The sequence below is a fragment of the Ischnura elegans genome, chromosome X, assembly GCF_921293095.1.
Source record: "Ischnura elegans chromosome X, ioIscEleg1.1, whole genome shotgun sequence".
Taxonomy (NCBI): domain Eukaryota; kingdom Metazoa; phylum Arthropoda; class Insecta; order Odonata; family Coenagrionidae; genus Ischnura; species Ischnura elegans.
Genome location: NC_060259.1, coordinates 44,427,887 through 44,499,975, shown reverse-complemented (window position 1 = coordinate 44,499,975; position 72,089 = coordinate 44,427,887). Strand labels below are relative to the sequence as shown.

Genomic DNA, 72,089 nt, shown 5'->3' with positions numbered 1-72,089 from the left:
CTTTGAGAGCATGAAATAATATACTGATATATACACCAAGAATTATTTATCATTAATTTCATGTTTAGGCACTGAAAATGTGCATTTAAATAAATACGATGACATGACAATACTGATATAGGAAGATAGGATGCAAGCCTAAAAATTAGTTTGAGGTTTTCACCACAATTTGCTAAATATCCCAAGGTTTAAAAACAACAAATTCTATTATAGAATACTTCCGAACAGGAAAAGATAACTGAGGGCTTGCAAAACGGCAAAAACTTAAGAGCTGCCATTCATTCAAAAAGGTGCTGTCATTAGATGATTGTCGACGATGACTAATGTATCTGAGTTAGTGTTTCGTGCGAAACAGGGAACCACACCCCATTCTACGAGCTCGCAAGAAAGTCGCGTGCAAGTGTGTTTGTGACCACGAGTACCACGGTTTGAATTTTTCGCCTCTCTCGAGTACGTAATTTGAGAATAAAAATCGTAGTTAAGCTTAGTATTTGAGAAGAATAATGATTAAACACCCCACAGCTGTCATAGTATGCCTACGCGAAATAATTTCATACCACGAGTACCAATCTGAAACTTTCTGAGAAGAAATATCGCCTTTACTCATCAGATGTTCTCATCATGTTCAATAACTTTTGAAGATACCAAATAATTTAAAAAGTATATTGCCTCTTTCCTGCTAGAAGTGCTTAGGACAAAACTGATGAGACATGTTGAAGTTGTATCCATTTCTTTGGAGTAATATTGAAAGAACATGGCCCAAATCCCATGAGTGAGAGCAATACATGGAGAGGTACGAAGATGATATTATATTATAGTATTAAAAAAGTTAACAATATTATCCACTCAAAAAGTCTCACGACTGATCTAGTTGAATGTTTGCAAAAATACAGAAGGGCAAGAGCATGCTTCGATATGGTGATTCGTAACCAGAGCAAGGCTCAAATCCCATGAGTGAGAGCAATACATAGAGAGTTAAGGTGGGAAAAGTATGCTAAAAGTAAGGCAAGACTTACTGACACAATTACTTTTTAATAACCGAGGCATGGAAGGCATAAGGGTGGCTGAGACGTAGCTTAAAGATAGAGCAAACTTATGGTAAAGATGGTTAGAGAAGTTGAGGATTAGGTGTTGGGATACCAATCGAAAGGTTTCAGGCTCTCTTGGAGGAACAATGAAGTAAAATGTGAGCCGAAATCCGGAGTGAGGATGAAGAACAAGAAAACTCAAACCATGAACAAATTCAGAGCATAGAAATCGAGGATAAATCTAAGAAAAACAAACTATGTAGAGATAAGTTCGATTTACTCGGAAAATTTTGGGAAAATATTCGATTACTTAGGTAGAAAATTGAAAAAAACAGTCAACGTAACATTACTATCATAGCCATCCAGCCTAAAGAGCTGAATAAATATACAGACACCCACATTTAATATTCTGGCTCTTACAGCAGCAAACACTCTTTGAAGCTTTGGGATACATATCGTGACCTCACTAAATTCTTTCTCAACCAATAATGACGCCAATATGACCGAAAAATTGTAAGTTCGGGACCCTAACTTTAAATCATATAATATCGCCACTGGATAGCCAACCACAGAGTATAACATACTTTTTTTAATCGTCTCTCAACCCTTTCCCGACAAAGAGATAGCAAAATTAATGTGAAAATCACACACTCTTCCGTAGGAAATCTTTCTACTTACGACCTGGTGGTAGATAGAGAGGTTGCTATTAAGATTTTGTGTGATTTCATTTGAAAATCGTACGTAAAAAAACATTGTAAGGCAGTAACCTAGCAGAAATCAATATTCCCACAACATCCAGACAGCATTATCGGTGTTAACATATGACATCCGTGTAATATTCATGTAAATCCAATGAACGTTGTATGGATATCTGTCAAATATCCGAAGGACTCACTAAAAAACGTTGCAGAGATGTCCAACAGAGTCCATCGAGGTCCACATTATAAAATCGTATAAATATCTTCACAAAATCTATTACGTAGATATAACCCGGTTTTGGTAACCCAAAGATATGCAGTCAAAACAGTTTTCCTATTCTATTCTGTACAGAACATATGTTACCGATGGATAATTTTTGGAATAATTTTTTAAGGAAAGAATTACTACTTCTTGAATTGATGGAAAAGATGATAAAAAGAACTAGTACATTTACTTTATCCACAATATTTTTTTATTAACCCTCATTATATTAAGACTTAGTCTCCTCCTTCCTTTCTTTAGTTTAGTACGTATGGACTATCTATTCGATGTCAATTAAGAATTTCACAGATATTAAAACTTGGATATCTATGCAACGTTATTTTTACAACTCGTCGTGGATATTGCAAATAGGATATCTATGTTACGTTGTCAAAATATCCATCGTGTAATAACAACATATTTTGGATATATCAAAATTATTTAGGTATCCGATGCATATCGTCTGCTGCTCGGGTTCTCTATCTCTGCGTCTTTGATGATAGCGTCCCACTAAATAAGTCAGTTCCTTCTGACCTTTTGATACAATGCGTCAACGATCGCCCAAAACGTGAGGAGCTTCGCTATATTAAAGCTGCGAATAGGATATCTATGCAAAATTGTCAAGATATCAAGCGTGTAAAAAAAACGCGTTTTAGATAAATCTACCTTATTTAGATATCCGGTGGATATCGTGTGCTGCTTGGGTAAACAATAAGCAAAAGTAAGAAATGAAATTTACAAGAGATCACTTAGGAATCTAAAGTATACGTTAAATAGGATTCCTGAATTGAGAATAATACAAAAATAAGTTCTTCATAAGTGATACCGTTGACTTTTGATTTTCGATGACTACATCTTAATTTTCAGGATTGATTTAGTGAACACCACTAGAATAGAAACCACTCGCCCAACGATTTACCATTGCTGGGGCATATATGCATCGCCTTCTGCATTTCAGCACATTTTTCCCCTCCTTCCATACGTTTCGGAGAAAGAAAATGCTTTTTTTAGCAAGAAAAAAAGTATTATTATTTTTTTTCTTCTTAAAATTTATGATTTATTTTTCATTTGCACCGTAGTAATTTATAATTCTTGAATTTTCTTTTTTATCCCGTTCTTGTACAGCATGCATTAAATTTTAGAATACCCACATTGCTTTTTAACTATTAGATTTTTTTTAAATGCTCATTAATCTGCACCAGCCGCTGCTTTAACGAAATATATGATTGTAACGCCAATTCAGAATAACTTAAGTGGTACCTATATTCCACTATACAGTTTTATTTTATATATGCTCCTTGTAATCTTTGAAAAAGTTCGAATAAATATAATTACTATGATAGTTTTTATTTTTAGTTTTCATTACTGACACACAAGTTTCGACTGGCTTCATGATGGGAAATTCAAGAGAAGCAACGCCCAATGGCCGAGGTATCTATTTCGCAGAGGTGGATTTGAGAGTCACTGCTTTACAATTCTATCTTAATTCTGTTACACCATGCTTTTCACACTGAGTTTTATATTGGATCATATTTTTCTTTGCATCTATATTTCTGAAAAAATCTTGTTTTCCCAGCGTATTATGCCCATAAACTTTTCTCGGGTGTTCCACGTTTTGATGTCCTCCATCTCTCCCGAAGTTTCGACGGCCGAGTCGGCACAAGGCTAAATTAGCATTTCCTCTCAATGTGTGAACCATTTTTGTAATCGACGGCCTTGCAAACGCACGGATGACTCATTAAGATTGATATCCATCCACCCAAAAAGATAATTTCGTCCGCTAATGTGAACGGTGAAACGTCTGTTCACGGACACCTCTGACCTAAGGACAGTATTTGGTTCCCTTGCAGAAGGATATGCATTTTAATAAGGATAGAATCTCTAGTACAAATAGCCTCCTACTTACGTACATGGACACCGTTTAAGCAAAATTTTAGTCATTTACGAACACAGTCGCCATGGGTGGCCGATCTCTCAGAAATTGAGAGTATTTTAAATAAAAGAATTTCATTCAGCTGGCTAAAATCTCTACACCATAATCTCTACACCAAATATCTATACTGTCGGTGTAAAATCAAGCTTAAAAATGAGGTTTCTATTAGGTCACCTCCAACTTACGGACACCTCTCACTTACGGTCACATTTTCAAGGACCGCAAATGTCCTTAAATGAGAAGTTTCATCGTATATCCTAGGTATCCTTGAAGTTTTTCTTCTCGCATTACTAAAATTCAGCCAATTTGATTCTAAAATTTTAATGTTAGAGCTATGTCGATACTCTACACGTATGCATACTATGACTATCTCATTTATCACAAGGAAAACACGTCAGATGACAGCGTCAGTATATCTAACCATCTTTCAAGGAAATTAGATTTTTCGTCTTTTCGGGTTGAGTGAGCGATGGTATTGAAGCTCTTGGTAACGCAATCCCTAAAAAAACTGTTATCTTGAAAATAACATCAAGAGTATGGACGTAGTAATTTTCGGGCCAATTACCTCCGGAGTATGTTTCCATCTTATGCTCCAAATAGTGCAGTTTTTATGCGGCCTTCTTCATTAACCTCTTCAGCTCTCGCCTGATGCTTTAATGGCATGAATGTCAACTGGTGCCACCTATATAATAGAGACCAGTTAGTGGACAAAAACGAACTCTCTTTGGCGGCCTCTGTGGGAGTGTGAGTGAGAAATTGAGAGGGAATATCGCGAATGTTCTCTGCTGCATTTCACGAATATTTGCGAAGGTCTCCCACTGCGACACGAATATTACAAAAGAGGATCCTAGAGGGAGCCTACAAATGTTTTGTCACCCACCGCGCATTTAAATAGGTGTACAAAAGTCGCCACTCGCGTCGCCGACGGAAAAAGTGACCCGAGTTTAACGGGGAAATGAGGTATAATTTAGGATTGTTTACCGAAATTTATTTAAATGATAATGTGATCTATCAAATGCGAACTTTCCAATGCTATTCCTCGCAATGATAAACACCATACTCCAAAATAATGAAAAAAAAGGATCGCACAGCACCCATCACTGCCACGTGGGAATTTTTTGAAAACCGATTAAAATACGACCGAAGTGGCAACAAAAATCAGCCATCTGTGGGATGGAATTGGGCCTCCTCTATGCAGTCCCCTTGATTCTCGTCTGTATTTCACGAATATTTCCGAGGGTCTTCGAAGAGATTGTATGACGGAGAACTGAGGTAGCCAGGCGCGTGACCGCGAAGCAGTCCGTAGGCAGAATAGCATTCACTGTAGGGAAAACCCTTCGCAGGCCCTTATACTCGCTTCTTTCCAAAGGGATACTTTGAGACGGTAAAGGCAGATAGCCGAACGCCATCTAGAAATACGAACGCCGGGCGAACTGTGGGCCTCCTCCAGTCACCTCCGGATACGAACTCAGAAGGCCAATACGCCTTAACGGGGAGAGTTCGGGTTTTGCGTTCGCTTGCAGCCCTAAACCACTCAACTATCAAGTAAAAATGATGGAATTATGCTATCTAAAATGAATAATTTTCAGGAGCCTCTCACTCATAATATCGTTCTTAACTCATCATTATCGTCTTTGTGAACATTTGGGGCCGGTTTTATGACGTCTAGTTAAGTTTTATCATAGCATAAAAATCAGAGCTAACTATGACTCCCACTTGAATTCACTTGTTTAACCAACCGTTAACCTGAACTACTTTTCACTACTTTAACATTCAAATGTATTTATGATGAGGTTACGACATTATCAGGTTCCGGTTAGCGCAAACTGGGCATTGCCATAAAACCTGCCCTTGGAGCCATAAATCATATCAGACATAATATAATAGCAGAAAAAAGCGTTCAAAAGTAATTTTACGAAGGCTAATCGAAATATTTTAGCCAAACCTCCTATGGGGAACATTAGTATGGAATAATACAATTAAAAACTGTGGGGCTGGAATACAGTTGGCCGGCGCGTATTTAATTCGACTATAATAACATAAAATGGATGCCTTAATCGTGCAATAAGCACGTCAATAGGCCGCTAATTGAGCCCTGCAACTGAAGCGTGAAGACACCTTTCTACCCACATAGCGCTCCACACATACTCAAGGTGGTACAGCCGAAGTGGTGGTACAACTTACGTCCATAGAGGTTATTTGAACCCTTGATGCCAGTTCAATCTCCTACATTGGCTGAAGAGAACTCACCGTCAACATGAAAAATGAAAATGCAGGAGCAATTTCCACAATTTTTAAATTCATTGGTACTACCGGTTTCGCTTTACAGGATCATCAGGTACCTGCAAACCTGTAAAGCGCAACCGGTGGTGCCAATAAAGTTAAAAATTGTGGAAATTGCTCCTGCTTTTTCATTTTTCATGATGTCACGTTTCCACTCCATCTCGCCTGAAACCTCAGATTATACTCACCGTCAAGGTAAGATTGAAAGGTCAGAGGCGGAATTCGCAGCCGAGACAAACTTTAAATTACACCATGACTGAGTTAAGCATAACCTGCGTCCATATTATCCGGATCAATCAAGAGAGAAAACTCGACGGCTTTATATGACACTGCAAGCAGTATATCAGTGGCGATCTAGTAACTAGATCTCAGAGGAATACTATAGGTACACAATTCACGTAAATAATATCTACTGGGTTAAAATTTACTTGCTCGGCGAGCCAGGGTATCCAAGTTTGTGAGGAAGTACCAAAATTGACAAAAACTTGACGAACTTAAGACGAGAAGCATCCTAATTGCCCATAAGAAATATAAATTGTTTGACACTTATGCTAAAAATATCAGCATTAAGCGATCTGTCGAAGTACAACGTTACCGTTTTTAGATGACCTACTTCAGTTATATGTTACTTAGGATGGTAATATATATTTCAGCTGGCCAGTTTTTCATCTTATGGCCCAAACTTATCACCGTTCATCTCCATTACAGTTCATTTTTATAACTTTTACAATGGTTCATGGCCAACAAGTCGGCCCTCGAGCTATTTTCAGATTCTTAAGCCCACAGAAAACCTTATACAGAAATCAAGATGAACCCTTCAAAAAATAGCTTCAAGCATTGAAATAAATAATTAAATTTTTCTCGTAGTATTAAAGATACATTTCTGCGTACATTATTTCAGCGGAAATAGCCTCACTCTCCATGAATGATTGTATTCACACAATTTCTTACAACTTGACGATAAGTACCCACGATATTAATATATGACAGCACCAATATGACTGTAGTGATTTCGATGGATAAAATAAGCACCGCATAGTATATATGGAATAAACATCATAACCTGTGCATGCTAATGGACTACAGTTGCTGGTTTCTAACAGTGAAACAGAAAATCAATGCCAAGGCTATACTGGGAGACTATGCGAATATCCAAGGTAATATAACTTCAACAGCCTCACCATAAAAGTAACCCCTAACAGCAACATCAATGATAAAATATCATACTCATGAAATCATAACCATCACGTAGGTCAAATTGTTCTAATGATTCATGAGAGAGTAAGTTTTACCAATTTTAAATTATTTTTGAGCAGATCCACTTTCGATGGAAGGACATTATGGAATGTGTCTGAATAGTTGCAGAAATAGAAAACAATGAAATTAATTATTACAATAGTTGCAGCAGGGTGTTTGATAGTATCTTAAAAATAAGTTCATGCAGTTATTTAAACGTCATATTTGACGAAAATTGTTTATTTTGAATTAGAATTAAATCGCATACTATAGGGTGGACTGGGTACGGTTATGCCGGGTTAAGGTAGTGACAGTCGTCGTATTAGCAAAACTATAAGGAATAGCGGAGTATGCTAGGGGTTAGAGGAGCATCTTGCACGTCTGAACCTGTATCACAGTATTGCGTCAGTCGCCAAGCGCCGTAAACGCTAGGAGAGGCCCATACTGGTTTTCAACACTCAAAAGTAAGTATTTTTGTCCCATTTTTGTGATGATTGTTTTTACATGGATATAAATAGAATGTTGAGCATTTTACTGGATATAACGTAGACATTATTGGATCAATAGCAGCTATTACTGTGTTAGTAAGCTGTTTTGTATCGACATGGTGTTTTGTTTTTGCGAGAGAGTGCTATGGGTACGGTTGTGACATTTTTCCTCGGTGACACAAAAAGAGATGTTTTTTTTTGTTTTATATTTCCAGAGTATGCGTGAAAAAGACTAAAATAGAACAGTGTCGCATATCGCATTATGAATACGGTCACAAAGCAGTGAAACATGGAACTTCTTCGTGTAGAGCTGCGGAAATGTACGGAATTGATCGCATTTCTTTGCTAAGATATGTTCGTAAACGCGATAGCCCTGGCGCGGGCGAAAATGAAATCGTAGTCAACATGGGGTATGTCGCTAGCAACAAAGTACTTTCGGGAGAATAACAGCAGCAGCAAAATACTTAACAAGTGGCGCGGACATTTATTTTGAACTCTCCTTATAGACTTCATATTTTGATGGAATTCCTTCAAAGCATAACTAGAAATGTTTACTCAATTTCTCAACTAATTGTTCATGAAGATTGATGTATTCACTTTGTAGTATATGTGTGTGAATGACATAATAATTTTGGATGCTGTACTGTCTAGTTAGTTGTAAATGATGCAAGTATTCCCAGAGTTTTTCTCTTTTCATTAAGATGCATTGTTTACAGGAAGAAGATTATACTGTATTATATTAAATATTTATTTGAATTTAAGTGATTTAAGACCATTTAAGAGTATTTTAAAAACCTGTCACTACCGACCCGAAGCACTGTCACAACCGTCCGCGGGGTGTGGTTGGTTGTGGCACTTATAGTTTTTTTTGTAACTTGCTCCTATGGGTGAACCATAGTGTTCAGGGATACAGATTTAATATTTGTACGTATAATAACGTACAAATTACATTACGAAATTCTGTTTGTTCAGCTAAGTAGCCTAATTACAGAGCTAAGGGCTATGAAATGAAAATTGTCACAACTGTACCCAGTCTCCCCTACTATAAAATCATCATAAATTATAAGCGTTATAGTGCATTGATACATCCCATTATTAGAATACATAATGATAATTCATACTAATCATAATATTGTAGGTATATTACACTGCAATAAACCCCGGGAATTCATAAACTGCAAGATCTTATAGTGTAGAAAGAAGGACAGTTATAAGTGCTAGAATCCATTTGAAATCCAGGATGCGAATCCTTGCCCTGGGGGAGAAAAATCATCAGGCACTCTCGCAGCTCTGAATAACTGAACCATATAAAGGTAGAGATTTCATAACGCTTCTGCCATTGATGCATCGTTGAATCTACTCTGAAATTATTATTTCGCCCACTGAATACAGCCACAATATTTTTTCTTTGCATATTCTCAGCCTGGCTATTGTTCTCAGGTCATTTCATAAGTCCATGTAAGAACAGCTTTTAACGTTAATGAGGGTCAGAAGAACAAAATAAGGAGAAAAAAGATTCAGTTGAAAAAAATTCAGAACGAAGGTTTGGGATACTTGTATAAAAATAGTATTCATGGAAGCCGGAAAAATACTAGCAGAGATAGACTGAGCAAAGTATTATTACCATAGGTACCACCAGTTAAGGTTACGCCAGATGACTGATGGTAGCACGTACTAATCTCTTAAAGCCGCTGGGTCCTCTCTCCCACACAAACTTTAATTTCTTGGCACGGCATTCGTGCAGCTCTCCAGCTCCTCATGAGGCTGCCGAAATAACAACGGCGATATTTTTTTCTTTATATTTACTTGCGAATTTCAAATCTATACCGGGAATCTCTGGCATCTCCGTTAGCATTTATAGCAGTAACAGAGAAAGAGTACCTTTTGAAATCTCAATTTAGAATTTTTTTCATTCATATAAAACAAGGCCATAGCTTCCATGGCTTCCTATTTCAGTCGAGGATCATGCATATGAGAATTCCATGAATTCTTTCACTACATGTTTCCACTTTTAGCATTCACAAATCCCGATTGTTAATCGAAATTGAACAAAGAAGTACGTAACATATATTTTTTCCTTCACCTTCCACTATATTTAGATAAAGTTGCAGGATTTTAGCGGTGGAAAAAATTTCTTCTTATTTTTCGGATTCACAAAATAAACCCTGCTTCTCTTTATTAACACTGTACGCTGGCATACACTCAAGGTGAAGGCGATGCCTCTCCAAACTACGAAAATTGATGGTAACTTACGAGAATTTCTATCTGTAATTACTAGATCCAATTGCATTAACATCACTAACTCATTTTGTTGAAGCATGAAAAGTTAAAACGGTTTTCTGGGGGATATGGACACATATATGTTTATTATATGGAGTTGTTTGATGTTGATTTTCATATGAGATTAAAATTTTATGCGTGATTTTCTGCGAAGAGTTTAAAATATTCGTTAAGCAAGTAAAAAAGGCATCAATGGAAACAAAGATAAGGAGTAATAGGGTATATGTTTTAATCGTCTCAGAATAAAATAAATTCCATCAGAAAATACTAGCTATCAAGGTGCTTGCATATCCGGCTTTCATGCCGTACACAATAGGACCTGAGTCTCACCCTCATGCATTTCAAACTATTACTCCAATTTTTGGGATCTAATCTTTCGGTTAATTATTTCATAATTACCACCAGCAGGCATATGTCTATTTCTCAATCTCACTATCTGTTAACCAATGGAGGTTTATCAGAACTTGAAGAATTATTGTGGAAAAATGGTTTTGAGTATATTTCCTCCCACTTTTTAAGGTAAACACCTCTGGATTGTTCGGTATGGTATTTGTATATACTCCTTCACATGGAATATTATATACTAAGGATTAGTGAAAACACTAAAGCGAATCGCTGCTTGTTGACATCAGGATATATCAATTAACTAAATACAAAGCTATTTAATTGACTACCTAAAAAGCTCAAGTATACTGTATACTCAAGCGGTCACTGATCACCATTAATGTATTCAAAGAAGTTCTCTCTTTCCACTTATTCATTCATTACTCTTGAATTGAATTAGTATCTTGCGGAGTAATACTAATTATAACTGCAACATTTTCAAATCATCACATCCTCAAAGTGGTGGTTTTTACTGCCAATTTAACTTTAACGGCAACAAGAGATACATAATCACATGACTTTGATACAACCTCTTCTCAGTATTACCATTATTACAACGGCTGCAGGAGTATCTAACCTGAGCAATATAATGCTTTTGGCAGAGCGAAGCAACACAGGTATTTCGAAAAGTGCAAGCGAGATGAAAGATAGATGAAGAAAAACGTTTGGCAAAAGTTTCAAGAGGATGAAAGGATATCATACACATTTTCTTCCAATTTAGCCCGCTCACTTATTTATTAAAATAGCAATAGCGAGAAAGGAGTGGATGGTATTCACGAAATAAAAAAAAGGATTCCTGGGATACGAGAAGCAGATATGTTGAGTGCGAATGGAGTGTAGGAGTGGAGTACATGCGAGTGGACTGTAACGCAGATACGAAAATTAATAATCGGGACTGGAAAGGCGAAATGAAATTGTATTTTCGAAAAAAAAAAAAAATCGCCCGATAAAGAATGAAGAGCGACTGCTTATCGATCGAGAGCAATACGATAACTTAACCTAGCAATACGATTTTGTAGCCAGAGGGAAAAAATACCACATCTCAGGTCAGGCGTAGGCAATATTCCACGAAGAAAAATATAATTGAAATTAAATATCGAGAAATGGGATTATGACTTTTTTCCGCATACCCCCTACACTGTATTTCAAAGCATACCATTTGCTTATTACACAGCGGCCTGCGTCACCCATGGCCCCATTTCTACGCCTGTGACATCCCAAGCCGCTCTGTGAATCCAGACGACATTAATGACTGACTTCACGCCGCAGTGTTTCTCTTTATGGCCCTTGGCCAGTTACATTCCGATTAAATTTTTGAGCGGACGGAAATAGTAGTTAAAAATATAACTGTTTCAATGGTTTTGTCGTGATTCAATTGTAAGCTCTCTTCAATCAAAGATCGGTGGCTAAATTTCGCCACTACGTATTAATAAAAGTAAGCTTGGTGTAACTACGGTAGCTCCACCAACCCGCTAAAATAAATTTTTTTGGCAACTGGAGATGAAACTAATAGGAAAATGAAATTCGTCAGATTTCATATGGAATAAAATGGTAAAATCGACTATGCAATTATTTTTAAGAAACTTGTGTATTGAAAAAATTACAATGCCTATAGTTTTAAGCCATAATTTGAGCGTAAAAATGTTAAGAAATTGACGATTTTGCGACGAATAAAATAAATTAAAAACACTTATCCCTAAATTTAGCACTCCCAAGTAACTTATTTAGTATATAGTTTGTCGCAAATACATCCATTTCCAGCGTCTAAAAATTTGCAAAAAGTAAGGAGCGAATCCAGTTTCTGTAAAAGTATTATTTATTGATCGAAAAATTTTATGTGTCCACATACACTTATGGTGCTACGCAATCCATTGAAAATGAAAAATTTCTCGTGTATCCGCATTTGTGAAACGCACTAAATGATTTGCTCACAGAACATAGTTTTAACACGCTGGTAATTTAGTGCGGCCCCAATTTCTTGACTAACTACAGTGATCATTCGGATACGAAATTGTAAAATATGTAAATAATTCGATAAATAGAAAGGAAAGATATTTTATAACGCAAAACAAAATTCTCCTCTTTCTCCTCGTGCAGCCATTCTCTAGTCATCTATGCATCTAAAAGATGATGTCTGTTTTTTCTGTCCGCTATGCATTTCTATTACGGCAGCAGTGATTGCAACTAAAGCTAGTATACAGATGCATATCATGCTCTCGAACCCCGTAGTGCTACTTTCGGTTGCATCCGGCGCGTCCTTTGCGTCGTTATCTCATTACCGTTTGTTACGTCACGTCATTCAACTTCTGTGGTTCGACATCCTTCCGCGTAGGCACACCTCTTGACATGCTCAAAGGGGAAACATACCTGGAAATAAAGGAATAAAACTTTGTAAGGTTCACTATTATATTTATATCGGCACGACCCGGGTTTCGTAACGTAGTAACATCTTCAGGTGACTGATCTTACATGGATATTAGTAAAAAATATAACAGTTTCAATGGTTTTGTCGTGATTTAATCGTAAGTGCTCTTCAATTAAAGCTCGGTGGCTAAATTTCGTAAATACATATTTATAAAAGTATAAATACATATGACAGTAAGGACATCTATCGGAAGGGAATGGACTGGTTCAGAGGACGGGGGTGGGAGTTAAGCAGGGAATGGAGGGGGGGGAAGGGGCAGCCTTGATTTGGGACGAGGGTTTTCCTGTGAGGATAGGTATCTGACCTGCGAGGGGAGGGCGGGGTTAAAGTGGGTGAGGAGACGAGAGCTAAAGAAGGTAGCGGGAAACCATTAGCCCATGGCCGCACCATCCGCAGCCGGACTCAATGACCTACCATAGACTACTGTGATTTGGATAACTCAATGTATCCCGCCAATTCTCTATTTCTTCCCCAACACCGCCACCTTCTTTAGCTCTCGTCTCCTCACCCACTTTAACCCCGCCCTCCCCTCGCTGGTCAGATACCTATGCTCAAAGGAAAAACCATCGTCCTAAATCAAGGCTACCCCTTCCCCCCTCCATTCCTTGCTTAACCCCAACCCCCACCCTCTCAACCATTCCATTCCCTTCCTATAGATGCCCTTACTGTCATATGTATGTATAAAAATAAGATGCATATAAGATCAGTCACCTGAAGATGTAACTACGTTACTAAACCCGCGTCGTGCCAATATTAATATAATAGTGAACCTTAAAAAGTTTTATTCCTGTTTTTTCAATATGGAGAGGTTTCACAAATTAAAGCCTGAAGTTTTCAGTTATACTTTGGAAGACATTACTTTAAGAATTCCAAACTTAATTATTAATCCTCTAGGTGCAAAACTTTTTGCTAAGGCATGCGTTCACACGGCATTTTTACTCTACGCACGTACACACATAACGTTCAATGTTGCTGATCGGGGTATACATTGATCTCATGCGCGGTACACGGAAGTTGATATCTATATACCATCTCCATACCTGCTTTGTTCCTTTGCATAAAAATATTGCTTTGTGACCACGAATTCCAAGTTTCCCACTTCTATGGGTAATATCCTCCCCGACCAACGCCGGGTGGCCCGCTAGTTTTAGAATAAAAAGAATGCGAAATTTTTCGCCCACTTCTCACGAGTTGGTGACGTCATTGTAGTTTTGGCACACTTACTCGTTCAAAAGGAACCGCTCATTTAAGGAATGAATGGCTCACAAGAGTGTAAATAGCAACGAGCCACGAGTAAGCGATGCAAGAGGCCCAAGAGCTGTTGAGTCGCGGTGACCGCCTCGCAGGAGTCAGTGATGTCATCAACTTAATCGCAAAAGGCGTCAAGTTTTCGCCAGAGTTAGCTCAATAAGTAGAGCGACGGACCCAAAAGTGAAAAATATGGGTCTCATTACTTTTCAAACTCAATATATTTGATAATAAAAAAACTAGAGGAACGAGTCCAATGCTAATAAGCCAAAGCAAACGAACACCTGCTCTTATAGCAAATTTATCTTTGAAGACTAAGTCAATAAGAGAGAAGCTAAGAGTTACAATGAAGACTAAACTGACCATAGTAGCGGACTCACCCAAGAAGTCGAACCTGTCTACTTTAAAGTTATTTTTCACCGCCACATTACATAATAATAGTTTTTATAAAAGTAAGCTTGAGGTATATATGGTAAATACAATCAACTGACTCGGCAAAATGAACTCTTTGGGAAAATATTTATGCAATAGAACTTTTTCAAAATAAGCAATGGTCGCAATCTTTTAGAAGGACACCAGTTATACCATCATTCTCAAATTGTTCTGCTTGATTTAGAAAAACAGGGATTTGTGGCCCGCCAGACTTTTTCCTTAAGCGATGAGTGAATCTGCCGTTGTTAAGCTAGGTATCACAGGTCTATACAACGCGAGATGAGTGAAGAGACATATTGAGTGTTTTAAAGGGTTAAAACCGACGATTATCTAAAGTAGTACCTACCCACGGCAAAATTTACGCTTATAGTCTATCCAAACAGGTAAGGCGGTTAAGATATTATGGCACCGCTCGAGAGCCCAACACTAGCCGTGTACCTGCCGTCCGCATAGCCGGGGTCCGGCCGACCGCGTGAGCTATAATGAGTCACGAATCGCCCTCCACTCCGAAAAAATATTACATAATAGCAAAAATAATTTGTGATTTTTTATTATAGTTTTGATTTCTACGTGTGACTTCATGAAACAAGAGCCTAAACACGACGAAGTTATGCCATTTAGTTATGTAAAACTTAGTGATTGAAAAAATTGTATTTTGATTTTAATTTCATGTGTGACTTTAAGTGTTACAAAACTAATTGGCGTAATTCCGTCGTATTTGTACTTTATTTTCATGAAATCACACGTAGAATCAAAACTATAAAAGAAAATCACAAATTACGCTTACTATTATGCGATAAATTTTCAGAGTGGAGTGCGATTCGTGACTCGTTATAGCGCACGCGGTGAATCAGACCGCGGCTACTGTTTGGCGAACGGTATATATGCGCAGCTGTGGTTGGGCTCTTGAGCGGGCCTTAATCTCTTAACCACTTCCCTGTTTGGACAGACTAAAAGTCTCCCCTTGTACATACTTCAGTTTCAATCAGAACCGAACGAGTGAATAACAAACCACGTCACGATTAAGAATGAAAGCTATTCATATAAATTCGTTCATGAGGCACAATTTACCATAGGCTGGCCGCAAGAGAAGTTGCAGCTATATTTACAGCGTGTTAATACCATTTGCTGTGAGAAACTCATTTAGTACGAATCATTAATGCGGGAAAACGGGAGTGTTCTTCAATTTTTCATTTGCTATGGATCGTGTGGCATCATGTCTACCCAAGCAGCAGACGATATCAATCGGATATCTCAATAAGGTTGATATATCCAAAACGAATTTTTATCACATGATGGATATTTTGACAACATTACATGCATGTCTTATTTTTAACATCCACAAAAAGTTTTGAAAATAACATTGTATAGATATCTAAGTTGTAATATCCGTCATTTTAATTATAAAAAGTGAAAATTTGTTATTCCAAACATTATGCATAGAGTGCATACGTTCCGTATAATATTGAAGAGCACAAATGTCTTGTTTGTATGTCTGGGGATTACCAAAAACCATAACAAGGACACCGATTATCTACTCATTAGATGTTGTGAAGATATCTACGAGATGTTATAATATGGACATCCATGTCCACTGTTGGACATCGCTACTACGTTTTATCGCGGGTCCATTGGATATTTGACAGATATCCATACAATGATAATTGTATTAATATGGATATTGCACGGATATCATATGTTTATTCCGACAATACTGCCTGGATGTTGTTGGGATATTTATTGCTTCTTGGGGTAAAGAAGAAGATTATGCATGTGATAAAAGATTAACCGATCGGACAGCGTCGTCAAACCAATCTTAAGATTGATGACTGTTAATGATGATAAGGTGGGTAGAAGTAAACTAGGATGGGTTTGAAAGGGAAGATGGGGAAAGTGGCTAAGTGCGAAATACAGGAATGAATACTCTGTCGAAGGCCTAAACAGTCAAAGGGAATGCAGTGAACTTCTAGAAATATTCCGTATACCACGCACGGGATCAGTTTATACTCCGCTCCGCAGCATTGATCATTATGTGCGTCCATACTTGAGTTTACCAAAAAGTCGTGTGAACGCATACCCCTGAAAAAAGGTTTTCAACAATAGGATTAAGGGTTATGAGTAAAATCCTTTGACTTATGTTTTCCCCTTTTAGCGTGTCAAGAGGTGTGCCTACCCCGCAGGATGCTAAACCAAACAAGTTTTATGACGTGCTGTAATAAATGCTAATGAGAAAGTGAGGAAAAGGACGCGTCGGGAACAACCAGAAATAGCACTACGGAACTTTAGAGCATGAGATGCCGCAACGTACTAACTTTGGAAGCAATCTGTGCAGCGGTATGGAAATACATAGCGGACAGACAAACAGACATCCTCTTTCATACATATAGGTGGAGGAAGGAAGACTCCGTTGGGCTGGTCATTTAAAGCGCGAGCAGGAAAGCACGGCAATCAAAAAGAATTTGTTGGCACTCGAGGAGGGAGAAGAAGTACAGGAGGACAACGAAAGATGTAGCTTAATGATATAGAGGCCAACTGGAGAGGACTGGGAGTCAGGAGATGGAGGCGAGCTGCGGAGGATAGGGATGAATGGAGGCAGATTATCCTGGAGGTCAGGGCACTACGTGGGCTGTAGCACGAGGATGACGATGATGATCCGAATCGATGGAAGGCTCATAAAATCTATTCTAAGGTAAACTCTTATGCTGACGAAGAATGCTGTGATAGATACAGGAATTTTGGGATAAATGGCAATAAAACGAAGAGTAAACTAAATAGGGGTCTGAAATAAATACTTGATAACACTTAGTAATAAACTATTACGGCCTAGATTCCAATGTTACTACATCACCTTCAAGGTGACGTAGTGACTAAGTTACAGTGTAACATTATTATTAAAACTAAGTAACAATGTTTCTACATCACCATGAAGAAGATATAGTGACATTGAAACTTGGATCGCAATAAATTTTATACTCGTGGAAAATTGCAAGTATTTATTTCAATATGGGACTGTTCCGCTCCATCACTCTTGAATTTTTGGCTTTTATAAATAAAGTTCCTCCTATGATGCGACAAAACTAAAACCCTAATTTTCAGAGTCAATTGAGGGCATTACTGAGTCACTGGCAATGTACTCGAATGGTGTGAACTAATGCGTAAATTTCACTGGGGAAAAAACCATTCACCTTGACCTGGGCTGAACAAGCATCTCTCGAATCACACGCCAATTTCGTCGAATAGCGAATACCTCTCGTGCTCGATATTCCGTTTTATCCTCGGGACATTGGCATTATGCAAACGCACATATCGCCTAGAAGCGCAGACTGTATATGCTGCTCTGAAGCTGCCTCAATTCGCAGGGGAAGCACATGCCGGATCACCGAGTTTAAGCATTTGACGTGCGTTCTTGGAATCCTAAGCCTTGGTATTTCGCACGCGCGCACCGCGTAAAGCCCTCTTTCACTTATGTTCAGCGAATATGTTCATGAAAATGGGTAATATATTTCATGTATGTAGTTCCATCCTATGCTCAGAACAACATGTCCCTGATATGAAAATAGTTGTTTTAAATTGATTAAAACACTAGCGAAGAAAATATACAGTTTTTTCGGAAGACCAATTAACAAAATAGGCTATTTTAACGGAAAATAACAAAAAAGAGTAAAGAATTCCTACTAAAAGTTGCATGTCAAAAAGAAATTTCCTTCTATTGGCAACATAAGGGTATCGCGATTCATAAAATAGAAGATTATCAAAATAGTGTTAATTCACACTTTTAATTTCATGCCTAAACCCTTTGATAATCTAAAAGGAGTAACCGAGGTAAAAAAAAGAGATACAAGCATGGTTACTTAAGGAAATTAAAACATTTAACCTAGATATATTCAATACATTTGACATGAATGCCTGTGTTTTCAAAATTGTGGAATGTCTACATGTATTAGCTAAGTTTGATGTTCTAAAGTCTTAATATTGTAAATTATTGAAACTTTTAAAAGTGTTTTTATGCACATCATTTTGTTATTTGCGGAATTGCATGGATGAGTTTGGAACCCTCTAGCACGCCACTTGGCTTAGAGGGACCACGTTTGTACACATGTAATAAATAGAGATAATATTTTTTAATCGAGAATGAAATAAGTATGCATGCTTAATTGGCTAGAAAATAAGGGTTTTTGAATACTGAAAAACAACATATCGATGGTTGAGTTCTAACAATACGTATCTCAAAATTGGGCCGATTTGAGACAGTTATCTTAAACAAAGTGTTAAAAAAATAAAATTCATGCAAAACACAAACCTCGGTTTGCTATGTATGCTTCTTTTTTAGTTTTATGAATTTTGGGTTTTTAATTTCAGTGTACTATTGTAAGTACATATCGTTTCTTTTGCTCTCCTGAAAAGTTGCTATTTTTGAGATACGTATTGTTAGAACGTAGCCATAGATATACTTCCTAAGGATTGGAGAAAAGTTGGACAGAAATAGAGTATGCGAGAAAGTAATTTCTAAGAGGCGCCAAGAGGCCAAAGTTTACCGAAGTACCGCGTATGAATTTCTCCACATATTCCTCTCATATAAGGTTTCACAATGCCCCTTCTCTGTCGGAGGCTACGCCCACGGAACGAGATGCCCTATTCACCATACAGACACCCGTCGTTACGAGCTCCGTACCCACCTTTCGCAGCCGCACTGAAAACTTTGCGTGCAATAAGCACATCTCCCCCAGATGCTGTTTTACGGCCTTTGCTATTACCACCGCTGTCAGTTCGACAACCTCCACGCGGAGCACTTACTCCGGCTGAATCTCACTTCCCGCCTAGGTTTAAAGGCACAGGGACTTCAATTAAAAAGAAAACTCCAAAAATCCCCCAAAAACTATATCTGTCAGACTTTTCAGGGACTTTCTTTTCCATCCTCTCTAGACTTTCATATTATCGGAAATTTCTCACAGTGAAGCCAGTACTGTTATCCCTACAAGGACCCGCTTGCCTGCCATCGATTTAGCAAAAAAGTATTCCGGCAAAGACTATCAAATCTCTGAGTCTAAAGGAAAAGCCTTCGTTTCCATATCAATTCCGTATTTTTTTTCATACCTGCAGATAATGCTTGGGCATTCCGCCAGCCTTAGTGGAATAAGGCCAACAAACGAGGCGCATCTGGGAAGAGAATCCGGAAAAATCTACAGAGGCTGAGAGGATAAAATAATTTTTTTAGCAAGATCGGCGGCATACACCCCGAGAATTGACAGCTATAAACAACACTTCGTAAATTTGAGACTTTCCCACAATACTCATTTAAAACTCCATTCCCCTTTTTCCACGGCGATAAAAAAAGTCGAGCGAGCGATTCCAAAATAATACCCATAAACATGCATTGCTCTGAATTTATCGAGCATCGCACTATTTGGCTATGTACACTGCTCATAAAAATAAACGAAATTTAAACATTTATAAAATTAAAAATTACATGCGATTATTTCGCTTTTGAATGTCTAACACAAAATACATATCCACCGCACTCTTTTCACTTTATTTTATCATCAATATGAGTAAAAATATCATTTTCATAAAGTAATACATAATGATATATATTTTCAAGATAGATATCCAATACTTAGTAGTACAGAGATAGAATGGGAAATGCATTGCCTGGAATAAGACATAAATTCTTGATTAATACCATTCTCCAAACATTTCCAAAACTTCGATTGCACTTAACTCTACGATGATCTAGATTGGGTACATGATATTTGGAGCCAGATATCCGATATAATGGAAAAAATTCTTCTCACACCTTCACAGTACATGCAAATATTCTCTTTGCTAGGGATGATGAAGACGCCCATTCCGGACGAATAAAGATATCGCCTATGAGACCTCACACTTTTCATTAAATGCTAAGTTCCGGAATGGATGTTTTCGCGGCGGCCGACAATCCATTAGCCCAAAACTACTCTTCTATGAAATAAGAGGTGCCAGGTAAGAGTTTACGGCTTATGTTGGACAGGTGAAAGTAATGGAGAAAAACACACTAGGCGGATACAGTGGACGGTAAGATTACGGCCCAAATAATTTCAATAATCGTATTTTCAAGTAACCTACCTCATCTTCTTTTTCCCTCTTCCCTTCACATTCATTTTCCCAATGGTATAATAACCCGACATGCATAACTAGGGGCTCTTGCTTGTACCTACTCGTGAACAAAAAATACCTTATGATGTTTTACTTGATTCGAGAATTTCCCATGGGATTTATAATGCCTTAAAAGTGATAAATAAGCAGTGATAAAGAAATAGTCTTTAAATCAAAATAATATACACAACAGAAATATTTATCCCACGATCTTGCACAATTTGTAGTTTATTTTTTTCTCGCAAAGAAAATTCCCCACTAAAAATGAAAAATAAAACCTTATGAGGACACTCCATACTTGCCTGAGCGGAATTTAAGCAGGAAAATTTTCGATTCAAACGCTATCTCTCCAATATGCATACAATGCCCTTTTTAACACGGTAAAAGTTTTCCCTAAACGAGAGATTTTGTGCACGAGATTGCACAAAAATAGTGGTAACGCCCAAGTAAAAACACCCTTTAGAGATGTAAGCCGCTACTCATTACTTTTGTGCCACGTCCACGGATGTCACGTCGCGGAGAACACGTTCACCAAGAATCGCAGAGGGAAACAATGCGGAGCAATTGGTTTTATTTGTCCGCGTGTTTTGGTGCTGGCACACGGCAATGGCCGGGTGCGGGCGAGTGCCGGCGGCGGCGGGCTTGGCGCGGCACCCAATCGTGGCTTGGCACCGCCCGGCCGCCGCCGTCGATCGAACCCAACGACCTCCCACTCCCCCGACGCGGTCTGCACTGCGCATGCGCAGGGCTGACATCAAACGGAATATTCCACACTGCTCCTCTTTTGACCGAGCAAAAAAACCACTGCCCATTGTAATTTCGGGAGAACCGAAACCTCAATGAATGTGCCCGAAGACAATGTGCACGATGATTCTATGAATTACTCGATTGGAAGTCATTTGACGACAATGCGTGTATCAATCCAAGCCTACCCTTGAACATGACCAAGCTCTCAATCGCCTTTATATCTGAAACCTAACTTACAGCAGAGGACCCAGCAAAAAAACCACTGTCCATTGTAATGCCGTGAGAACCGAAAGCTCAATTAATGTGCCCGAAGACAATGAGCACGATGATTCCATGAATTACTCCATCGGAATTCAGCCGTCGGAAATGCGTGTATCAGTCCAACCCTATCCTTGAACGTGACCGTGCTCTTTTTCGTCCATATATATGACACCTAACTTCAAAGCATTTTCCTGATAAACAAAAGTCATCCCAGAAGAATTGATCGAGAGCAAAAATTATTGATTAATCATCGAAATTCAATCGCTTTAATTTAAACAGCACGGTTATAATTTACGTTAAGGCAGCATACAATCACGTTGGAGCAGAAAAATCTTCAATCGCATTCCATATTAATGACCGGCGCGGAAATTCTGCAGCAGATAACACTAATACATGCATTTTTTTGACCCCTATTACGGGCATTTAAAAATTCCAATATCCCTTTCCAATCTTCGTTTCGCTGTAGATACAACTATACTGCTCCTAAGTAAATCCGGCCACATATTTCAGGATTAATTGGTAATGAGCAAAAAAAAACAGTCTTGATCCGCAGTAAAGAGAAACGAGCCGCTTAAATTATGCATTCGCTCTTGCAGACATGCAATTAAAATAGGATGAAAATGAACGCCTCTAAGTTGGGATTGGAAAATCAATATATTAAAGCTATCCATACGGAGTTGAATGCTAGGTAATACGAAAATACGGAACAATGGCGTTAAAATTTCACTTTTTGTAGTGGAGGGAATTTTTTCAAAAAAGAAGACTCGCGCTTCTCTATAAAATTACTCCATGCAAAGTTGTTCCGCGGATTTACAAAAACAATTTTTTTGAGCATCTAAAACGTCAAAATGAACTTTAAATGTCATGGACTGTGCTCTAAAACCTCCTAGTTTCAATTTTAATGAGAACATATAAATCCAGCTTAAGCTTCAAAGTATGGCCAATCTATTATGAACCTTCAGTTACTATGGACAATCTATTATAATAAATCAGTCGACTAGGATTATAATTTCCAATTTCATCGATATTGTTTAGCATTATAGGCTTGAAAGTAACCTAAACCCATAGCTGATGCTACTTGAAGCATTCCTGTGAGCGTCAATGGTATTCGTGGAGGTCGCTGAGTCCTTGAAGGGTCTATTTTTTTAATGGAAATTATAACATTCTAATTTTGAATTAATTATTTATTACACGCCACGGAAAAATAAAAATATGAATACTTTCCAACTTCTGTGGACATCTAAGAGAACCGAATAGCCGCTCGTAAAAGTTTTATATTTGGCCAAACTTTGAAATAATTATTTATTTCGCCGAAGGCACCAACATGTTCATAAAAAATGTCATAATAGAAATATAAGTGGAACTCGTCATATAAGGTGATTGTTATTGATTTGTATACATTTCAACAATTAAGTAATTAGGAATAATCGCTAGATATACCGTAACCATTTATGCTAATGTAAAATATATATTAATATTAATCTAAGGAGAAAAATATCCGTCAAAGATAGTTCCAGTTTCCACAGCGAATTGATTACAGTCCTCGAAAAACCGCACCTTTTTTTGAATTCGTTCCCTTATCCACATATCCGCGAAAAATTTTTCATTCATGTTTTCTCCAAGAATAACGGAAAATTTGATGAAGATAAAGCTGTGCGTGTCTTATACAGTGAAAACGTAAGTACCGTGAGGGCAAATAAAATCGATATTTCCATTATCAGCTCAAACAAATCGTATTCTTATCTTTTCATTTCATATTCTTGATATTTCCACGAACAGTTTTTCGAGATTGTAACACTCCATTAATGTTTCCACTCCAGAAAAAACTCGAGGGGGGCGCAAAACACATCTTGAGTTACCTTTACTTTAATACTAATAAAAGATAATCAAGTCACATGCAGAGTTTCGGAAAATTTTAATTGAATTTATTACACATATATACAAAGCAATGTCATCTTATTGTATAAAAAAGTTATAATTGTGGTTCTACAATGTTTGGCAATACGGGCGGGCCCGCAAGGGTGGGGGGCGCGTTACTTGGGCCTCCCATCTGTATCCGCCACTGTTCCACTCACAGGGAACCATTTCAAAGCAAACTATTCAATTACTATAGAGCAAAAATATAATGATGGAAATAGAACATTTCCAAATTTTAGAATAGTGGAAAATTGTAACCATAAAGCAGTTGCAATCGTTACCTGCATGAAAAAAGATACGGAGATAGGCTTTTCTTGCACAGCTGTTGTTAATATTAAAATAAAAAAAGTAACTAATCGGAAAAAAAACAGTTTATTAAAAAGAAATTACAGACGTCTCCATAATTCCATCCATTAAAGTACAGTAAGGAGTTTATTTTGGTAATTTATTGGAAAAATGGAAGATGGAATATTTAATAGAAATTATTTCGTCTTTGATCATACATAAATGTGGGAGCACACGGAAGTATATTGGTGATTTTATGCAAATAAAATGAGAATATTTATGCGAATTTTCAATTTCATAGCTCAAAAACTTCGTGTGCTAGGTTTTGGCAACCTTTTTATTTCGGCCCTATAGGCGTTATTTTTTTCAAGCAATTCTCAGTTAATTATGTCAGTAGTTGACTCAAAATTGGTTTTGAAAAAAGGGTGAATTCAAATTGAGACGCCTTTACGAAATCAATGTAGAAGTACAATTGGCTCATTACATGAGAGATGGCCCTATTAAAGAGATAAACAAATCGGGCTTGCTAGCATATAGATTAATTTCAATTACCATAGAAAATTGCTGCGAGCTTTAAAAAATGTAATTAAAATGTTTGCATCACTTGTGTAATATCTTTTGAGACTCAGTTTTCATTGTAGCACAACAATCAGTTCATTAAATAAACAAAAAGGTCTGGAATCGATAAATATTTTGTTATTAATTCTTTCCAAAGCAGTTTTTACACAGATCACACGTACTGGTAACGTTAAAACCGTCATTTAATCCAAATAAAGCTAAAATAACGAAATATAAATTCTCAGATGTAATGTTCACGCGTGTATCCGATTTATTTTCTCGTAGGTTACAATTTTCAGTGAGAAAATGGATCACGTGCCAGCAGAAAGCGGGGGATTTCTTTCACCACCGATGCTCAGCTTAGGCAGATAGTATAGGTGACAGATAATAATGATCATGGTGACGATATGAAATACTTCGCTATGACCATAGCTCGATGTGCATCGGTATTTCGATAACAGACAAGAAATGATGGTACCCAAACGGGTTAGTTATAAATAGTACTAATAAAATGAAGTAGATGATAATACAAGGTTCACGATTCGTGCACAACTAACGGAAAAATATGATTGCTCGTCTAGAAAAAAGTCGTTAGGCCGTCGTGTATATTCTCCGCATCCATGTTGTCTCTATTGATTACACTGTAGACGATTTAAAAATATGAGGCGTAAACGGTCATCGGCTTCAAGTTGGATATTTATAGCCGAGCTGCTCGCGTTCCCTGCCTCCGACGTAACGACAGCTATTGAAAGATGGCGCGGAAATCGAACCCACGCGACAACGAACGCATTCCCTCCGTACAGTGAGGATTAAGGTCATTGATTGGATGGGGGTCATTACTTACCGCGGCGGTGCCTTGAAGGTATGCAATAACTGGTGGCGCTAATGCGTCTCCGTTCTAATATGCACTTGCAAGTGGGTTTTAGATATCCAGCAATAATTTTCAAACAATGTTGGCTAAGTCCGCAATATTTTCATTACAACATGATTAAAGGGAAATAAAGGGAAGGTAAGCGGGGTATGTGCAATGTTTAATGCCACATAAATTGTGCAGTTCATGCTAGATAATAAATCCTCCTCCAGAACTTCAATTTACTTTCTCACTTAAATATGCCGATCACTCGAAGTATATTTTTTTAATCATGATGAATGTGTAACAATTGAAACACGTGTAGTACGCTGTAGCAATAAACATTATGGGCAATAAGATATCATCGTTGATCATTAGATATATTGTCCTACGACATCTCTCCGCAAACAGTTGACTTCATTTCAGCATTCTTTCGGGCTGCATCCGCGTCCGTTGTCGAAGAACCACAACAGTTTCGTCAGCTCTCCTGCCAGCGTCCTCAGGTGAAGGAACTGTCCTTTATTGGAATCCTCCTGCCAGCGTCTTCAGGTGAAGGAACTGCCCTTTATTGGAATCCTTCCTTCACCTGAGGACGCTGGCAGGAGAGCTGGCGAAACTGTTGTGGTTCTTCGACAACGGGCGCGGATGCAGCCCGAAAGAATGCTGAACTCAAGTAATCACCGCGGAAACCTGCGTACGAACAGTTGACTTCATTACATTGGTGTGTCACCTTAATATTAAGCCACGTGAAATCCTTTGATTTTTTTCTACGAGCGTAATATTATGCCATCCGTCTTTTTAAAAATCGTATTTTGCTATTCTTTAACAAAGTTTCTCTAACCCTTAAATGAAAAAATAAAAAAAAGCAAAAATCATTCTTTAAATTTATACCAAACACCTATTCCTCGCATCAATGTTTCGTTGTTAAGAATAACACAAAATTATTGACAATGACAAGCACTGGGGTTGCGATCTACTAATATCAGCACGGAAAGTGTTAAAGATTACCATCTTTTCCATTTTTGTACGAATAACGGGGATGGTGCCCGTGTTCTTTAATCTGATACAACCTCTTTGGCCAATAAAATTGCATTTGGCAGAGGAGAACTTACAGCAAAAAGAGGAGTGGTTGTTTGTCTGGCCAACAGAGCTTTGGATTCCAATACCGAAGTCTCAGGTTCCATTACTGCCGGAGGAAGAGATTTATCAGTAAAAGTTAACTTCTTAAGCGGCCCATAGACGTTCAATATTATTGTGCAATGTGGGTTGTACAATATTTTGATAGCGGCCCCTTGACGGTCAATATTATTGTACAATATATTGGTTTATGCTAAGGGTTGTACCGTACTGAGGCGATATTGAAGGTTGTGCAATGTGTTGCGCAACCGTGAGCACAGACGTACAACCACATTGAGCAAACACGCCCTGCCAGAATTCTATGAAGCCAACATGTTGAGTGAAAGTGAATTCTGTTGCGTGATAATAGCTGTGTCTCACTTTTCTTGTTATTCAGCATCCGGGTATTTTTCACGGTAATTTCCTATCAGGACATCGTACTGATCCCCCTTTTTCGCACGATTAATATAATCTTTGCAATTCACACCCTACAGAGATGGAAAACCATGATACACCTAAATAAATCCAACAAAAAATCTTTTTCGGCTGTCTAGTTACCCATGATAACAACGCGTGGCTGAGGCGACTAGTTCAAACGGCCGCTAGAGACCAACTGACAGAATATTGTGCAATTTTTCCATCAGACGGCAAAATATTATCCCGTCTGCACAATATATTTTCAAGCTTTTCAAAATCACACAATATATTGTACAAACTTACAATATTGCCCACATAATATCGCACAAACCAAAATATTGACGATAATATTTATCGTCTAGGGGTCACTTTGCTGCGCGTTTTGTGAGAGACACTTCAAATATATCACCCCGCCCGTCATTGGGGACGTTGAGCCGAAGTCCCCATAGCGCCTTTCGTTGAAAGCGGGCAATAGGAGTGAACTAAAACTGCTTTATTGTTCCGCTGGGCAGATAAAAGCAAGTAACACATTTCAATTGTAAACATATCCTCCCACTCATTACGCTGGTAGAAATATATGTATTCCCTCGTCTCGGGGAAAATCCACACATAATGAACATGATGAATGACCTATTAATAGGATGGTAAATAACGTTAAAAATTTCCATTCCAATGACTGCCTTTTTCAATGAAAGCTCACGTTGGATTTAAATATTGTAGTACCAGCCATGGCAACGAGAAAAACGAAGAAGACACACGACGGATCATAGCCACCTTTGCAAGACTTCCACCACTTGGTAGAGAAATCCTTACATGAGATCACTTACTACATAATGCCTTCCAAAATAACAGAAGAGGAGAAATACTAACATTTCTACCGCATAGGACATTTGCTTTTTAAGGCATAAACAGGATAAAAACTGATTCATCTCACTGTCGGCTATCGCTACCACATGATCCCGGGAGATGGCGGAAGAATTCCAGCCACTTGAGAGGACGTATCTCTGCCACAGAAAGGGATTAATACATACCCACCCCTCCAGGCGGCGACCTGCCGTAACCGATCGGCACGTGTTGACGGCCAAGTTATTTCACACTGGCTGGAGCCAAAAGTTTAACCGGCAACACCGGGACCTTCGAAGTGTTATCTGCGAGAGTATTGAGTGGGAGCTCTTCTTCTACCTCTGTCCCTCCACAGAACCATAGTGAAACACCTGGAAAAAGCTTTTTCATTTCCGTCTCTTCTAAATCATAGCCATACCTTCCCTCGCGTCTTCCAGCTTCCCTTCCAATAGACCTCTCCCGTATCCATAAATCCTCCATATTTTGCTATTCCTTTGATGAGGCAGAAAATCCGCTTAGGTGTATTTCCTTACGTTTAAGCCTTAAGATTTTTTATCAAACAATTCTATGACTCGCTTGTCTAAGAACATTCCTTCCGCGGTATAACTGTCTACATTTCTCCACTCTTTCATATTCTTGTGATTATTATTGTGGCCATTATTGTGTATGTGAGTCGACGCAAGGTTTCTCTATCGGTTGAGGTAAGATGGTGGATGTATTCCGTACCGGAGTCACAAAACAATTCTTATTTTCATATTAACCCTTTCTAACCCAGAGCTGCTTCTGGGAGAAATTAAATTTCAAGGCTTCTCACTTTCAAAATGTTAACATTTTCTACTCATTTATAATTATTGAGGCAGCTACATATTTTGCCATTACACTTTACATAACAAGAGAACACGTAGTTTAAATCTTTCCTAAATAGAGCTAAAAATGTGTATAAACTTTACTCTAATTAGAAGCAACATTGGGTTATAATGGGTTAAATAACTATTCATCATCCTTTATTGATGGGGCTAAGTTTACCTTGAAAATAATTTAATCACCAATGAGCGATGAATTCAGTTCTGAGAGCAGCGAATAATTGATACAAATTCAGCGAATCATTGATGTGATACGAGAAATATGATATAAAAAGAGCGGGAGGAACATTGCGGGCAGGAATACATGCGGAAGCCTTAAGTAATTACAAAGCCAGTTGTTCTCTTCAATTTTCACCGTAACATCACAACAACCCCAATATCAGTAAATGTACATACTAAGAATAATAATTATTACAATTCTTTAAAAAATATTTATGAATACGAAAGAACTTCCTGAAAGGGACCACATGCTAATCGGATGTAATGTGAAAAAAATTTCCATTAATGAGCAAGGTGAGATAGACAACTAAAAATACAAAAAAAAGCCTCTTTTATTGACCTGAAATGAAATAAACATAAGTTCCCCTTATTTGCCCCTAAAAGACATTACATTAAAAAATACTAAGTCTAACTAAAATACTAAAGAATTAGTTCACAAAAAATATTTTTCATTAAGTAAATTCGTTTACCATTATTTTGCCTACCGCAAACGGATATTCGAGCTATTTGAATGAAAGGGAAAATCGCACGTGGTGCCGAGGAATCACTTTTTTATGGAGAGATGACTTAAGGCATAGGAAATTTTTAAATCCTCACCATTATGGTTAAGAAACTGATATTTATTAGTGAAGATGCTCTACTAGCAGTAGGGAAGGAGAAAGCGGCAGCACTACATTTTTCCAGATCAGGTTTTAAAAGATTCAGTTATTTTTATTTTGGTCACCGTAATTCCATGACTTTCCAACATTTCCCGTACGTAATGAAGCGATATTCTCACATTTATGATGCTGATATTTGTTGCCAGGTATTAATTGAATATCTATTCAACAGGAATATCCAAGGCGATAGCGTCAAGCTTTAAATTAGATATGCATCTGAAAAACATAAAAGATACAAACGGCCAAGCGGGAATGATATGTAGGACGCATAATCGTGGGAATATGCAAGCAAACGTAGGTGGTCAGTTGATCATGGCGATTAATTCACGTGATACTCCATAATTATTCGTTGAGCGGTTAAAATCTGATGGTTATATGAAAGGAGAAACGATGACATTATGGAAGTAATTTGGCATGCAAAACTGCTCAATACGGTAAGACAAACGAAAATCTGGTACCTATATTTATGTATCTCTATGTATATAACTGTAACTTTATGTATAAAATATAGGGAACATTTTTACCCCATTAGTTCAATCAAATGCTCCAAAACAGGAGATGAATATGAAATAGAAAATTAGTGTAAATTAATTTTAAAGAAAACAGACGCATGTCAAATATCCTATCAACTCGAAGTTAATAATAACTCGCCATACTTCATTCGATTCGAAAGACGCTATGAATACAAAACTGAAAAGGTGAAATTGATTTAAAAAAGACCACAAAACAAGTCAATTTACGTGCGCACGAAAATATACGCGTACATCTCACAGCAAAATTACAGCTTTCACAACCATAAAAATCTCCTATCAGAATAAAAACAAATGAATACGTAAAACACGCGAAAGGAGCATTGCACCCAGTCTCGGGGGTACAGGAACCCCTGGGGTGGGGCCCCTCAAACCTTACCCATAGCCCTGGGTAGTGAACAGATATAATCTTAATATATCATGAAATAAAAGACCATGAAAATAGCATCAAGTTTTGTAAATTGTCGATGCGCGGTTGATCGATTATCATAAACCCTTTTTGGCCCATAGCTGCTTCTGGGAGAAATTAAATTTCAAGAATTCTCTTTTGGAAGTTTGAAATTTTTCTACTCAATCCTAATTATTGTGGCAGCTGCATATTTCGCCATTAAACTTTAAAGCAGAAGAGAACATTTAGTTTAAATCATTCCTGAATAGAGCTGAAAATGTATAAATTTTTGATGTTACTTAGAAGCAGCATTGGGTTATAATAGGTTAAGTTCTTTCACGATAGAGTCATGTTATACTTTTCCGGCGACCCTACTTTAAACTATCTCTCTATATAGTTATGCCCTCTCAAGCTTTTGAAGCTTTCTCTCTCAAATCTCGTCTGACGTGGCTTATGTATTTGTCTTGTGGTTGCTCTTGAGGAGCTTACCTTGATGCTTTTCTCTCCGCTTAAATAACAAGAATAATAATGTAACCTAAAACACGGAATTCCCAAATACAGGGCAGGATTTCTTACAATGTAAATTATGTATGTATTAAGATTAAGAAGATCCCAGCCCCACAGAGCGTTGCTCATCCAACTGGCGATGACACGTCTTCCTTATATTTCTAAATATAAATTCCTCCACCTTTACTGTTTCAGAAACTTAATATTTTCCTATCTCCATTTCAATTTCCAATACATGATCGGAGCAGAAAAATTAATTACTCGTCTGCAAATTTTAATGGCATATCATTAGTCTCTCTATTATGGGGAAACAATTGCTATATATTTGGCTTATTAAGGAAAATTTTGAATCAAGGAAATTTACCTGATGAGATGCGTATGATGCTGCTCTCATCAACGCGTTCCTAAGTGCCCGAGGACTTTGCCATCTGATAAACGAGTAAATAATGGATACGTACAGCAAACTTTATGACACAAAGTAATCCGTTACTGCGAGAATGCATGTCAAACACAGTAAGATAGTGATTTTGAGCTCCATAGCGACTTCAAAAGCGCAATCAATTTAATCAGCTCCCGAAACGTGTTCCCAGAAAGAGTAATCATATGTGAAATTGCCGTGGGAGCATTCACAAAGAAAGTGGAGACTCCCTAAGTAGGAACACAAAGGAAAGATTAATGAAGGCTCTAATATTGCAGCGAGTGGCTGGTCGGAAACTTAGTGGTTGCAGAGAAAAGAAGTGGACTTAGGGCTTTTGAAATGTGAGCATGGCGATGAGGGAAGATGAGGGAAGCAGCAATGGCGAGGGAAAATATCAGATACCAGCGGGCCACGCGGCGTTGCTCGGGAAGGATTGTAGGCACCCAGAGAAGTGGGAAACTTGGAATTCATGGTCACATGGCAGTATTTTTGGGTAAAGGAACAAAGCAGGTATGATCATGTTCCCCCCACTAATGTCTGTGGGCTCAAAATTGAAGTATGACTTTGAGCGGAAGACGCTTAACAATAAACAATGGAAAAAAACTATTTCCGTATACCGTACACAGGATTAGCCTAAATCCCACTCCACAAAATTGATCGTTATGTGTGTCCGCACTAATGTAGATCGAAAGCGTCATGTGAACGCATGCCCCAGCAAAAAAAAACGTTAGTACCGAGAGGATTAATAGGTAAGTGTAGTATCTTTTGAGTCATGTTTTTCCTTCGACCGTGTCAAAAGGTGTTCCTAACCGGCAGGGTGTCCATCAGCAGAGATTGTATGACGTGACGTAGCAAACGGTAACGAGAAAACGGTGCAATGGACGCGTCGCACGCAACCGAAAGTAGCACTTTGTATTGTGAGCATGAGATGCACCTATGTACTAACTTTGGCTGTAATCCGTCTAGCCGTATGGAAATGCATAGCAGACAAATCAAACGGACATCCTCTTTTATTTATATGGATGGCATTGAAAGGAAGGAAATGAGTGGTGGATACCCACAGAGGATGGAAAAGTATAGGTATGACGCGCGGATTTCAGAATTCACATCTTCTGTTTGAGCGACATTAGAGAAGAAATAAGAAGGAAATGGAAGCAATAGAAAACATTTTTCGGTCGAAGTAGAATGTGAAACGATCTTATGAAGCCTCACTGATGGACAAATTTAGCATTCAGTTGGTTTTTTATCAAGCCCATAAAAATATTCAACGGATATTCCCATCAATTTATTTAATATCCATCGAATTAATCACATTTTTCCAGGAATAAAAAATAAATCAAGCGCGAGGACGGCATTTATATTATAGCACTATCTATATGACTAAAAGTTGCGTGCTATGGGCGTAACATTACGCCACGTGAAACTCTTCGATTTTTGCTTCGGGCGTAACATTACGCTATCCGTCTTTTGTGAATTCGTAGTCAGAAAGTGATGCTAACCTCTAAATAAACAAATAAGAACATAAGGAAAATTTATTCTTTAAAATGGTACCAAACAACTATTCCTCTTACAAAAGGTTTGTTGTTAAGTTATAACACAAAAGTATTGAAAATAGTCAGCACATGGGTACTGATATACAGTACTAATGTCAGCAAGGTATGTATTAAGTAAAGGAACAATTCTCTATGGTGCCAATTTTGCGCATTGTTTTCCATTCTACAGGAGCTAACAAACTAAAATATATGCAAAATAATAATTCAACGTTAGCCAAAACCTTCAGATGCTCACGTCTTGTAGAGCTAATCCTTAATGTTTCCAGTTCTTCCTTCACTGGGACAAATTTAATGCTGCCAGCAATGCAATGTAAGAAAGACCATGAATTGGGGTGGTCATGAAACCTATCGATGTCTTTCCGTTTATTGTTCATTGTCTTGATTATTTCAAGAATTCACAAAACATGTCGCAGCTGATGCCGACGGTTTTCTCTGAAGACCTGTTTTACAGCTCTATTCTATCCAGCCGATAAAATTGCTTGAACGTGAAAACCAACCACAGAACCATATTCATACAATTTTTCTGGCAAAATAAAAATATAAAATAAAATAAGTGCTTCAGAACAAAATTCTCTCAAAATAGGAAAATATTATTATACTTAATTTGCTAACGGTAGGTCAAGCACTACAATATGCAATAGAAAAGTAACACTCATACCATGAGGTGGCGGATATATGTGGGGGCGCGCTCCCCCCTTTGCGTTCTACAACACATCTTGCAGAACTACAACTGCAACTCTTTCATATCATAAGATGGAATTGTCTTGAATATGTGTATAACCATTTTAATAAAACTTTCTTGAACCCTGCATGAGACTTGATTATTTTTCATTACGATAAAAGTAAAGATACCATGATATCTTTCGCGCCGCCCCTTGATTTTTTTCTGCATCCGCTACTGATACGATGTAGTATATATTGGAAAGTGGACAGAGAAACATAAATGTTGGTATGATAATAACTTTGTTACCACTTCTCTGCAAAGGTGTCAATGAAAACAGTGCAATCACAAAATTCAGAGGAAGCAATCTGAAATCCACAGCCTCGAGCGGTATTAAACTCTGCGGGTGAAGAGGGAAGATTAGGTTTGAGGTTTTGAAGATGTATTTGAACGGAAGAGATGAAAACAGAGATACAAGAGAAATAAGTAGCAACACACTTAGGAAAAATATGCTGTAGCACCGTCATGCACATTCATATGGATGTACGAAGTAGTAAAGTTATATACGATATCAGTACTTACTATATGTAAAACAATGAGCATCGTATTCAGATACGCATTGCTGCACTGAAGATAACTGAGTGAGTCTAGTCAAATTCCCACATTTTAATTCCGGAAAACAATGGAAATGTTTGAATACGAAAGTCTCGCCTCAACGCATTCAACTCTACTGCTTCCTAGCCTGTGGTAATTAGTAATATAAATTAGGTAAATGGCACGGATATATAGATGGTTTCAGAGAGAATCTTCGATATTTCAGGAGGTGGTTGGGAAGACACCTTTAAACATTATATGTCCATAATCACGGGATCCTAACTCCTTAGTTACTGAGCTATGGCATTGCAAACATTTTTTGGGTGCACTTTTCAGTAACCACGGAAACGGTTTTTCTTCGGTATACAGCCTTTTAGACATGTTATTTAATACTCTAGATATTTAGGGTTATTAAATAAATAAGGTTGTAAAAAAATTGCGACTTTAATTGTTTGAAGAAATTTATCATTGGATAAAAGATTATTTTCCGGCGTAATCCCGAGGAAGTATTTGACATTAAGCATAATGAAAGTTCTTGTTTGTTTCCACTGCCATTTATTTCAACCGACCCAGGTTTCCGCAATATTTGCTAATAATTACATACTGCTGACAGACTACATTGGTCAATTTAAGATGGCGCAAGACCCATAACTCTCCGAAAGTAATATTGTCACAATAAGATCATTGGCGAAAAGCTAGAATAGATAAATTTATGCAGATGTAAAACCCGGCGGTAAGTATTAAAAATATAGCAAGCCTTCCTATGCTAATACAAACAGAGCGATGGCATCGTAATTTTTGGTTCAACGCTTACAGCCCTGATGCCGGAATAAGGGCTTACGCAGATTTTTTTCTTCTTCCAAAATCAATTTTTAAAAATTCAATGCATCGCAAACAATGTTAGAAATAAAAAATTGAATGTGATCAATTTGAAAGCTGAAAGCCCTTTTCCCCGAAATGATAAATGTTAATGTTTTGAAAGGGGATGAATGAAGATCAATCCCATTAAACCTTTGTAGGCCTGAAGGGCACGAAGCGCATCAACTGTTAATTCGGGCTGCTCGTTAATTCCATGTCGATTCAGATGCGCAAATGACGAAGAATTCCGATGAAAATTATTTTCCCCATTTAATCTCAGAGTATAATCCGTTGACAAAAGATGGAACAGAAATTCACGATGAACTTCTATTCAAATCTGTCGAATGAGAGCATCTATTTAGAACACATATTGGTGTGCGATTAATCTGAGATATTTTATTCCGAAAATTTATCCTCAATTCAATTTATATCTGCCTCGGAAATTTTTATTAAGTACAAAATGATCTGGAAAAAAAGTTGTTCGATAAACAGATAAAACATTTTTGAGCCAAATATATTAGAGCTTTGTGGCTTTTTCTACGATGGCTTTCACATTGTAGCTACTTGAAATGAAGTGCTATGTTATGAAGGTGAGTAAAAATTAATTATACATTCAACAAAACTTAACTATTTGACCCCAAGAATTACCTGATAGGTCCAATAAAATAATCATGAATTAAAATTTATTGATTTTCAATCATACCGAAACTAATGGAACATTTACGCAAGAAGGGTATGAAGTATTTTCTTTCATCTACTCTTACGCTAAATATATTTAAGTATTATATTTAAAAGTATGAATATATAATTCGGAGGGAAGAAGGAAAAAAGATGGTAGGTAAAGCATTTTTATTTTACGAATGAATGTTTTAATCGTGCTCGAAATCGCAGGAATTTTCATTTTGAGATTTTTTAATACGTTGTTTTGAAGAAAATGCGTAAGTGAATTTAATACATAATAACAACATATGGAGGACTTAACACCGAATAAGAATCCAACAGAAGAGTGTTCACTGGATAAAAAACATGGCGGTAATGTTGGCTAACAAATTCAAAATAAAACAACTGTTTTGGAATACGGAAGAAATCAGTTTACACAGCTCGTTTTGGAGATGAGGAAACATAACCGAGCAACCAGCGGCAAAGGGCGCAGCCATTCTCCACTGCAATTTCCATTCACGGACAACTAAAAGAGTTCCCAGGACGACCCGTCTCAATGACGATTCTTGGTGGATCGACACAGCTTTTTCTCCACAATCTAATGGTTTTATTTTACTAAGAATAGAGAGAGATTATCTCTTAATAAGGAGCTGGATATACTGCCATTTGCATCTAAGTTTTGCTGGACGAAACTCAATTAAACAAAACAGTGTAGCTATAGAGCATAGATACGCATCCTTTCTATCAGATATTCTTGCCCGTTCTCGTTTCTTTATCGGATTACCTTGAAGAAATTACGTTAAAATTTATACGTATAGCCGATGATGCCTTCACAGGAATAATCTTGATTTTCTATTCGTATACTTACCTACTTATCTATCCAAAAAAACGAGAACCTCTGGAAACTAGAATGCACTTTTAATTCTATCGACATCATTACTTCATTCAGACGCACTGTACTTTAATCCAAAAATAGATGTTTAAATGATTTCATCGAGTCTCCTGTAGGTACAATTTGAGAGAGTCTAAGGGTAACCTACGCAATATAGATAGCTGATAGATTTATGATTATACTTTTGCGAAACAAATATTTTTGAACAAATGTAAATGACGATCTTTTTATTTTAAATTGCTCGCTCATTATTCAATTAATACTGGCTTTGAGTAACCATGCTTCAAAGTGTGTGCGCTGCATTGAAACAACGTTTTATCACGCTGGCAATTATGGGAAATCTCCATAGCATTGGACGATTATTCATTTAAATTTCACGCGTGGGCCTCAGGGAGATAAAAAAACGTTTTGGACTATTGCGCCGCTTCCATGTTTGGGTGGCACCAACGTTACCAACCGGTGCTGGTCACCTTCTTAAGGAAATGGTTAGAGACACCCAAACACTGATGAGACGAAATAGCACAAAAAGTTTTTTTTATCATCAAGTGGACGTTTGTTTATAACGACATATTAGCTTCCTGTGCAACACATTCGTTGCATCCGCCAAGTTGGAAATTTCATATCATCGATCTAACAAGAAAAGGATACTCGCCTACAGCTACCCGTACTGCTTATTAGACTACAGTTCACCTAAAGAAAAGCGTTACGTTTTCCACTCGCGTTAGCTCAAATATCATTATATTTTTTTCTCCCTTCTCCTTTGTCGAGAATTATCTTGCTGCTCCTGTCATTGGAAATGTATTGAGCGGAATTTACACAAAATTTTGAGGTGGTTGGAGTACATTCAAAAATGCGAATGTGTTTTTTTTTCTTTTCAACCAAGTTTAATCCTGTAAATAGTTGAGCCACCATAATCAAGCAAGAAGTCAAAATATTCACATTGTTGACCACATACAGCTTGAGTTTATCTTGCGCTTCAACGAAATGGCATATTTTAGTTTTAACATTTTCTAAAATATATTTCTTAATTTATTCGCAATTATTGAGCTAACGACCTTGAGAAAATAGTTGAGAATTTACCGGGCGATTTTAAAGAAGCTAACAGAAATAGTGTTTCTCGATAATGATCTTTTCCAACCTACGATAGAATAATGTTACATTAACGAAAATGTGTGAAATATTAATGTATTTAGATATTCCTACGAGAAACGGAAACGAAGTATCGAAGCGAGGGTTGGCGCTCTTGAGGAAAAACTTTCCGTGGATCAGTAAAACTAAGAGATGGGTATTGGCAGAATCTCAAGAGACCGCTATAAAATGAAACATTCTTTGCCTAGTTGACCTGTCGTGATAAATTCGATGGTGAGCTTATTCGGTGAATTTTCCGTAAGATCGCACGACGGAATTCAAAGGCAATGACACAATATATCGGATTGTGAAGATATATTACCACAGTTCTCACTATCTTCGGAAATCAAATTCTCGGGAACGCGCCAAATATTATTTCTACGGTTTCTCGAAAGACTGCCGAACGGTTCCACACGACAACACCGTTTTTAGAGAAAGAAAAATTGCCGAAAAAATGTATGCCAATTGAAAATAATAAATATCAGAAAAGAGGGAGAGATAAAGCTCTAAGCTAAATGGTAAAACCGGTTTCACCAACTAGTCTGTGAGACCAGACGAAGACGCATGCAAGCGAGCTTATGATCGGCGTCACCCAAACAAGGAAAGAAAGTACAGGTAAAAGTTGAGAAAAGCAAAATAAAAAAACGAGAAATGATATTTCTGAACCATCACTCTTATAAAATGGCGAGATAATATTCCTTGCGAATTTTTCAACGCCACAACTGCGTTTTAGAATGAACCGCTAACAAGAGCGCAAATAAGAGATAATAAGAGTTAGGCTGCGATTGTGTAACAATGTCACTAAATAAATTGGAGTGCAACATGAATACCATTAAATTTTGGAACCAAATCAAGGAAAGTTCACATAATTAGAAATTCACATTTTACTGATGATGCACAGCTGATCAGTTGAAATCATTTCAGAGGCACCATAAATGGCTCCTCTGGATAGAACTAAACCCCGATTACAGCGTATGAGCAATTTGAAATACGTGCCGTTACTAGAGTTTACATTCAATTTATTGAGATATGAATTACTTTCCACAATATTAATTGATAATATGCGTATTGCAATTACATTACGTCGGAAATATACCACGACCCTCAGAGAAAATAACCAAAACTCAAAATTATTCGTGGTTTGGGTTGATGTCGTAGCTATTGTGTTACCTTCCCACCCTGTGGACTCGGGTTCTGATCCCAGTGGCGGCAGAGAATTTTCAGAGACTGCCCGATCCCAGCTTGAATGTTGTGCGGAGGACATTTCAAGGGCAACACTCCGTTCGTCGAATGTTACGTCAAGCCGTGGTCCTGAAGGCACCTTTCGTTAAGAGCTGGCTAATGCCGACGCCAGATTTCTCTCTACCCTACCTTCTATACCCCTCCCTCATGGCGCAAGTAACCTCAGATGTCGATCGCCTCCTCCAAATACCTTACCACCACCAAAATTATACATTTGTTTCAAATTATATTCCTAAATTTGAATAACTTATCGTTTCAATTAAAACGACACGGACACATCAACAACACACAAGTATGTTTGACAAGCCTATGGATCGCAATAGCCGAGCGAGACTAAAGCTGGTGGCTTCAGATTAGTATGCAAAGACTTCAATCCGCACAAGCTTCGTCGGATATTTTGATACGCCGGTGCAAACATTAATTAACAATGCGTCGGCTTGACCTCAATTGAGCAAAAAACATAGTTGTATCTGTAATAATAAAACATTTAAACTTTTACTGAGGTTTTTAAATGGCAACGGCTACTTCGATGTTACGATTACTTTAAGTAACTACCAGCAGAGTATATTTCCAGTTAAGATTAATTTAAATCGGTCACAAATCACAATTTTCCAAAAAGTAACCATTACCGGGAGTAGAATCACTAATTCTTGATTACTGTCAGTCATTGTTCTTGATAAAATTATTATAGTGAACACAGAGAAGCAATTCAATGCTGAGGCGTCATATATTGTGGTGCTAATGGTGCACGATTGTGGTTCTATCCTGACGTATTATTCAACGTTATATCCCTTTAACCTAATAAAAATGTTTTGTTGAATATATATCCTCAAAAGCCGTATTTTCGAGGCTTGACTCGTTTTCTTGAGTACCTTCGTCGGAATTCTACCATAGAGATGCGAGATAAATGTTATTAATAGTGAAAAAATGCATTAAATTAAACTTAGAAAAATATTAATTAGCAGAATATTTCCATGAAGGCGCAGTCTAACTCTTTGTGACACCGTTCCCGTTCGGAGCCAAACTTAAGGTGACACATATGTGCGAGAAATGGAATGCCGTAAACCTTAACACCTTGCTGAAAACAATAGCATGTAACCTACACCTTTCTCTCTGTGTGATATTATCATCGCGTCAACTTCTCAAGGAGTTAAAATACAAGATAGCCTACACATGTGTGCGTCTCAAAATCATAAATGGCTAGTAAGGTACACTCAAAATGCATGGACCCAAGAGCTCAAGACAATATACACTTGAGGCGAGTGCAAAAAAATATTCTACGGCAATCCATTCTAAATTCGCCTCTAAGCAAGAATGATCTTCCGTCACACGTAACATTTTTGACGAAACACTATAGAAAACTGTTACCCCACCAAGCAATAACAATAATTTTTTATTCAAAAATGTTTTTTTACACTAAAAATAACTCCAATGAAACAGCCTACACAACGACTGAATAAAAATTAATATTTGTACACAGTCGTTGTTAATATATTTTAGCATTATTTAAGATATGATGAGGTTTCATATTTTGAACTTTTTTCAATTAAACTATCGCCTAAATGAAATAAATAAATGCTTTCTCACGTCTAGAAGAAACTCTTCCACGGAAATAATAGGGGTTATAAATAATTTCTGAAGAAACGAATTTATGTCGATTTCTAGTCAGATTTTGCACATTGAGATTTTTCCATGAGCACTGCAGTTATCAAAAACCAAGAATGAGTGAAAAAGGTAACACAAGAGTAATGTGGTAATGAGGAGGCTGATTGTGAGTGCTTATGGCTACGAATATATTTGGAAGCAAGTAGCCTAGCGCATTGCAATAGCTGCCTTGAGGTGAAGCTAACCTCTCAAAAACCAACTTCGCGCATACTTCTACAGATGTTGTGAACAAAAAAATTAATAACTCACCTTGAGTTTTGCTCCTATTCCTGTTGATTATCCCGTTCCTATTCCCGTTGATTACTGCATACTATTCCGATTGTATGTTGGGAGGAATGCAAGGCAAAAACACGGCCGACAAAGTGAGAATATTGTGAGACTTACTCGGCCCTACAAACACTACGCCACGCAGAAATGAGAGCGCCTTCCTGTGTAGAGCGATAAACAAATTATATCTGAAAACACACGCTGAGGGCAGAGCAGTGACGGAGGGGGGGGGGGAAGTAGGAAGTGCAGGAGGGGGAGGAAGATGAGGCGAGCAGGAAAGGTGACGTCTTGGTTTGCACAAGTGTCGCTTCATAAACATAATGTGTACGCAAGCGCACGCTATTCTCTTCAACTGTGCGTCCTTTAAGCTCTGATGACTCTGATGAGGTTCGAAAAAATATAATACGTCCGTTAAAATCTTCACTGATAGAGAAAAAATAAGAAAATGTCAATCACACTCAGTGATTCAATCCGAAGGTTTGAATAGGTGAGGTAGAGCTCTCCCCATACAGGCGTGTGAAATGCAGTTACTCGGGGTAGAGGGGCCAGCTCCTTTCTGAAGGCCACCTCACATTTCGAGGATTTATGTTTGGGGTGTTCTAAGTTTTAATCCGAAGTAGCGGGCGGAGCAAATTTCTTTTCCGTTGAAATATCAAGACGTGTTCTTATTATCTCTATTGCACTATTATCTCGCTATCAACCAAAGGCTATCCACCAAAAACTATGTTTTTCGCATCATATTTTTATTGGAAATTACACCTTTAAAATACTTTCGGACAGCATGAATTTTTTCAAAATATTTTCTATTCTTATACTTTGCTGTCTGTGGTTCAGCAACTTAGTTAGCATTTACAGGTTACCTACAGTTATAGGGTGATGGCTTCAAAATCCACCTTTTCCCATAAGTCGTTACGGCAAAACTTGCTTATACTAAAATTAAATGTGTGCATATTACCAATAAATTATATTCCTGCATGTCATTCCAAAAAAAATATAATAAGAGACATAATAGTATAACTTAAATGATCAAGATGAGATGTAGGCGCCTCAAAGGAGACATAAGGTACAAGTAAATTAATTCTGTAAATAAGGACGAAATATGTTAGTTCAAGGGAGGAAACAATAGCGTAGTAAGTAGCGATAGATAGGTATTTAAGTGGTGATTGAAGTTGTTATTTATAAAGATTTTAATGCATGCAGAATCTACTTAACATTCTCATTTTGTTTTTTTGGTGGAATATGTCATCAACGAAAGCAGCAATCGAAAAAGTTGCAGAATTGGTGGTAAACTGGTAGATAAATCCTGTTTTCATCAAATATTTGCACTATGCAATTAGCCAAATGGGGCAAACCCTGAATTCACGAGATTAGAACCTCTCAGGAACTGAAGAGCACTTCCAAAAGGCCAGAGTTGTATCCTAAAATAAATGGCATCACCTCAATTTTCTGCATACAAAAAATAGCTGGGATACATACTATGTTTTCTTTCAAAGGTTAAGACGAAAAAACTAATATACGTAATATAAATTAAGTACGAAGATGGCGGTTTCATGTGAAGTAAAGCAATGAATAAAAAGCATCTATTTAGCGGGTGACGCTGCTGCTTTTCCAAAATAAAATAAGTTTTAGGGAAATAAAGTATACCAACTGAAAATTAAGTTACTTTTAGAGATTCAGATTAGTTAATGAAAAACGTAAGTAGTTTAAAACTTTCAGTACACCCTGAATAGATATTTGATGGACGAAATACCTCGCAACTAAATACTTTTTCAACATGACATATCTATTTCATTAATGATGTTAAAAGCTTAAATTGCGTATCCCTTGCTAAAGAAACCACCGTGAAAGATGAAAACTGAATCATTTATTAATTCACGTTTTCATTTTTAAAAGTGAGCCCTTTTTCTGAAATATGCCACAGCTAACGCCACAGAGCGGCAACATATGTAACTAGTAGAGATGGGGCGAGTCGTTCATTTTGCTGATTCAATCATTTTTATTCGCGTCACTTGAATGATTCGATCATAGAAGAATCACGATTCTTCTCTCATGTGGGATTCACCATTCCCCAGTGGCGTAGACAGGAATTCCGTTAGGGGGGGTCCAAAACCAGGGGGGAAATTTTTTTTAAAAAAGAGTACTAAGCAATGGGTTTTAAACTAATTTTTACTTTTCACAATCGAAAAAACTTCGTTTTTTTTTTTTTAAATACTTTGTAAAATCATGATTTTTCAATAATTTGTTTTCTTTAAGAAGGAAAATAATTGTGCTTTTACATTTCGGGGGGGGGGGGGGTTCGGACCCCCCGGACCACCCCCCCAGCCACGCCACTGCCATTCACGATTCTCATTCTCGATCGTCATGGGTCTCATGGGCGTGCCCAGCGAGGGGCAAGAGGGGGCAGCTACCCCCCTTAGAAGCATAAATAGCAAATTTCTCCGAGGAAAATAATATTTTTTCAAGCAAATAATTTTAAAAACTAATAAAGAGCTGTTACAGTTTCCTTGAAAATGTTGATTTAATTCACTTTTTCCATGCTTGAGTACCATGGCTTTCCCACCCCCCCTTGATTCTGGGTACGCCCTTGATGGGCCTGGTATATACGTATTAATTGGTTGATTAAAAACGCTAAATTTTGATTTAAAAAAATCGTTTCTATATACTACGCAGTGCATTCAATTACATGTTGTAAGATATGATGGATGCACTTTTAAAATTTATTATAGGTTATTTTAAATTAAGGTATTGATAATTATTTAATGCGTAGATTTTGTTACCACGCCTATGATGCACATTCACGCTGCTGACAGCTTCAATTTTGAGTTTTTATATTTAATCTTTTATCTATATGACTGTGGCCCCTCATTTATCAAAAACATTTCTCGTTCGGAGTGCCTATTTCGAGATTCGAAGGATTCGATGGTCACCTCAATACATCTATTAAGCAAATACTAATAATAATAGGTACGGAATATCCAAATATTAACATAAGTCGCTTCTGTTGGAGCGCCAAAGGCGGCAGAACAGCGTACAACACATGCTACGCTGCTCAGCGCGACATGAATAGGGTGGTTCCCTATTATTTTTTATTGCCTAAATCGAAAGATTATTACTCCTGGAGTACGTATTTCACGCTTTTAGATTTTTAAATGACGATATCTATTTTTCGCGATTAAATGAAAAGTGAAAATTTTCAAGCGCGCGAAAACGCGACGGGTAAGTATGAATGCCGGGAAAACTCCGTGTGACGTCGTTCTGGTTCCCCCTGCCGCAAGTGAGGTGATCTTGGGGCGAGGCTCTGAGCGCTGATACGACGCAGGATGCTAGCAGGTAGCAGAGTACCATGCTAGCTGGTAGCGCTTGGCTTAAATAAGGAATATTATTATATACCTTACCTTATCAAACGAAGAAAACTTTCCGACCTAAGCCAGTTTTAATATGTGATTATTAAGATATGTTTCCCTGAGCTCCGTGCCTCATCAGGGACGCCGACTTACAAAAAATACTGGGGGGCCCAAAGCGGGGACCTTGCCCCGAGAAATTTTATACGTAGTGAGTTTTAAGTTTTTTAAGCATTTTAGAAGAGTCATATGATTAACATTAGAACCCTTATAACTCGAATCTCGATATCTGGATATTCCGGGGAAAATCGGCAAGCCAGACACTCTCAAATTTATTCCTCACATCCATAACAAATTTTTGAGGGGGCTCGGGCCCCCTCAGGCCCCATGGACTCGGCGCCACTGTGCCTCATGCATGCATTGGTAACATCAGACGATGTAAAACTCCTATCCTCTCGTGTAGAAACTAGGTCCCTGTGACGTCACGTGGAGTGGCATCGCATGGGCGCCAATCTGGCCTTTTTCAAATGAGGATAAGGAGGACCCTTGCCATTCGTCTAAACCGGTAGTTCTAAAACCAAATAATTTGTATTTTACGAATACACTAATGGTGGGTAAGGAATCGCATTCAATGCCTTTTGTTTTCTTAGATGAAGGAAACTACCCTATTTAAAGCATACCAGTGAATTTCAGTGAGTCTTTATAAGAGCTGAACAACTTCTAACAGATTTTCCCGTAAATAGAAAAAAATTAACAATTGCAAACGACTGGCTGGTGAACATGCAAAGCAAAATAAAAGTACCTTTTCCTTGTTTTGGAAAGAGAAAAAAAATCACGTCCGTGAGAATCGAAAGTGTGACCTCCACATCAAGCAAACTGAAATTATTCAAGGTCCACACAATCTAACATTTATGAGTTTTAATTTATGGTCTGACAACCCGATGAATGAAATATATATATTACAAATTCCTTTCCGGCATTTTTATTTTATACGTCGCTATTTATGTGAAATTATGTGTTTTTCTTACGACCGTGGCTTCGCCATCATTTCCTAAATGGGAATGATTTTCAAAGTATGGCGGTATAATGTTATTTCTCCTTACAACACGGATTCGCCAAGAATAGAAACATTATTCTTATACAAAAATGCCTTCATGAATACGATGGAATAATAACATAATATCTACGGAAGTGATGAAAGTTTTGCCTCCATTTTGTCATTATTCTGGATGTTTGTCGGCCTGGCCGTAATAAACTCCTAAGAAAAGGCTGACAAGCTTACTCATAAGCGCCTTCCTTATTTCTTCCTTTCGCCCTATCTCAAGGACGTATAATGTGCTGGTATCACAAAGTAATTCGAGTAGCTTAAGATGACCACGACACCATGTTGTACTCTGGGTAATAATTCATTCAAGAACGTCTTTTCAGGTAAACCAGCGGATGAATTTGCCGCAAATTTCTGAAAGATTGGTACGAAATTTGTCTTTGGTGAGTGGCTCATCCATGCTGAGGGAGTCGAGTGAAGACGACGGTTTACGTTATAGTCACCGCAAACTCTATCGACTGAATATAATGAAACAACTAACGTTTTTGGCAGTTTAAAACATTTTATGGCCGTAATGGTCCATATTCAATGGAATATTAACGATAAGTAATATTCTATACGATTTGAAGTGTTACCTCGTGCCGCTCCAAGTTTCGAACGCTCACAACGCCTCTACATTGCCGAAATAAACGAGGAACTAAGAAAAAAACTTTGCCGATCGTGTCGCGTGGAATTTGGAATTACCGCTCTGTGTTTACGTGACTATTTTGTAAACACATACATTGATAAGGATTAATTCACACACGCAAAAAAAGTTGTCTACGTTGCACTATGGATTACAGAAAACGGACCAACTTTTTTATGTAGTAGGTATTAATGTCGGAGCTTGCAATAAAGCAAATTAAATTAATCGAATACGATGAAGAAGCTGCCCATCAGCACAAGCTAGAAATGTTGGTGATATTAAGCTGATAAAATTATTGATTGCGTTAGAAATATACTTCATTTTGCGCTGCGATAATCTGCAAATATGAAGAAATGTTGTTCGCGAAGGTTTATCGGTCAGGCCGTTGCATTTATTTTGCTGGCTTTTATTATATGTGCATCGATGTATAAACCTATGATTGTGAAGCGAAGTTACAGAGGGGAAAATAAGCTTTCCGTCTTTCTAGACGGTTTAAAAGACCAGGTTAAGTATATTGTATTTTCTCCGATATTTTTGTTTAGTTTTAAACTTTGTAAGGGTTTTATTTAAGGAAATTGTCCTTCCTGTGAAAATTAATGGATTAAAGTTTTAAATAATTACCATATTGAGGCTCACTCAGTTCTTACCTGCTTTGTGTAGGTATTTGAAGCTTCTATCAAAATAGATTTTATTTTTACTTTCATTGGTTTCAGGAGTGGTATGAAATAAATTGCTTTGATGGAAAACTTCACGAATCTATCGGCAAAACGCCGAATAATTTAGATTCATGGTCCCAGGCATTCGAAAGAAAATGCCAGATTTTGTGGAGTAAGTTTCAAAGGATATATTCCGTTGATGTCAGAGAGGGAAGGATAGAATACTCGAGAGATTTCGAAAATAAATTGAAAAGTTGGTTCCACAACAAGGAAGATCTTGTCAATGCAATGAAATCACAGGTTTGTACTGCATTTTCTCTGCTATCGATCTCTCAGTATGCTGGTCAAGAAATTTCCCTGAAAGATCCCCGGCCTATTCATTCAGCTGTTGGGGTTCATATCCAATCATATGTTATTTAACGGATTTTAATAACATAACGGTACGTTTGATTAGTTTTGACAGTGTGGCGTTCTCTTGTTAATATCACAGAGCCTTCAATCATAAAACTGGAATTCTTGGAGGTACTTCATGATATTGACCGTGGACTCTTAATTTTCATGTCTTAAATGCTTGTCGCCATATTAGAGAAGCAGCTCTTGCTAATGGTAGTTGCATTAAAAAGTTAACAGCATTGCTTTTTGGGATGTGTTGTGTGTCATTGGCTGAATAATTCTCGTTGAAACCAAAGCTGCATTATATTTAGGTAATCCAATAGTCTAGTCATGGCTCTTTATAAGAATAGGCCCTCCAACTATCTGAACCTATGTAGTTTTTAATTTTTTTGAGATCTGGTACACATTTTGAACTATTTGGATAATTTTGATACATAATCCCTTGGTTGAAAATTGTTATATTTGTTCCTTATCTGACAAGTGGCATTATTTTCTTCTTATCTACATAATTATATATTCTCTTCCTGCATTTTTCTACTTTCTTGAAAAGCACAGTCACTATGACATTATTTTGACATGTGAGCAATTTGAATACATGGGTGCATTAAAAAAAGTAGTGGATCACCTAAAATTAGTTAAATAATGAGTGCAGACTAGGTACGGACAACAGAAACACCCTGAACACCCTCCCTTACAGTAAACTGTGGTATCAATTGTTTGCAAACTGAGCAAGAAACTTGAGCATAGTAATAGTTACATTACAGTAATGTCCAATCCCTCTTGAAGCATTCATTAGGTTTTCAATGGGCCTTTCCTGGCACTGTTGTCAATGCATTGCCTCGAATGTATGAGGAATTCTGTGCAAAGCCTCATCAAAGCTATGTGTTGGGCTTTCAACAGTGTGATTCTGCAGAAACTGAGAAATAACGTAATGTGTATGGAATCATGACATTTTTGTTTCTGGTGTGTTTGTGTGTATCCCTCTACTCGTATTCTTTGTGTTATTTTCATTCTTGTTTTTATTTAAATTACCACCTGAAGTTTTGGACCCAGTTTCAATTAAACATTCTTTTCCACCAGTGTAACTTAAGAATCATTTGTGTTTGTGGTCGAAAGTGCTTATGTGTTACCATGGCAAGTACATAGTTTTCTCATGTCTTTCTTTTACTCTCATTCAATGCTTCTGTGTGCTTTGTTAGTGCTTGCCGTCTCAATTGCTCCCGAAAATATACTATAATTTTTCTAATTTATGGCATGAGCTCTTCAAAATTTTTTTAATTCTTTCATTTTTTATTTCCAGTCCTTAATTCATTTTAGAAACCTTTACACAAAGGAGCATACTATATATAATCCTTTGAGATCTAAAAGACCTATGCAGAAACTGGACAAGGATCCCAAAGTGTATGTTGATGAAATATCTGCAGCAACGAGAAAGTCATGTGACTTTTGTAATTACAAGGAGATGACAGCAAAGGATTTATTTGATAGGTAAATGGCAGTGATGTGGTGTTTTTTTAAGGGTAAAACATATGTTAATCTAGATTCATAGTGGTATTGTAATTAAGTGATGTTATGCATTTAAGCATTCCTCCATATGACGTAGAATCTTTCTTTTATATTCAGGGGTATCATCCATTAAGCTTTGTTTAACCTGTTAAGAGAGATACTGAATGTTTATAAATACTTATTATAAGCTCAGTTTATTTCAACAATATGACAGCTTGGACATTTACTTATTCGTAAATACATTTTTTGTGACAGTCCATTCATGACTTTTGAACAAAATTCTGATGTTATTATTATATCCTCCAGCAAAAAATATTTTAGCTATGGTTAAGGAAGGAACATTGTCGAAAATAATGGTGAAGCTCCGTTTAAATCCTGTAGGAGTAGAGCCAAATGTAAGGGATGAACTTAAAACAGCAACTTGCAAATAACACAAAAACTGGTATAAATTTCTTATTCCACTGCATCAACAATTGGATCAAGATTTATTGGGACTCTGCTAGGATACACCTTAGAGACCTGGCCCATAAATCGATGACTTTTACACTCTGAAACCCTAGAGAGGAAAGGAAGGGAAAGAAATGAGAAGGAGGCACCACTGCAGTTCAGTAGCCCAACAATGCATCCAGGCAGGGGTGAAGTGATTAACCAAGTGCGCTGGCATTAGCATGATGAAGGGGCCCTAAAAGTTGAATTCCCCCATTAAAAATAGTGAAAGAAAACATTTATGTGAGCACCTTTTAATGATTCATACTAACGAGTTCAATTTACAATTTAAAGTAGTTGTGTTTTCAGTTCATCTTATGTCTGAAGTAAACATGTCCACAGTTGTCCTCTCATCTACCTTAAAAGCCATCTGCAGCTTACAAATATTTCTCAAAATTTTCTTGAGACTCTAGAGCAATGCAACCTGCAAGTTAGTGTCTTGAAATTGAAGAGCATGTACTCGCAAGATATTTGGGTGCATAGTTTGACAGATCGAAAAAATCTATTTTTTTCAAATCCATCCGGCCCACTAAAAAAAAGTTTTGGGACTGATAAAAAGTAAGGCCAAAAAATTTTAGACCTCTAGGTGAACCCCGAACCATCTCTCAAATGCCATATATGGGGGAGAGTCAAAAATTAAAAAAATTAACATATTATGGGCATTCCCTGTAGATTATGCCGAGTTACTGTTCTTTAGATCAAAATTTCATGCCTTTTGATGTCTCTGCCACCATTAAGCCACAAAATGCCAAATTTGAGTGAGCGTCCGTGAAGAAAATATTCCAATGCCTACGCAGCTTGGCAGATAGGAGGGAGGCAGGCCACTCACGTCCCCTCCCCACGTGCCTCTCCCCTCTCCCACACCCCGAATACTGAATATAAAATTTATTGTGCGTGTGATGCTAGGAGGGTGCTCATCTTTGATAAAATGAATCGGCAGATGGTAGAAGGTAAAAAAAATATGCATAGTGAGGCGACTTTACCTTTTTTCGCGTCTCATTGGCATTGAAAAAATTTAGGTTACTAACTTTTAGAGAAGTGATGAAATATTTTTGTGTGGTATGCAATATTTTTGGATCCAAGAATGCTGGCAAGGAGCCTACAGTCTATGAAGTGGCCACTTGAGTGGCTAGAATGGTCGGCAAACTTTGGAGATGCGCTTCTCTTTGGATGATTCTGGCGAGAGCTGTGACTAAATGGATATTGGATAGAGGCTGCTCCCCACTTGCCTCTCCCCCCCTCTCACAGCCCAAATGCACCAAAATTCATTCCAAAAGTGCCTTTCTTCGTTAGACTAACTGATTGTTGATGTTTTAAGCATCATCTGTGGAGGAATAATCATGAAAGAATTACTCTCTTGTGATGAATGTTAAATACCATAATCAAAACCAATGTAGGGAAAGTAAACTCCCTGATTAAGCAGAATTTGGTCTATTTTTATTATCTCCTCTCTGATAAGCATAAGAATTCCAAAAAGGTATCAGAGCTTACTGTGTAGAGGTACCTGCACTTTTAGCTGCCCCACCCACCCACCCATTAGCAAATAAATTGAGGAAAGCATTGCCTCTATCAGGTTAAAATACTTCTTAAAAAAGAATCAAATACTCATGTTGTAAAAGGAAATAATATGAGCTCAGCTTAATGAATGATTTCTATTGGCATATGAAAGTAAATTTGTATTTATTTATTATTTTAGCCAGGCAGATTATTTAAAAACTTACTCACCCTACTGCATTGGAACATGATTTTTGTTCTGCTTTCCAGTCTATTTGGTATTTCTTATGGTAGTGTCGTTCCTCGTCTTTCGCTTTTGTCAACAAAGTTTGAGTGTCCTCTTTAACAAATCTTTTGACTGCATGGGTAATGCAAGGAATAAATTTCAAGCACAAATTGTATGATCAGAACTTTCTTTAACCATATTAATACTATTGTCTGCTGGTAGATTGTCTACAGATTTCCTAATATTCTCTGGGATAGTTTACCTCATGCTCCATAAGGTTCACTGCCATCTTTTCCTATGTTATCCCCTGAAATTTGCTAGTTACTGACATGCCAATGCATTTTTAACCAGTTTTGGCTGCAGCTGGTTTCAAGGCTGAGTGTGCTTGCTGCTGCAATTTCCTTGTTGGAAATTTAATATCTTGACTTTTTGCATATTTTGCAGAATTGAAGGAAAACATTCTGTTACTGCTGCAAATGCATTCAAAATTGATAAGTGGCATGGATTGATGCTGACTAAGAAACATAATCCATCCGATATAACTGAAGAAGAATTGGTTGATCTTTTTAACACCACTCTTAAGTGGTTTAAAAGGGTTAACAGGGAGGATAAATCCAGTCGGTAAGTGGAGAAGTCCTTAGCATTTGTGAAAATTTTATGATCAGAACTGTCTTCAACCATATTTATACTATTGTCTGCTTGTTGATTGTTTACAGATTTCCTAATATTCTCTGGGATAGTTTACCTCATGCTGGAGCCAGTCAGGTCCACCCACATGTGCACGGGCTAATGGACACTGACCACTATTATGGTATTCTTGAGGAACAGAATAGAGCATCAATAGAATACCATGAAGCTACTGGCAATAATTACTGGGAGGATATTATTGAAATTCATCATGCTCTAGGCTTAACTAAAAGATTTGGTGATGCTATTGCATTAACGTCATTAGTGAGTATATACATTAAATGGAAATGATCAAGTGATTATTAAAATCCAAAGATTAGTGTTAAGACTAGTATTAGTACTACCTTCAGTCTTAGGTATAAGGCATGAGCTTCAATCTCAGCTTGGAACACTGAAGATTCTTTGATTTTCTCAAACTATTAAATACTTCTAACCAGACTGAAATTCACACCTTTGGAGAAAATTCCCAATTTAAAGTGACTGAAAATGTTTCAGTGTTGTCAGTGAACTAATGCAACCTTTATACATTGGTGTGTTGCTAACTTGGGCTGTGCTGGAGTTCTCTGGAGTGTGTGTGATATCATCTCTCCTTCCCAACGTGGTTGGGTTAGGGTTAGAAAGCTGAAGAAGCATTAGGGAAGGGGAAAAAAGGGTCGAGGATTCCAGTGATATCTTGTCCATAGGGTTGCAAAGTTGTGCTGCCTCTGAATAGTCTTTCATGTTTTCCTTTTATGCGTCCATTTTCTACTTGACTAAATCATGCAAGTAGGCCTTAAGTAAAAATTCATTTTTTCAGAAAACATGAGTACACTACTTTTATAAGGAATATCCCATGTGCATTTCCACTTGAAATCCAGAGGCAATGGAAACAAGTACCCAGAGCAGACTTGTGGGATAGTATACTGAGGGCTAGGTCTGTAAGTCCAAGACTTCTCACCTGCACACCTCAGGAGGGGAAGGACAGAGGAAGGAAAAAAGATATGAGGCGCTGCCGTGATTGGATCCCGAAGATGGAATAGGATAGGGAAATTCCAGTGCTGTCATTTGGGCGGCATGGGCTACTACAAGCAAAACCATAATTTAATGTTTCTACGGAAAGGACAGATCTTCCTATGGAGAAGAAAAACCCTACGATTTTCTGTAGATAAAATCCAGAGACAGTACTTTCCCTCATTATAAATTGCTACTTTGAACTAATGAACAGAACTGTCTGTAAAGATTGTCATGAAAGAAGTACATATTTAACCCTGGTGAACCTGAATATTTACAGAATGTTGGTGTCAATAAGGACAATTTTGAATTCAATGCATTGCAAATCAGGGTATATGTGTTTTTTTGCGCACTTTCTGAAAATGTGGATGATAGAAAGAAAGTGTCGATTTTGGGACAGATGTTAAATGAACTGATATTTAGTGCACAATAATAAGTAAAGAAGCATCAGAAACAAGAGCGATTTCTATGCTTTCTATTGCTTACAGCTAAAGGCTGAGCGAAAGACAGTCATAGTTGTTGCAGATGGCGTAAATTTGGGAAATGCGAAAGAGGGCTTGATGCAAAAGAATACCTGCCTGAAATTTTTTCTATATTCTTTATGAAATGAGATTTTGAGACTAATAAATATTGGTTTCTGGGAAAAACAAAATGAATTTTCGGCATACAAATTTTATAGCAACAGCAGTGGTTCATATGCATGAAAGTGAATAAGAAAAATATGTTTTTGCCATTATGTGACATTGAAAAATTCTTCTGATTAAGTTCTATATATTTCAATAGATATAGTAGTGTACTCCTTATAAAACTATTTGCCTGCCTATTACCTACTTAAGCTCTAGTCAAAATTTGGAACATGCAATGCATAAAAATTGGAAAATGAGAATTGAGTTCCCAGACATTGCTAATCATGAAATTTATTTCTCTTTCATTGACAGACTTCAAGGAAGGACAATGAAGTTATGCTGATCAGTGATGAACCCTCCTTGGATCTTTTTCGATTGCTGTACTATGTTATTCAGACTTACTACCAAAGGTATAAAATATACTGTCACAGCTCTGGAATGGCGTTTCCTGCCTTTGGTGATATGCATGATAGCAGCCTCCCAGCTCTTATCAGGATATCTACCCGAGGAGATTGTAGCAATGTCAGAAGTGACATCAGCTCTTTGGAGTTGTATACGGTAAATATCCGATGCATAAAATATTAGATCTTTATGTAGTGGTGGATCTAGGGGGGAGCAAGGGAGACAAGTGCCTCTCAAGAAAACATTGTGTAGTGTCTACAACATTAAACAAAAGCATTCCATACCCAACCCTTCCCAATTTGCGACATGGTGTGTTATTGGATAGATTTTCCCCACCCCTTGAGGTTGGATCCTGGATTCACCACTTCTTTTCATTGTAAGTTGACTATTATTAAAATAAGGCATTGCAATGTTTCCACTGAGTTTTATTATTACACAAAGTGTTTTGTCATTACAAACAACATTATCAAGTGTTGTTTGTAATGACGAAATGTGTTGTGTAGTAATAAAACTCAGTGAAAATATTGCAATGTCTTTTTTTAATAATATTGAGAACTTCCACCATATTGTGCTCAACATCATACAAGATGTAAGTTGACTATTTTGCCATTCAACTACAGAAATATTATCAGTTGCATTGATATGTGTAGTCCATGGTCTCATGATACTGGGTAATTCGATATTTTGTGTATTATGAGGCTGAATGAAAATAAACGGTGAATTCACAGGTTAATGGAGGTGATCCTTTTTTCCAGTATTCTCATTCATTCAGTTCTCTAACAGTCTTTCATCATTTTTACTGCCTCATAGCAGCAAAGTGATCCCTTTTATGTCTGCTAAAAAATTGACATGAGCTGTTACCGTAACTTTGCTACATTGTGACATCATATTCATTACACAACCCTCCTTTGCACCTCTTTACCCTCTGCAGGTTCTTCTTGTTTTTTTGAGAATCTTCTTGTGTATTTCAACCCCAATATTGTGCAAGAATACTCCAGTGAGGGATAAGATGGTGTCCATGAGAATAAAATAAAATTGTAAACTTCCACACAATTTTATTTACAAAATACCGACCCGGTTTCGACACGTAGTGCCATTATCAAGGTAATACCTAAATAATACCTAAACCTTGATAATGGCACTACGTGTCGAAACCGGGTCGGTATTTTGTAAATAAAATTGTGTGGAAGTTTACCATTTTATTTTATTCTCATAGATATAAAACATTTCCACCAAATATCGCCGGACACTGTGAATTATAAGATGGTGTTCCTTTTGCTGTTATATTGTGTGTTGCAATCATGCAAATCATCTAACCAGGGTACAGGAAAACCATGATATGAAGTAATACTCAGGACCTACTAAGCAGCAAATTTGTTGCTATGGAATTTATTATTTTGAAGTTAAAATTTTTCTCCGAACTTTTTATGATTACATGTTTGTTATTAACATGCTGTAATAAACTGTTAAGATATCATCTATTCATGATTAATCCATTAATGAGTAATCAGAGTTACATACCCTAAGATTACTTACTGTGATACAAAAACGTTTTATTTCTATCAAGCAGACTCATTCTATATCGGCCGTAGAACTCATTGGCAATGGCGTCCAGTATATTTCTGTGCAGTTGGTTGTAGCACTCTGGTATGCATTCCATTAATATCTGCAACGCCAGTGTCAACGTTTAAACATTAAAATTGGAGCTTATGTTACCTTGCGAAATATTTAGGCTGGAGTTCACCTGGGATTGAAATGTAGAGAAGAGATATTATGAATTCACATGACAGAGGAGACCATTGGTATGGGTCAGGGGTAGACTGGTGTTGGGTGTGTGATTTTTAATTTGTCTGTCTTCCGCCTGTTGTGCCCTTTGTGAACTGGACTTAAATCTTAGTTAATTCATGCCTTTACCTATACCACCCCTCTCTAATGCCATGCGATTGACTAAATGCTTTTCTGACATTTGCCGATTTCCCTTTTGCGTGAACTGTGCTTAGCAAAAAATTAGAAAGAAGTCTCTGACAAATGTTTTCACAGCATTACGCTGTACCAGTGAGTTTTTATCTGGTTTCTTCCATATTCTGCGCATGGTTATGGTGATATTTCTCCTGCTACACTGTTGGCATTCAGCAGATTTAAGAGCATTGACCGCTTTTCAAAACTCTAAGTCAGTCCAGTTTTTAAAAGCAAAGGCAGTGGTTGATAAAAGAACTGTGCATAGCAGGACAATGGAATATTTTAATGCTTTAATCGTCAGATCAGGATTACGTCAATAAATGACTTTACAGTTTTAGTCAGCCAATCTCAGTCTCAAGTTCCATCGCTAGTAATGACTGCTCAAGAATTCAGTCGTGTCATGTCCATGAAAAAGTTATGCCGTGAAAGTGCCAAAAACTCGTGTTCAGTGGAAATTATAGAATTAATCTTTCAGAATGCCGTAGGTGAAAATATGGTTTATAACATGCGTTCTTATACATATAGCTATAAAAATGATATTTTTTAGTGGAGTTATAGGTATTGGTTGGGCATCAAATGAGATAGCCCAGGGAGTAGACATTGAAAAACCTGCTTTTCCCTCCTCGCTTAAAAATTAAACCTTTGTAAACATAAAATATAAGAATTCCAGGCCTTTATTGATGACTATTTAGTGATAGAATGGAGTGTGCTTAAAGCTGGTAGTATCTGGATCCAAAATTTTAAATTAATGCTTCAGTGAATGCAGCACCCAAAAGACAAAGTGGAAAGAGTTCCTATCCTCTCTTCGCATGTGCCGTCGCACTGTGATGCTTCTCCTACTCATGAACCATTTTGTTTAAAAACTCTTGCATGGGTTATGCAACAAAATTTCAGCCGTGGAAAATTTTAAGGCAAAATACATAAGGCACATACAAGAGATCGGGGTAATCATCAGAGGAATCTCAGTGTTGTAGAATAATAACCACGCCAAAAGTAACTATGTCGCAGATTTCAGAAAACCACCCTCGGACCACACGCAGACATAAATCATTGTCTTCAAAGGGAAATAACCAGTTACGCGAGAACAATTGTTCTATTAATCGAAGTGTGTTTCATCCTCACCCCAATACACTAACTGACCTTTTTTGGCTTACTTGCTTCAATTCTCCGTTTCTGGAGGACAGATGTTTGGTGAGTGACTTTCTGGGCCCGAAGGTAGTTCAATAGCTTAGGCAATAAGATGGCATGCACAAGATTTAAAAAAGAATGAGATCAAACACGATGCATTTCTGATGATATATTAGTTTTTTCATCTCTAATTGATTACCGTTTAGTTTTTTAGTTACAACAATACCATACTAATATTCGACATTGTCCAAACAGCACAATTTTCAAAGAGCAAGCAAAGCATTAGCCCACTCAAACTAGAAGAGACGGACTGGAAACACCAACTGCATATATCTCGTAGCTCACCCGGCTTCGCTTTGAAGGCAACGATGTCACAAAGTAGCAAGATCTTACATGTTCATCCTTGACTCCCTCATTCGTAGTCTCCTTGCTTGAAAGACGGGAGGGACTGAGGGATCGTGCTCCTTCCCCTCCACCTCTCCTTTACACACTTCTGCTACCCACACCTTCCTCTCGAGATCACTGAGCAGTCGTCTCATTCTGTTCCTGCACCTCATCGCAAGTGAAGTCAATGTTGTTCTAAGCATTGTCAATTACATTCAGATTGCGCAGTTGCAATTTAATTTAATGTTATATCGACAAAAATACAATGTGTGGTAGTTTTTTTAATGAGATAAGGAGAGCTCAACATGTGTCATGTACGTGCACTGTGGTGTGAAACTAACGTGAGGAAGAGCAAAATCCACCTCACCACAACTGATATACAGTGGAACCTCGTTAAAGCGAGTACGGGCTATAGCGACACCCCCGCTATTACGAGAGATAGCCGATGCACCGTCAATTGACCCTATAATAAGCGTGTTAAAAAATTCGTTTTTACGAGACCCTTTCGGTGTTGGCTCTCGCCATAGCGAGGGTTTCACCGCCGGAAGACTTTCATGAAGACTCCTTAACCTCTGTAATTGCTAGCGATCTGTTAGAAATGAAGTTAATGGACTGCTCAGTCTCAAATTTATGTGGTAAACTGTCGTTCGATAAATATAATGATTGACGAAACAATGCTTTGCACGATTTTTATTCAGTGCGGCGCTTATAAATTGTTTGAATAGTTAGTCGTTATTTGAGTAAAGAAATTTAGTGATGCAAAAAAACATCGCCTTTCGTCTGGATTTATGCTTACGTTTATCGGATAGATGTTAATCTGTCGCCGCACCACTCCTGTTCCTGTATATCTGTTCGCAACAGGTATATTGGCTATTATTTGCTCCACCTCTTGTAAAGCGACAATTCGCTATAGCGAGTGTTCATTAGTGCACCGTGGGGTGTCCTTATATCGAGGTTGCACTGTATTTGTGGGTGAAACGCAAGTCAACATGAGATGAGAAAATGACAAAATGCGGGCAAACAGTGCGTGAGGAAAATTTGAATACAGTCAAACAACTTGAAAGCTTATAAAAATGATTTTTAATAAGTTAAAATATTAAAATGTTTATGAAAATCTAAATAGCATTCCTTTGATCACATTTACCTACCCAGAAGAAACTTGAATAATTACTTCGTTTTATAGCAGGCAATTGAAAATGCATTTTGGATCCGAAAATATCCAAAGATTCAACACCTTAAATCAAGTATCCGGTTCCGAATCCGAAAGAAATCCTGGATCCGTCCGATGGAAAATAAAGTGATATTTTACAATTTGTGACATTGATGGTATTTAGGGAGCTTATCTGGAATATAATTAGTCTAATAGATGTACCATTTTGCTAAAAATGCACTCGATAGCATAGTAACAGGACACAAATCATGGCTCAAGTGAACTCAAACTATGGATGTACCGTATTTCTCTGAATATAGTCCCCCCCCTAATTTTGAGGCTTCAGTTTTGGGAAAAGTTAAAAAAATGCGTTTGAATATAGTCCCCCCTTTACTTTTACCACAGGCATTTTTGGAAAAAAAGGGTTGACTATATTCAGACATATACAGCAGACTCCCGATTATCCGGCTGCGGTTTATCCGGGTTGCGGATTATCCGTGCATGATTTTAACTCTCGCTCAATTTTTCCCGCGATCTTATAAAAAAATAAAATTGGACCCAAAATTATCGGAATCACTGCATTAATGCTAGGATACACCAGGCTTATCATTTCCGTCAGAATCCCGTTCGTAAAACGGAAGCGATCGCGCGCTAGCTGCATTCAAGGGATCACCGAGTTCGTGTTTTCCAAGCCTAGCAGTGCGCGAACGCACTCCGTGATCACGGATACACGTCCGGCAGCAGTTGCAACCCGGGCAACTTGTGCGAGACGCGACTGCGTGGCGTGGTGCCTGACGATGTAGTTTCCGACGTCGAGCAGTTGTTTTGAAGCGTTTGTGCAAATCACTTTTCTGTATTCGCGATCACACAGCTACGATAGTGTGGTTTTCGAAACCAGGCCTTACATGGAGCATTAATGATACGAGTACAACCATGTTATTGCCGCAAAAAAGATCGCAAACTGGCGAAGAAAGCTCTCATTGAGTCCGGGAAGCACGCTAATAAAGCAGAATAATGGCATAAATAATAATATATTGTTTGTTTTACGTAAATTATGATCATTACAAGACATTGGATTTGATGTTTGGGTTATCCGTGTTTTCCGATTATTCGTGCCGTCCCTCCCCATCATTAGCCCGGATAATCGGGAGTCTACTGTATCGTATGTATACTCAAGTTGAAAATTTAATGTTCACACAGTGCTACTTTTCAGCTCTATAAGAAATATTTAAATTTGTGAAATAAATGTTAATGTGGCATTTTTATGCTTCATGAATGTGGTAATCATCAATTACTTCTGCGTTTTAGTTACTGTGTTCACTATACCTCTACATTAAGCAGGAAAAATTTTATTTCATTTTTACTTGTAGATATTTATAATAATTATTGGAAAAAGTTTGGTAATAAAGTTTTCAGATATACATCTGGTACAATAAATTTCTTGTTGGAATCTGAGTTCATGAGGTTTAAACTTATGTATGCAACTGTGTACTTCTCTGACGGGATTTAGCTTTATTGCCATGATCCTTAATTACCTGAACTTAATATTTCTTGTGATTCATTTCAGGTATACAACGTAAATGCTGATCTCTATGAGGTGATTTCCAATATTTCAGCCACTGTTGATAATTTTGCTACCAAAAGTTCTTTCAATTGGAATCCTATCGTCCCCTGGGCTTAAGACAGATCTGAAATGTAAATATTGTGAAAACTGTTGATACATCTTGTATTTTTTGTAAATAAATTGTTTGCATGCCATGAGTGATGAATTGAAAATAAATGGAGCTGATTGTTGCTCATATTTATGTAGCAATTTGTTTCAATTTAAGTAATTCCTGCGAACCATTCTGAAGTTAGCTTTTACTTGAATAGGGAATTTTCCAACTGCAGGCATCCAACCAGTGTTGGCAAGATGTAATCAGCTGCTGAGTAGTATCCAAGAAAAATTCATCAATATTTAAAATTTTAAAAGTTTAACATATCTGAAACATCACTTTTGATGCTTTTTTCTGATAGAGGCATATTGTTCTTTTGGCACTGCTTTAGTGCACTGATTGCAGCAAAGGAATGTGTTCATACTGTAGAGCTAATCGCATAGTCATATTGGGAGCTAGATGGGAGGGTAGGGCAATACTTGGTACATAGTCAGTGGCGCCGGCTCCATGGGGCCTGAGGGGGCCCGAGCCCCCCCAAAAATTCGTTACAGATGTGAGGAAAAATGTGTAAGGCTTGTCGATTTACCCCGGAGTGACCAGGTATCGAGATTCGAGTGATCAGGGTTCTAATGTTGATCATGTGACTCTTCTAAAATGCTTAAAAACTTAAAATTCACTACTTATAAAATTTACCGGGGCAAGGTCCCCGGTTTGGGCCCCCCCCAATATTTTTTGTAAGTCAGCACCCTTGTACATCGTACTTAGTTAAAACTTTTCTGTTTGGTCATCATGGTGATAAAATCATTTTTAGGTTCTTTATGACGTATTTCACTGTCAATTTTTGGGTGATCCCAATGTTTCCCAACCCACCCTCATCACTTTGTCAAGGGAATTTTGTGAGGAAGGGATTCTTTTTCTTATCTACGAGTTTTTTGTGTATAGGTGCTGTATCTGGCAGAAGGGTAGTGGGGAGGAAAGTTAAGAGGGGATGGTAGATGGTTTGGATACTGTTTCTCACTTGGCCAAAGGAAAAGGCTTTAAGCTCAGACTGGTGAGAGAAGCAATAGCGATTCAAATAGAGGCCTAACAGTGCCCATCTGCATACTCTGCTCCCAGGTTGACCTTGCTGGGCTACTGGTTGTTACTTTTTTGCTTGTCATGGTCCAATCATGTGAGTCATGGCACAATCGCGAGAATCATGGGCCGATTGCAAGAAATGGTCACAGGGGGTTTGGGGGACATGGAGTTAATAGTGGCATGCCAGTGCCTGGCTCTCCTGTGCTATAGTTTTGCAAAGGAAAACCACTACAGTAGGGAGGCAGGAATAAATTGTGGCTTGCCACTGTTTGTTTCCTGTTGTGTGGGCTGGCTGTTTTTGGTCTGTTTTTACCCACATCTTTACACATTGTCAACCCACAGCGCTGGCATCAAGTCTAAACTATGCATGCAGAAAGTCTGCATCAAACACAAACTACACATTATATTTTTGAAAGTATGCATCGTGTCATATGAGCACAAATTTACTCATCTCACAATGTGAACCTACGAGCGGGAATTTTTTGCTTGCATTCAATGCCGCTGACAACTTCAACTCCAACCACGAATTACCTTCATGCTGCTGTTATGTGGTGAACGTCCATCACCCAAGCGTCACTCTATCTTCTGTTTGCGGACTACAATTTATTTTCACATTCAATACAGACTACTTTGACTACAATCCATGAATTCGAATGCTGCTCTCGACACTCGCTGTCGTGGGTGCGAGGTAGGGGGCCACAAAGTTTACCTTCAACACCGCAAGACTCACGCACTACAAAATTAATATATATGGACAGGAACCATTTAATTTGGGACACCGACCTCAAAATTTGCCAAATATGGCAGCCGTTAATCATGAGAAACAGTCCACAGTCCCCTCTTCCCACATTTCCTCCCTTCCATCAGACACAGCACCTGTAGAGACTCAAAGAAGAATCCCTGTCTCATCAGATTCACACTAAATAACATGAATCATGGCTGATGGTCATTACCCTACAAAAATAGACCATGTACACTGGTTATAACTAATTGAATGCTTTCTTCTTGCAAATATAGCATTAATATACTAGAATTTTAAATCACCTCCTGTTAAATATATATACTTAATTGAAAGAAACAAGAAGACTGGAATAACTGTCTGTCTGTTCTAAAAACTGGAAGTGATAATAGTAATGGTATTTATTCAAGTCATGGCTCAGCCCATTGGGATGTCGATTTTTCTTATAAATGAAAAAAAGGCACACTTAGCACCATTATATTCAACAATACACCCACTACAATGGCATGATGAAAGCAAATGTTGATAGAAAAACTATCATACCTCCAAAATTCAATAAATTTGAAGTCATGCAGTGGGTTATTGCATAACCACTATCTGCCACACATTGGCATTTAATGCAGTTTACTGAGTTGGCCCTACTAGGCAACTTGTTCAAGAATTTGCCATATCTTTCTAAGATTGAGGTTGGTTACAAGGGAATTGCACTTCAATTTTGCTAGTCGGCATATAATATTATAACTTGTGTCAGGTTGAAGAAGGCAATGAAATTTAATAATATTTAATGGTAGCAACAGAGTATGGCACAAATAAAACCCTGAGAAGAGAAAATTTGAGGATGCAGTCGTTCATTTAGTCCCAAAATTATGATTCATTACTGTAATTCATTGTGATTCATTAGAAAACTTTGGCAGGTAGAAGCAGTGGCAGTTACAGGGACAAGGGGGGCTAGGTGGGGGACCTAGGGGCATCCTCCCAACAGTATTGGGGATGTGGGAGGTTAAGAAATTTTTTTAGAATTTCGAGGCTTCTAACAACACTTCAAGCTTGTCTCATTACTAATTTTCCAAAGAATCAAGTGTTTATAACAAATATTTATGCACATTTTGAGTAATTTTACCCCATGCATAGTAATGCTAACATGCTAAGTTTCTACAATGCATTACATTTTTTTCCCTTATTATGAAAGGTTTGAAGCAGAATTTTCTATCACTTTTAGCACCTCTCCTGTATATATTCGTCAACTGAACAAAATTACCATTTTACCTAGTTTAATTAGGTAATTCAGAGGGATAGCCCTCTCAGTAGATCTGCTACTGGGCAGAAGGGAAAGGCGTGTGACAATGTAAACAAAATCTACCCCATTGTGTCATTGTTTTGTAAGTTTAAAATAAGAAGGCACAAAAGTGTCTACCCAATCTTAATGCATTGTTGACATCAATAGTATTCCAGCATACATATTTATTCATTTCGGGAGAAATGATCATTGAGGGAAGGAATCACTCTAAATATTGTAAAGAAAAAAGAACCACTCAAGGCTGGTGTAAGGAGGAGAGGACTAACTGAGAAGTGGCAACCCATATGGGAATGAGGATGTGACGTAAGTAACTCATCCGCAAAAGGGTAATGGCTGTTGAATTATTCCTCATAGAGCTTGAGAAGATGGCACTGGATCTAAAAACTGGAAAATGGGGTTCTCTATATTATTGAAACTACAGTGGAACTTGGTTATAACGGCATCGGCTGTAACGTCAACTCGGGTTTAATGTCACATTTTATACAGACCAGCCAAAATTGAACATTTTATGTTGTACGAAAATCCTTTTATATTGTCGACAAATATTGCGACGCTCGGGTATAGCGTCAAAATTTTTGCAATTCTTAGGGTGCAAAAGTGCTTCACTGCTGCACTGCTTCAACTCTCAGCACGCTTCAAGACGTTTGTTGCACAACGGAGAGAATTTATATTTCTGAAAGGACCGTTCAAAAGGAGATCACAGATTTTTTTCGACAGTAAAGTAAGGTTTTTATTAGGCTATAATATATTTAATTGTGAATATCATTTTTTTATTAACGTTTTTTCATTACACGTATTCCAATGTACGAGTATATTTCAATAAACAGTGTTGTGTATAGCAGAACATTTGCATCTTTACTTTGTCCTTTCACTCAGATTAAAGGCTGCTTCTCTATGACGTCACTCGGATATAACGTTAAAAATCTTCTGGTCCCTTGGATGACGTTATAACCAAGTTCCACTGTATGTCAACAGACAGTGGAAACAAATACCCAGGGTGGGCTCTCAGGATACACTCCTGAGGGTCGGGTATGTAAGTCCAAGACTTTTTGTCCGCACACCTCGGGACGGGAAGAGCAGAGGAAGGAAAAGGGATAGGAGGTGCTGCAGTAATCGCCTCCAGGCAAAGGATAGGGATGGAAGGATTAGGATAGGGAAATCCCAACAACGTGATTGGAGCGGCAAGAGCAACTACTATCGAAACAATAATTTAATATTTCTATGGAAAGAAAATATTTTTTATGGAGAAGAAAAACCCTATGATTTTCCATAGGTAGACCTCAACAGACAATAAAAAAAAGCTAGTGAACAAGCCTTGAGGTAGGAGCAGCCTTCCATGCATAATAAACTGCTGGGTCAGCATCGAAAAATAGTGCCAACGTAGAGTACCTAATTATTCAGTTATTTTCCATCTGCCTGCCCAATATAGGAAAATCAGCAATTTTTTTTAATAATGGAGACAGAGTAGATGTCCTGAGTAATTACTTGCCAAGGTATTCCAAATTTAAATTATGTGGATGTTGAATTTTCTTTTCTGTAGCTCCCGCACATGCACTTGTCCACACTTGCATGGCACCCTGTAGACACCCAGAGAAGCAAGTCCACATGGATCTTCAGCTCTCACTAGAAGTTTAGAGCAGAGCCAAAAGTAGGAATCAATTCCATGCCACTTAAGTATTCTCAAAATTCACCTAAACGTTTGCACTGCTTGCCAAAACAGGTTGCAGAAAATTCTTTGATTCAAAATTCTTTGTGGTGACATTACTGGAGGCTTAGAGGTCCAATGATTCAAACTAAATTGGTACTTCAAATTCTATTGAAATATAATGGGGTCTTCTATACACTGACCAAAATTGCTAATCCCAAAAAGAATTCAGTAAATGGAGGGGGAACATAATTGATGGAAGATTTGAGATGGAAGAAAAATCTTTCATATCCAGCTTTCTCCTATGAACTCAAGCTTAAAAAATTACATGAAAGATGTTGCCCACATTTCTTGGGCTGGAGATGTCATTTGTGTTCTGGTTCATTGATTTTCCAGGGACAACTGTTCAGAGTGAAGGTATTGTTCTCAAGGTTGTAAACAACAACAAAGCAAGTGTTGCCGATGAGGGAGGCTGAGGAGTGGGGAGGACCTGGTGAACCACTCAGCAACAGTTCGTGTGGTCATCAAGATATTTGCAAAAGGGATAAGCCTAGGGGCAGTCAAGGGTAATTGGGGGCCCTCTTTACCGGGGTATTTAGGGTATTCGGGGTAGTTTAAGGAAATTGTACACCCGGAAGTGGGTTTTGACATTACTCTGGCTCTTAAAAACTCAATAAAAGATAATAGAAGTAGCAATTTCATAAGAAAAAACACTATGACAAGTGAGAATTACACAGTTTACAAAATGTTATAATGTATTATGGTTCTATTATCCTTTTAGTGCATTTGTTCCTTGAAACTGCACTGAAATCTATAAGACCTCTAAAATATCCTTTTCGAATAATCCTTTCAATAAAGCATCAGGTTTTCTTTTATCTGCAGACACCTTTGATTAATTGATTTTTTATATAATCTTTTTACACTGAGTATGATTTAAATGAAGCAACTAATGAAAAAGTAGAATTTTAAAATTGCAAAAAAATCTTTGGTTCAAGTAATCTTAGTCTTTTTTATTACACGTTTCATATATGCTTCAGGATAGACGAAAAAGTTGTGAGGCCACCTACTAATATTAGCCTAGTGAGGTCGGGACCCTCGGTGATTGGCGGCTAGCCGACCTGGCCAGACCACCTCTTGGATAAAGCCCTTGATTTTTTACCACAAATAATACAATAAGTAGACATCAGATCAAAAAACGGTAAATATGTTTCATTTTTAGTTCTTGAACTCGTGCTACAATGGACCAATGCTATTTCAAGATCTTACACGCTCGTCCCTTGCTCCCTCGTCCCTTGCTCCCTCGTCCGTATTCTCTACAGCGCCTCGCTGCTAGGAAGGCAGAGAACTCAGACACCCAAATAAAATTCTCCATCCCCACCACAGCCCCTACCCTCTCATGCTTATGCAGCCCCTCCTTCCTCTCGCTGAGTCACTTTTGTTCCCCCAAGGCACCACTAGCGACGCCCTCCGATGGGTCATGTTTTTGCCATTATTATTAATTAATTTATTACTTTATACCTGCATATATGCCTTTATATCTTGGTTTTAAAAGTCTCGTTCGACTAGTAACTTAGCTAGAATAATTTTTTTGTGATTTTTTTTTCCCAAAATAATAAATTCAATTAATTAAAACATGTTAAACTTACAATTTTCAATTTTTTTCAATTTAGATAAGCTAGAGAGAAAAAATCAGTGACTGTGATACATTAGCGAAGCTGTCATGTTGATAGTTTGGTACTCATCCCTGAAATTAGTAAAACCGTTAACCATTAATTACCTTTTGCCTTAAGAAAAATTGTTGAATGAGCCCGTTGCCAAGTGGGAAATATCGGTTTCTCATTTCCAGTCAGACCCCACACAGCAGTTTCCCTATGTTTCCAGTTCTTAACATTTTCCTTTCTTCTGAATGATACTTATGGGGATTTAGTAGTACTAGAATTGGTTTTTTGGGTGTGCCCATGACTGTTTAACCCAGCGGTTCCCAAACTTTTTCTTTCCGCGACCCATTTTAGCTCATTCTTTTTAGCCGCGACCCCCTAAAAATGGTCGTCCAAGTTTAAGTACGTTGTTCACCATATTATTAGTATCTCGCGACCCCTTTCCGAATGGCCTACGACCCCCTTGGGGATCGCGACCCCCACTTTGGGAACCGCTGGTTTAACCCCATGGGGTCATTTTGCATCACTAAATCATTACTATCTTCACTCCTTATAGAAAATTTAAGGTTAGAATAGCATTTTTAATATTGATTACCATTTATTAAAGTGTTCAAAAGTATTCCCTTACCATGACTTTTTACATTTTCCTTGTACATATAACTTGAAAACTGTGGCATCAAGTGAAGCAATACATCCATAAAAAATTAAAATAGATAAAATTTACCAAATTAAGGGCAATTCATTCTTATGTGGGAACAGGGCTGGATTTACCGTAAGGCAAAATAGGCACGTGCCTGGGGGCGTCGCAGTCCAAGGGGCGCCTTCTGTAAGGCACCCGGCAATGATCTGTACTGGAGGTACATCGAAGGGCCCCGCTATCAGCAGGCTTGTATGTTGGTTCCGTCCAGGGGCAGATCCAGGATTTCTTTCTGGGGGGGGCACAAGGATACCCCGTAATACAAAACGAACGCAATGATAACGGGGCCGTATTAAAAATCTTGAATATTTTTTGAGGGTCTGGGGGGGCACGTGCCCCCCTTAGATCCGCCTACGGTTCCGTCTACGTGCAGTTGCCCTCTTTGCTAGGGCTTTACATGTGCTCAGTTCGGCTTGCAGCAGAACTTGACCTGCGATGGCATAATTAATGAATTTGGCGAAAAGAAGACAAGAAGGGAACTTTTAAGTAGTTCTTGTTGTGTTTGAGGCAGGCCCCGTTATGTCTTCATTCATGTTTTTAATATGCACTCAATTTCTCAAGAAGATATGCAGTTGGCCGTATATGTATTTTAGAGGGTTTGTTCAATTGAAAATGTCGTTATCGTGCCACGGCTCTCCTTTCACGGCTCTTTTAAAATTAGTTAATTTATACTATATTTCGTGCTACCCCAGTTCATTCATTTACTGCGGTACGTAATGTTGTTATTTTTGAAGTTACTCTTCTTTTTTGCCGCATGAATTAAGGCTAGATGTTATTTTTGGAAAGGGTATTCATCAAGTGTATTAGTTGGATATAAGTTCAACTTTCACATAGTTTTACTCCAAGCTGTTTTTTTTAAATTGAATTGTCTATGATTTCCCTGCATAAAAATTTAAGCAAAAACTTATGCTGTCGATTGGCAATGCCTTATCATAAAAATCGGCGAGGGGGGCTCAAGTGAGGAGGGGCACTCAATGAAGAGGTGCCTATAGCGTAACTTTGGGTAAATCCGGCCCTGTGTAGGAATTGTTGTTTACGAGTTACAGAAGATTTAAAAATTGCAAATGTTGGAAAGTCGTATTTCTAAGGTATTAAATCAGCGTTTAAATATCAGGGGAATGCATTACTCATCGAAAGAAAACTTCCTATTGGTAATAGTACTCGGTACAAGTTGGGGGGATCCCGGTTCGACTCCAGGAGAAGGCAAAATAATTTTCCTTTTTCAAATTTCTCATTTTGTGTGCACTTGCGAATGACTCCATATTGAGTAGGACAGTGGCGCAGCGAGGGTTTGGGGGTTAAAACCCCCCCAGAGCTCAGAGAAATATTTAAGTTTAATCCGTTTTACTTAATTGGATTGATATTACTAATAGAATAGTGTAAGGATAAATAAAATATCCCTCAGAAAGCCGTAAAACTCACCATTTTGAACCGTTTATCTTAAAATTCCGCAATTTATCAATCTCGCACCTACCGCTTATCCTGGTGGGTATTCCATACCCCCACACATCCCGGTATTAGTTGCACCTAAACCCCCCCAGCCTTAATTCCTGGCTGCGCCCCTGGAGTAGGAGGCATTCTATCTCCCTTTATGCGATCGTAAAGATGGATAAAACTCGCACAAAATCTAGGCTGAAGTTGCAACAAGCTAACTTTAAGCCAAAGTTCAACTCTCAGCGCAAATAAGGTTTTGAAATAGTTAAGGATAACAAATTGAAAGTTAGATCAGTAAGAAGATTTTTACCAAGGAATACTCTTCTGACATCGAAAATAATAAATATTGAGGATGAAATTGTGGTAAAAAATATCAACACAGCGATAGGAAATTCACAGTTAGTATAATTAGCGAAGTAAGGTAAACACTCATTCTTTAACTTGTGAGACAACATGAGAGTTCAGAACAACCTGACCAATTATATGACAAATAGAGATACTTACAGGAAGGGTTAGAAGGCAGAATAGCATAGAGAAATTGATAATGAAAAGAGGAATCTAAAAGTCTTTAAAATGCACGGCATTAGGTCAGAAGTCTTCCAGACTAATTAGGCTGGGAGGCGCTAGAGACTCGGAGGCTGCGCACTAGGCATAGATTGCTTGAACGATTGAGAATAGATATCTCTAAGAGCGACATAGGGAACGTCATCTTAGAGCTCCAGGCCCCTCTTATGTTTCTGGGTACAGCAGAAGCGATAAATTAAGATAGATATTTTTCCGAACGGAGAGATATGGGAATTTGTTTTTCCCCCGAATCATAAAAGACTTAAATAAATGCTAGCCATAATTTTGTTTGAGAATTTGCTTTTCATATGTAAACGGCTGATGTCCTAACACCACCTGCCACGCGCCTTTTTAGACAGCTTGCGGAGTAATATGTAGATGTAGACCTTCCCTTCATTCTCCGACAGTGGCGCCGACTCCATGGGGCCTGAGGGGGCCCGAGCCCCCTCAAAAATTCGTTAAAAAAAGTAAGGAAAAAATGTGTCAGGCTTGTTGATTTTCCCCGGAGTGTCCAGATAGCGAGATTCGAGTTATCAGGGTTCTAATATTGATCATATGACTCTTCTAAAACGTTTAAAAACTTAAAACTCACTACTTATAAAATTTCCCGGGGCAACATCTCCGGTTTGGGCTCCCCCAATATTTTTTGTAAGTCGGCGTCACTGCTCTCCGATGGGCTTGGAATTTGGGGAGGTAAGTATCAGGGCGCGGAGGTGTCGATGTGAACAGCACGATGGATCCCCCACGGTTGGGATAGGTTCGTGACGGGAGAATCTTGTGCTGTCATTGGGGCGGGTCCCAGGCGGCGCGAGCTACCACTAGCCTAGTTACCTGAGACAGTTGCATCTACCGAGTGAGAAGGTGATGGTTTCGAGATTTTTCTGTATATTTACGCAGAACAAAAACTATAGGAGGATGACAATTCAGTATCCACCGTAAACTATAAAGATTTCTTTTGCATTACGCTATGATGATTATGAATAGGCAATAATTGGTGGACAAAGACACAATGAGAATAATTACGATGAATGATATATCGTACGGAGATTTTTTTTCAGATAACTGCAACGTCACCTTCAAATTACCAAAGTAGACACATTATATTCACGATAGAAATAGAAAAATTTGGAAAAATTGCATTTCTCGGTATCTTAGTGGAGGAAAGTGACCACGGAAGCGTAGGAAACGCCAATATTTTCTTCGTCATATCGGTGGCGACAACGCAGCAAAATTCCCACCTATATCAGCAATCTAAGAAATGAAATTCTAGCTACGACCCCGGGATCCAAGATGCACCTTTTCTCTCAAAAGATGTTTCCAACAAGACAGGGCACTGATGAGACAGTGACATTGGCGATGATACATTTTCACACCACTTGGTGCTTGTACAGGACCCTCTCATCCAGACGCTCTTTTTTCGTGGTGCATTACTCTCCTGAAACTCAAATTATTATCTTGAAAATTTCTCTTTAAAGAGTGTAGCTCTGTCAACATTTCAATGTGTCTCAAATATTAAAATAATCAACTCCTAGTAAATACCGAAGTAAATTTTTCAAATGGGAGATACAGATAAACGTTTATCCAACTCTGAAAATTTCAAGATGGTATAATATTTGCTGTGATTTTTTTCTCTGCGGATTTTTCACTCAACTTGTACATTGCGGGTGACTCCGTGAAGTTTTTGCCGAGGCTAGTCCCGGTGTACTTAAATGATACAGTTCTCAAGAATTTATTCGCCTGTAAAAAAGACCAGTAGAAGAGGGACGTATGCTCTTAGAGATGTTCGTTTTTTAAGAAGACTTTATACATTGATAACTACACTTTGAGGGAGATGATGTATTTCATGTGAGGATAAAATTTTATTCATTTTGCCACTTGAACGCACCAACCGTTGGTTAAGCACCAATTAGTTCCCTTCAAATGTTTCTTTCGACAAGGAATACATACTCTGGAATTAAATCAATACCTTACGGTTGTTTCAACCCGCTCAGGTTTGGTGGTCGAAAGAAAAATTCTTCTGCTGACTGAAAAATTAAGTGTTTAGGGGATAGAATACACGTTATACAGTAAGTCACGTATTTTACTTGCCTTGCTTCTATACGAAAAAAACGGTGCGGTGCAATGGAGGCAAACATTTGGGTTACTTTAAATTTTAAATGTCAAAAAAGAAGAACGTAGGAAACTAAAAGAACTAGCTTTGAAATGTAAAAATAGAGGACTGCAGTATACCGATCATAGGATTTTAGAAATATGAATATGTTAACTAAGGCGACCGATTGTTCATTTATAACTCATTGGTCCATTAAATTTCAGTAATACCTTCTTTCTACATTAACACAATTTTATACCTTTTATAGCTGCTTTAAACATTTTATTAAAACTTTATACATGACACTCTATACTTATAACAACCTTATAGGCCACATATTGAGACATGATGGCCTGATGACAATCGTCGAGGGACAAGTGGATGGCAAGAATGGTAAAGGAACAGCTCGAAGAAAATATATGGAACAAGTAAAGAAGGATGTGTAAAAGGTTAAATATGTAGGTGTGAAAAGATTAGCTGATAGGAGTATGGAGTGGAGAGCTGCGTCAAAACAATCTTAGGATTGTTGACCAATGATGATGAATACCTTCTTTAACAAAGTAATATATCAGCCAAACTGAACCTGCTCAAGCGCAATGGTTTGCGACACAAACATCACTCGCGACTTGGCACTTGAGCGTCAGGGGCCAAAGGGCGACGAGCCCTCGGCTTGCATTAAGACTCACTGCGCCGTATCACAGACGTCAATCTGCAGATTATGCTCGTGGGAGGCAGGAGGGGAGGAGGGACGAGGTCACACGATGAAGATAAGGAGTATTGATCTGAAGGCCTTCTTCCTTTCAAATCCTGCATTCGAACCGAACAAATACATCATATTTAATCCTGAAAAGAGTGAATATAGTGCATAGCTTGTCCCATTATGTACTACCATCCTACTCCAAGACCGTCTTACAGCCACGGTAAAATTTCTATACCCACAAATATTTCTCGGGACTATTTATTGCTTTGGAAATTTAAAAGTATATAGAGTACAGCTGTGTCAACATTTAACTGTATCTCAAATATTAAAATAATTAAATGCTAGTAAATACCGAAGTAAATTTACCAAATCGTAGATTATGGAATTTTTTTATGACGGTGTACATTATATCTCTGAAAGCTTGAAGATGGTAAAATATGCTGTCAAGA

At 37.8% G+C, this 72,089-nt stretch overlaps 1 protein-coding gene across 1 annotated transcript; it reads left to right on the top strand.

The window, feature by feature from the left end:
- Positions 1-46,031: 46,031 nt before the first annotated feature.
- On the top strand, positions 46,032-59,894 carry LOC124171040. The gene is made up of 7 exons (XM_046550187.1): positions 46,032-46,502; positions 46,712-46,954; positions 48,348-48,535; positions 51,204-51,380; positions 51,476-51,710; positions 53,375-53,620; positions 59,653-59,894. Exons 1-7 carry the CDS (start codon positions 46,344-46,346, stop codon positions 59,764-59,766), a joined length of 1,362 nt encoding a protein of 453 aa, XP_046406143.1. The 5' UTR covers positions 46,032-46,343; the 3' UTR covers positions 59,767-59,894.
- Positions 59,895-72,089: the final 12,195 nt, after the last annotated feature.

What these genes read in the sequence shown, in the direction of transcription:
- LOC124171040 (XM_046550187.1), top strand. Translation starts at nt 46,344, where the DNA reads ATGAAGAAATGTTGTTCGCGAAGGTTTATCGGTCAGGCCGTTGCATTT. An exon ending in CTATTGCATTAACGTCATTA is followed by an intron (nt 51,711 to 53,374) that starts GTGAGTATATAC and finishes TTTCATTGACAG; the next exon opens with ACTTCAAGGAAGGACAATGA. An exon ending in GCTCTTTGGAGTTGTATACG is followed by an intron (nt 53,621 to 59,652) that starts GTAAATATCCGA and finishes GATTCATTTCAG; the next exon opens with GTATACAACGTAAATGCTGA.